The sequence below is a fragment of the Lycium ferocissimum genome, unplaced genomic scaffold (genome assembly GCF_029784015.1).
Source record: "Lycium ferocissimum isolate CSIRO_LF1 unplaced genomic scaffold, AGI_CSIRO_Lferr_CH_V1 ctg2330, whole genome shotgun sequence".
Classification (NCBI taxonomy): Eukaryota; Viridiplantae; Streptophyta; class Magnoliopsida; order Solanales; family Solanaceae; genus Lycium; species Lycium ferocissimum.
In genome coordinates, this window is record NW_026720884.1 from 49287 (window position 1) to 121375 (window position 72089).

Below are 72089 nucleotides of genomic sequence, written 5' to 3' on the forward strand. Positions count from 1 at the left end.
ACGTTTCAATTGTTGTGCAACTGTTGGCCGTCTCCGATTTCCAATTGATATGATCCTTTGCCGGTTAATCCGCATTACCTTATACGATCCTTCCCGGTTCGGTCCCAATTTTCCATCATCGGGATTCTTAGTAGGCAGTGTAATCTTCCGAAGCACTAAGTTCCCAAATTGAAAATGCCGAAGGTTCATCCTTTGATGTAGTATCTTCCTATCCGTTGTTTTTGAGCTACTATACGGACCAGCACATTCTCGCGTAGTTCGTCTGTTAAGTCAAGCTTTACGACCATAGCCTCTTCATTTGACTTGTTCGTTGCATACCGGAACCTCAGGCTCGGTTCACCAACTTCTACAAGAATTAAAGCCTTGGCCCCATAAACCAGGGAAAACGGTGTTTCCCCCATACTTGACTTTGATGTCGTTCTATAGGCCCATAATACATCCGGAAAACTTCCTTCCTCTTGTGCTTTGATGACTCTAACCGCTTCCTTAGATTTTGGATTATGGTTTTATTTGTTAACTCCACCTGTTCGTTCGCACTCGGGTGATACGAATTTGATAAAATCTTTTTGATCTTCAGTCCTTCGAGGAAGTCACTAACCTTATTGCCAATGAATTATCGACCGTTATCGCAAGTTATCGCGGCTGGAATGCTGAACCGACAAACGATATGGTCCCAAATGAAGTTAATGACTTCCTTCTCTCTAATTTTCTCGAAGGCTTGGGCTTCAACCCATTTGGAAAAATTGCCAGTCATAAATAAAATAAATCGAGCCTTATTTGGGGCCTATGGCAAAGGACCGACGATATCCATTCCCCATTTCATAAACGGCTAAGGGAACAGGACCGGGTGCAGCAACTTCCCCGGCTGGTGTATCATCGGCGTGTGATTTTGGCACCCATTGCATTTACGGACAAAGCTTTTCGCGACCTCTTCTATCCGGTTCTAATAATATCCTGCTCTGATTACCTTTCGGACCAAGGCTTCGGCACCCGAATGGTTACTACAGGTTCTTTCATGGACTTCCCTCATCACATAATCTGTTTCTCTGGCCCCTAAGCACTTAGCCAAAGGTCCGTAGAAAGATCAACGATACAATTTATCATCGACTAAGCAGAATCTCGCAGCCTTAGTTCGAAGCGACCTCGATTCTTTTGGGTGCGTTGGGAGCTTCCCTTCTTTCAAGTAATCTATGTATTTGTTGTGCCAATACTATGTCAGACACATTGCATTTATCTCGGCGTGACCATTCTCTACTGCCGAGTTCATCAATTGGACAACCGTGCCCGAATTGAACCCCTTCGCTTCAACCTAAGTTAGCCAATGCGTCTGCTTCGTTGTTCTGTTCCCTCGGTACGCGTTGCATAGTCCATTCTTTAAACCGGTGTAATATTACTTCAATTTTTTTTGCATTCGTTCATCTTTGACCTCGAAAACACTATTGACTTGATTTACGACCAAAAGGGAGTCACACTTAGCTTCGATGACTTCAGCCCCTAAACTCTAAGACAATTCCAAACCTGCAATCAAAGCCTCATACTCGGCTTCATTGTTAGTCAATTTTAAAGTTCTTATCGATTGTTTAATAACGTCACCTGCGGGGGCCTTAAGAACAATACCTAATCCGGACCCCTTTAGGTTCGACGCCCCGTTCTTATACAGGGTCCAGATCCCCGAGACTTTTCCCGAGGTTAACATAAACCCTTTTTCCACCTCGGGAACCATTGTGGGGGTAAAGTCCGCTACGACGTCGGCTAAGATTTGAGATTTAATAGCTGTTCTAGGCCTATAATTGATATCATAACCGCTAATTTCTACGGCCCATTTAGTGAACCTACCCGACAGTTCCGGTTTATACATAACATTTTTTAAAGGGTAAGTAGTTACTACACATATGGGGTGGGATTAGAAATAAGGTTTTAGCTTCCTTGAAGCACTTACCAAGGCCAAAGCTAACTTTTCGAGGTGCGGATAACGGGTCTCCACATTTCCTAATGTCCTGCTTACATAATAGATAGGAAATTGCGTACTTTCTTCTTCTTTGACCAAAACGCCGCTTACCGCAACCTTAGATACCGCCAGATACAGGAATAGTTATTCGTCTGCCTTTGGTGTGTGCTGCAAAGGTGGACTCGATAAGTACCGTTTCAAATCTTTCAAGGCCTTTTGACATTCCGGTATCCACACGAAGTCATTCTTCTTCCTTAACAAAGAAAAGAGATAGTGACTTTTTTCCGATGACCTTGAAATGAATCGGTTCAGAGTTGTTATTCTGCCGGTCATCCTCTATAATGCCTTCACATTGTTCACTACTTCGATGTCCTCAATGGCTTTGATTTTGTCCGGGTTGATTTTAATTCCCCGATTTGACACCATGAAGCCCAAAAACTTGCCAGATCTAACTCCGAAGGCGCACTTCTCCGGGTGCAGTTTCATGTTGTACTTGCGAAGGATATCGAAGGTATCCTACAAATGTTTTAAATGGTCCTCTGTTTTCAGGGACTTGACTAACGTGTCATCAATGTAAACCTCTATTGTCTTACATATCTGTTCTTCGAACATATGGTTAACTAAGCGTTAATAAGTTGCTCCAGCATTTTTTAATCTGAATGGCATTACATTATGGCAATAAGTCCCATATCAGGTTATAAAAGAAGTTTTCTCTTGATCCTCCGGGTCCATCCGAATCTGGGTGTCCCCGGAGTAGGCATCGAGAAAGCTTAACATCTCATGCCCGGCCGTCGCATCGATTATTATATCAATGTGAGGCATAGGAAATGAATTTTTCGGGCATGCTTTGTTTAGATCTTTATAATCAACACACATTCTAAATTTTTTACCTTTCTTCGGCACAACGACGCCATTAGCTAACCAGTACGGGTATTTACCTCCCGAATAGAACCCACTTTTAAAAGCTTTGTTACCTCATCTTTGATGAAGGCATGCTTTAATTCGGCCATCAGTCCTCTTTTCTGTTTAACCAGAGTGAATTTTTTATCGAGGCTGAGCTTATGCGCCGTCACCTTCGGTGGTACACCTGTCATGTCTAAATGGGACCATTCAAAATAATCGGCATTAGCTCAAAGAAATTTAATTAACTTGCTCCTGAGCTTCAAGGTTAGCCTGGTGCCAAGGTATACCTTTCTATCCGACAAGTGCACGAACAAGATAATCTGTTCTAGCTCCTCTATGGTAGACTTGGATGTGTCCGATTCATCCGGTAACACGAACGATTTGGGCACACCAAAATCATCTTCTTCGAAACTCGGACTCGTCTCTTCCTTCTCTTTATCCGAGTTTGCATTCTTTAATTTTTATTTGGTGTCTTTGCCTTTGGTCGATTCAATAGCTTTTTGGATCGGTTCCTTTAGGATGAGGGGGCTTCTTCAACCGCGAACATCTCCCTTGCTGCGGGTTGTTCACCACAGACCGTCTTTATCCCTTCCGAAGTTGGGAATTTCAACATCTGGTGTAATGTCGATGGTACTGCCCTCATGCTATGAATCCACGGTCTGTCGAGTAATGCATTATACTTCATCTCTCCCTCGATGACATAGAAAACAGTCTGCTGAATAGTTCCATCGATGTTGACGGACAAAGAAATTTCTCCCTTAGTAGTTTCGATTGCCATATTGAAAGAAATTTCTCCCTTAGTAGTTTCGATTGCCATATTGAATCTGCTGAGCACCCGAGCTACCGGAACAATTTGGTCCAGCAACCTCAGTTGTTCTACTACTCTCCATCGGATAATGTTGGCCGAACTACTTGGGTCAATCAAAATACGTTTAACTTGAGATTTAAAAATAAGGATAGAAATTACCAACGCATCATTATGTGGCTGAATGATGCCTTCTGCATCCTTATCGTTGAAGAAAATAGATCCCTCAGGCACATAATCCCTAGTCCGCTTCTCTCGTACGATCGAAACCTTTGTTCTTTTCATCATCGGTCCTCGTGGTGTGTCTGCTCCCCCGATTATCGTATTGATCAAGTGTTGTGGCTCTACGCTGCACTCGGCCTTTTTATTATTTTCTCTACCTTTATGTGGCTTTTGGCATGCTCAATTAGGAATTCACAAAGGTGATCGTTCTTTAACAACCGAACCACCTCTTCTCTCAATTGGCGACAGTCTTCGGTTCTATGGCCATGAGTCCCATGCATGATACTCACACATCACACTCGGATCTCTTTGGGCCGGATCCGATCTCAATGGTCTCGGCTACCTGGCATCCTTGATATGGCCAATTGCCGAAATGAGTGGTGTTGATGTTAAAGTTGTACTCTGATAACTCGGAATGTCCCCATTGTTGATTGAACTACCGACATCACCTTTAAATAGCAAACCCTAACTGTTTGATCCAGTATCAGTTTGATTATCACCTCTATTCGAGAGATGACTAGGTCTGCTTCTTCCATGTCCGACCTAAAGCTGGATTTCTCCGGTTGAGAATACGGTCAATACCTATCTCTCGATGGCCTTGTCTCCAGTTCATAATTCCTCCTCGATCTTTCAGAATCCTTACTTCTACTTATCAGACGGGGGGGAGTTCAAGTTGATCATCCTCTACTCGAATCTTGGATTCGTACCTGTTATGGACATCGGCCTAAGTTACTGCCTTGTATTCCAATAAGTTCTCCTTTAATTTAAACGAGACAGTTGAGCATTGGGGATTGAGTCTCTTAGTAAAAGCTTGAGCCGCCCATTCTTCTAGAACTGGAGAAAGCTCCATTCGTTCTCTTTGGAACCTATTAATGAACTCTCGTAGCAACTCATTATCTCTTTAGGATTCTAAAAATGTCCGCCTTTCTTTCCTGTACCTTCTTGGCCTCGACATGGGCTTTGATAAACGCATCTGCGAGTATTTCAAAAGAAGTGATGGAATGCTCGGGTAGATGGATGTACCAAGTCAATGCCTCGTTGGATAATGTTTCACCAAACTTTTTCAGCAATGCCGACTCGATTTCATCCTCTTCGACATTGTTTCCTTTTATGGCACAAGTGTATGAGGTCACATGCTCTGGTGGGTTTATCGTTCCATCATACTTTGGAATATCCGGCATCTTGAACCTCTTTGAGATCAGGCTCGGAGCTGCACTTGGAGGGAAAGACCTTTGAATGTATCTTTGAATCCGGTCCCTTCAAGATCAGAGGTCCTCCCGGGATCTGAACCACCCGAGAGTTGTATGTTTCCACCATTTTCTTCATGGAATCGACCCGTTTAGCTAAAATTTTAAGCATTTCCAAAACCTCAGTAGATGAACCAGCCTCGGATCTGTCGCTCTCGACTATCTGGGCTTCCTCATGCCTTAGTTCGGCAGTCCAATTTGGCTTCGCCAATGCTGCTTTGTTGTCTTTGTTCTGGAGCTGAGCTATGGCAATCCATTGTTCCTAACATTTTAAATATCAACGTAAGGTAATCTCATCCGGTACATCCGACGTTTTTTGGGCTTGCGCTCGAAGCAAAGTAGCTGAGTTATTGCTATTCAAAGGATCCGTGGCTAGAAGGGCGACATTCTCCTGGTTGACGGTATTCTGGTAGTTAAGGCACTCGGCCGAGTTGACAGCATTTGGGTTGGCCAGGTCAGCAGGTGGTACGGTGTTGTTCTCATTTTCAGCGACCATTTCGTGGTTGTTCATGTGTCCGAAATTGCCACTGCTTACCATCTCGAACGTATTTAAAACACAAACCTTCAAAGAACAAGTGCAAGAGGGAGTAGCAAATTAAACAACCACTATTATTGTTACACCTCGAAAAAATTTCCGCTGATGTAAGGTGAATAGACTAACGAAGGGAATGAAATATATGATGTTTCAATAAGAAAGAAATAGCATTTGATGATTCTAATTGAGATTTCAAAGACATTTGAGGTACGAGAAGAAAGTTGCCAAGAAAAGCAAGGTATGTGCTATGTATCGGAAAAGAATTATGAGTAACAAGTTAATGATGACTTAATGATGTCTTGGAGAAGAGTTATAACGTCCCTTAGATTGTTAATGAGGTGTTAAACAAGTGTTAAGAAGGTTCCATAAGGATTGGAGATCAAACGAGTCGACGAGAACGAGTTCAGAAAGGCTAGGCATTATACGGCCCAACATGCTGGCCGTATGTTAGGCCGTATATTTAGCTCAGATTGGCAGCCTTCACGGGACCAAAAGTATGGCCATACATGCGGTCCATATAAATTATACGGACCGTATGTTGGTCCGTGAAACCAAAGCGAGGTAGATTGTGAATTATTAAAAAGGGGACCAAGTTCATTTCATTTCATTTCATCTTCACTCCCCATCTCTCAAGAACTCTCTAGAATATTTCCCCATACCTCTCCCATAAGAATTCAAAGGAAATTGATAATCAACTTCATCAACCAAGAGAATCAAGTGTAAGAAACTCACTAGGGTTCATCCAAGACAAGAAATCCAAGTGGAATTGGAACTAGGGTTTTGCTCAAGTGAAGTGTTCCCACCCAAAGTCCATTCCTACACCATCTAAGGTAAGTTTTATGGTCATTCCATGTTGTTTAAAGTATTGAGGGGTCGAAAGACTCGGATTGTAGAAGGAGATAGGAAATGGGTCATGAATGCGGGAATAGTATCATTTTTGGGTAGTAGCTTGGAATGAGCCATGATTCTTGATATGTTGTGACTATAATTGTGCTATAATTGACATTAAGAACATGGGATAGACATTGTATATGAATGAATGTAATAGTGTGCTACGACTATGGATATGGATGATTTGAGGTGAATTGGGAAATATGGATAATGTAGGTGAATAAAGACCATTGCTTATGATGTTGTGAGTGTTATTATAGACGTTTGGGAGTTGATATATGATATGGAGAAAGTTGTATAAAAAAAAGGAGATGCTGCCCAATTTTTTCTACCTTTAGTCAAGTATGCTAAGCTATCGATTATCTAATGTTAGTATAAACTCTAATGAAGGTAGAAACGTGAGCATTGAAGGAGGACGTTCAAGCGATAGAATAGCTAAACGAAAAGGTATGTAAGGCCAACCCTTCTTTCAATAACGCATGGTTCCCTGACTATATATCTATCCTTTCGTGAGTCTATATTGACCTCTAAATGATTTTATCTTTAAAAACTGCTAAAGCTCATGATTCTCGTTATGTTACGATTCTACTAAATTCCTCATATGATGGGTGATCCTCTAAGGATAGATGTAATGAAACGATAATAGTAATGATGTCAAAGATGCCTATGAGCTTCTATGTATGTGTGTCCATGTATGACTATTATGTACACCGAGCTTATGTGGCCGGATATGATATGTATTGCGCGCACACCACCGCTTAAGGTACGGAAACCCCGAGACTTGGTAGGGTATTGTGTATGTATAATCACCGAGCCTTGTCATGGCCGGGTATGTGAAACACCGAACCTTCATGGTCGGGTATGCTATGAATATGAATATGCCTATGGTTATGAAAATGTATACAAATACGGATACGGATATGGATGTATAGATATGTACATGTGTATGTACACAAACACGCATTAGAAATGGAAGGTCCCCATGGAAGGCAAGTAAGTGTTTATGACGATGGTTCTACTACCTTCCATCTTATGCTATTTCTTATGTTGTCTCTTATGTTTATATAATGATGTTGATTATGATTTGCATACTCAGTATATTATTCGTACTGACGTCCTTTTGTTTGTGGATGCTGCGTCATGCCCGCAGGTGGCCAGGGAGACAGGCTTGATCCATAGCTTTATTACTCAAGGACTATGTAAAGGAGCTCCATTTCATTCGGAGCTACAACTTTTGGTATCTATTCTTTTGTGTACATACTTATGGGCATGGCGGGATCCTGTCCCGCCTATATGATGTGACATACTCTTCTTAGAAGCTCGTAGACATGTGTATATGGTTAGATGTATTTAGCCTTGTCGGCTTATATTTTGTATATCATTTTGTTAGCCTCGTTGACTTATGTACATTGATATGGGCATAGTTGTTGATGGTGATATAAATGTATTGTTGCCCCATGGGATTAGTATGAATGATGGATAGAAAGTATGATTTAGCTATGTGGCTCACCTAGATGTAAATGTGAATGTATGATAAGAGGTGCCCGGGTGGGTTAGTACCGGCTACCCGTCACGGCCCTTCGGTTGGGTCATGATAAAAGTGGTATCAGAGCAGTTCTGTCCTAGGGTGTGTCTAAGAGCCGTGTCCAGTAGAGTCTTTGTTATGGGTGTGTTGCGCGCCACACTTATAAACAAGAGTCTGCGGGCATTTTAGGAATAAATGACCTTCTTTCTTCATAAGATCGTGTGATAGAGCCATGATATAAGGATTTCTTTTCATCGTGTATCGTGTATTTCGTACGCCTCGTGAAGGAAAGGCCGCAGCTCAAAAGGGCAAAACAAAGAGGCACGAAAGCTGGCCCGAAAGAGCACCGCCAATGGTTGTAGAGGAAAGTGAGTCCCAGAATGCGGTTCAATCTCAGTCCTCCCACTTAGTGCCTATTTCTAGGGAGCATGAGGGATGCTTCAGGCCAAGATGTAAAAGAGGCCATTCATTTGCTTACTCAGTTGGTTGCCGCCCAGACTCTCGCGGGGTGCAAGGGGGAAAGATGATAGGTCACAGAAGTCAAGGACCCGTGATTTTATTAGCTTGAACCCTCCGTAATTCTTCGGATCAAAGTCGGACGAGGACCCTCAGAATTTTATTGATGGAATGTTGAGGACACTTCGTGATACATTCTCGACACCGAATCGGGCGTTAGCATCCCATAGATCGAGGGATGTTGCGGTTCATTGGTACACGGTTTGGATGGCTTCACGGGGAGCCAATGCGCCTCCCCGTTATGGCAAGAATTTGTAGATGCCTTCCTCCAACATTACCGCTTCAGAGGTCTAGCTTTAGCCGATAAGTTCTTGAATTTGAGACAAGGAAGTATGAGTGCTTTAGAGTATAGTCTCCGCTTTAATTCTTTGGCTAGCTATGCTTCAGCCATGGTAGCAGATATGGGTAACTGAGTATACCGATTTGTGAGAGGCTTAGGGCCATATTTTATGGATAAGTGCTTGACTGCGTCCCTTCAGGACAATATGGATATTTCACGCATTCAAGCCCATGCCCAAAATTTGAGAAAGCCAACAACAACAGAAGGTGAGCGTGAGCATGATAGAGGGTATAACAAGAGGGATAGACCTTCGGGTCCGATAAGTGAGTTTAGAGGCTGGCACAGACAGCAGTTTTCTAGGCATTCAGGCCATTCTATGATTAGTGCGCCTCCACGGTTTTCAGGCCAGAGATTTGATAGATCTACTCATTCCGGGCCGAGTCAAAGTTTTTCCAATTCTTAGTTCAGGGGTGATTCGGGTCAGGCGAGGCTACCCATGCCATGATGTTCCCAGTGTGGGAAGTTACATTGGGGGCCGCGTCGACTAGGCTCGCAGGTTTGCTATGCATGTGGTCGGCCAGCCATATTATGCGTGATTTCCCCTGGTTGGTGGGCAGAGGTAGTACCCACCCTTCGGTCGGTAACCGGGTCTTCATCATTTATATGCCCATGGGGTTGTGTTCACACGCACCTATTTACCATGGCAGAGGCGGAGGGAGAGTCCCCTGGGGCTCTAGCGGTCCTCGCACCGTATTTATGCTTGGCCGGACGCCAAGATCTCGAGTCTTCTCCCGATGTATGTTATCGATATTTTCTCGACGTATATGCTTCGATAGACCCGGCTCCACATTGTCATATGTTACTCCATATATTGCGGGTCGGTTAGTCAAACCGAAGTCGATCAAACCTTTTGAGGTGTCCGCACTGGTTTGTAGTCGCCGTAATAGCTAGTCGAGTATGTACACCGCATAGTTGTGATTTATGACCATCGTACTATGGTTTATTTGCATGAGTTAAAAATGGTGGACTTTGATGTCATCAGCGGGTATGGATTGGTTGGGTTCTTTATATGCCAATGTTGATTGTAGAATGAAAATGGTTCATTTTGGGTTCAGAGAACCAAGCCTAGAATGGAAAGAACATCTTGCATACACTAAAAGGTAGGTTTATTTCTATCTAAAGGCAAGGAAATGATCACAAAGGGTTGCATTTATCATCTAGTTCGGGTTCAAGACGTGGAAGCCGAGCCGCCAATCCCTTCGCCGCTCGTGGTAAACGAGTTTCCGGATGTATTCCCCAAGAGCTTCGTGCCTTTCCTCCCAGGAAGAGAGATTGATTTTTCTATGATGTGTTTTCGTACACCAAGCCCATATCTATTCCACCTCATAGAATGGCTCATGGCGAGTTGAAAGAGTTGGAAGGAGCAATTGAAGGACTTGCTTGAGAAAGGCTTTATTAGGCTTAGTTCTTCCCCTGGGAGCACCGTGTTGTTTGTCCGAAAGCATGGCTCCTGTGAATGCACATCGACTATCGACAACCGAATAAGGTGACTATTAAGAATAAATATCCTCTTCCGAGGATTGATGACTTATTTGATCAATTACAAGGTGCCAAATGGTTTTCAAAGATAGATTTGAGATCCGGTATCAATGTCGAGAGTTAAGGAGAAAGATATCCCCAAGATGCCCTTCGTAACAAGATACGGTCATTTTGAGTTTCGGTAATATCATTGGGCTAACTAATGCACCGACAGTATTTATGGATTTGATGAGCAATGTGTTCAGGCCCTTCCTAGATTCATTTGTGATTGTATTCATCGACGATATCTTGGTGTATTCCAAGTCCGAGGCCGAACATGCGGATCATTTGCGTACTGTCCTTAGATTTCTTCAAACTCGAGAGTTATTTGCCAAATTGTCTATAAATAATCTCGGCATAAGTGGGATAAGAAGGTATAAGCCGGATGTCGCGCAATTTTTGTACCATGTTTGGTACGAGGTATAAATTTATCCTGGATAAATTTATACCTTATACTAAACATGGTATAAAAATTAGTGCTGGGATATCCCAGCTTATACCTTCTACCAAACGACCCCTAAGAGTCTAGAAGCAGGCAGCTGTCCGTCGACATGCCTGCTTCTGACCAAGGGTTTTTTCGGTTATTCATTATATTTATGCTTTAAGGGTATTGTATTTTACAGCTTTGTGCGTGTACTTTTGCTCTTTTAGACAAATAGACCAGTCCATTATTATTTAACTACTTTCTGAACGTGTGGGCCCCTTTTGTCTTTCCCAATTTAGGCCTCTGTTCTCTTTGTTTTCCTTTACAGCAATGGGTCCCAGCTGCCCCCTTTTGAAATACGAATTATGTTATCAATCTAGATTGACTTCTTCGGTTCTTTAAAATAAAAAAGCATGTAAGCTTTTACAAAGAAAAATAAAAAAATAAAAAAATTAAGCCTATTAAAAGTTAAAACAGATGGAACACGTTATAGTAACTTTCGGTATCTCAATTGAAGTTCTACATTTCAATATGCAAGATTTAAACTTAAAATTACAAATCTCAGACCGTAAGGTCAAATCTTAATACACATCTTAGACACTAAATTACGAGGTAAAAACCTTAAATGATAAGCATCTAAAACTTTTACTCTTAAAGAAAGACATTATAGGTAAATCTCAATCAGTAGGATATTTTATTGGATTTTTAATAATTAATGTATTTAAAATTTAGGATTATATATAGAGATTATAATTTAAGATTTATAAATTAATTAGAGATGCATACATACTTCTAAGAACATTTTTTTTTCTGTAAGATTAATAGATAACGAATTAATAGTAACTTTTATGTTTTTTATATTAATTTTTAAGTAGTGAAGATTAAATATACAATGTTTAATATGCTTTTCCAATTTAGTGAAACAAAGGACAAAAACGGGCTAAGCACCTCTAGTAACGGAATAATTGAACACCTATTGTGTGACAAATTCCTATAAATACCACTAAACTAACATGGGAGGTCCAAATTTATGGCATAGCACCTAGTCCTTTTATCCAATGTCGGGGAATACAGTATATGTTTGTGGGGAAAAAAAATTCAAATATTGCCCTTAAACCATTAATTTTTGCTGAACTCTGATGTTGGTCTTCTCTCGGTCAAGATTACATTATCAATTTTGTACGTGTATACTTTGCGCAATTTATACAACTCAATTAAATCGATAAAGTACAACATAAGCTTGGTCAATACTCTCTTCATTTCAAAATAAATGAATTTTTAAAATGTGACACACACTCTAATAAAATTAAATACATACCTTAATTAAAGCGAAATGTGTCAATATTAACCTTTTACTTCTTCTAATATTTTAAAAAGGAATAAGGCACCATTACCCCCCTGAACTATACCCGAATTTGCTACGACACACCTTACCTTTCCCCGCCCCTATTACCCCTAAACTTATTTAAAACGAATAATTACCCCCAAATGCGTGTATAAGAGAAGTGTTTCACTCTCTCAAAGAAAGAATGAGAAATGTGTTTTTTTTAAAACTTAATTTTTTTCCTTAAAAATCTGCATTTTCTTAAAAATTTGAAAATAAATCTAGTCTTCCACATTTAGTTTTTAAAAACGGGTTTTCCACATGTTAAGAAAATAATTAATTTTTTCACAATTTTATAAAAATTCAGTTTTTTTTCACATTTTGGCAAGAAAAACACTTTTCCGGATTTTATTTGAAAAATAAAAGTGTCCTAAGAAAATGAAATCATGAAAATCAAGATGTTTTAAGATATTTTAAAAAAATAATCAAGTTTTCCATATTTTTAACAAATCCGTTTTTCCATATTTAAAAAAAAAATCATTTTTCAGTTTTTTTTTTCTTTTTCAAAACGGGTTTTAAAAAAAAACACAAATTTTCAATTTTTTTTTTTAAAAAGGGTTTTAAAAATCCTTTTTTTAAAAGAAAATTCAGTGTTTTAATCCATGTTTTTAGGTTTTTTTTTTTTTAAATGGGTTTAAAAAAATCAAATTTTCAAATTAAAAAAAAAAAAGACGGGTTTTAAAACTCATTTTTTTTAATGAAAATTCAGTTTTTTATTTTTATTTTAAAAAAAAATTGACACGTAAGTTCAAAAAAATTAAAAAAAAAAAGAAGAAAACAAATAAATACACATGTGGCAAGGAGAGTGTATGTCACTCTCCCATATGAGAGTGGGCATCAGCGTTTAGGGGGGTAATTATTCCGTTTTAAATAAGTTTAGGGGGGTAATAGAATCCTGGGAAAGGTAAGGTGTGTCGTAGCAAATTCGGATATAGTTCAGGGGGTAACGGTGCCTTATCCCTTTTAAAAAAGTAAAATAAGAGATAGTCAATGTTGGGATTGTTGGAAGACCTATTAAATAGAAGGGTAATTTTTGGAAAAAATTACTTCCTCTGTCTTAATTTAAATATCTTACTTTTTTAGTATGTACGAAAAATAGTGTATCTTTCTATATTTAGTAAGTTTTGTAATTCCAACATTCTATGTGGCAAGTTTAAAACCACAAGATTTAAAGTACTACTATACACATCTTTAATTTAAGATCACAAGATTTAAAGTACTATACTCATCTTTAATTTAAGACCACAAGACTCAAAAGTTTTTATTTATTTCATGACTTCGTACCTAGTTAAACTAAGGACCTGTTTGGCCATAAGAATTATTCACTTTTTTCTGATTTTTTTCACTTTTTTCAAAAATCAGTATTTGGCAATGAAAATTCCAAATACAGCTTGAAGTTGTATTTGGAATTTGAAAAACAAGCAAAATCTTGTTTTTCACTTTTGTCACAACTAAAACCTTATTGAAAAAGTATATTTCAACACCAAAATATTATTTGTAAAAACTATGGCCAAATACAACTCCAACTCCAACTTCAAAATTAAAAAAAAAAAATGTGAATTTTTTATTTTGGTTTCTGCGGCCAAACGCCTACTAAGACAGTTACATTGCGACCGGAATGCTTGAATTTTTAAAAATTCATTCATTTGGAATGAAAGCAGTAGGTAATAGGGTTTAAAGCAATTATTCAAAGTGCCTTTGAGAAGGTATAAAATTAAGAGATCGGACATTCAGAAATCAAACAGTGTGTCCAAGTCTGACCAAATTAGCCAGTGGTTTCCAGTTAAATAAGTGATAATAACATCAGCACTGACATTGCCTTTTCAGTTCTTACTTGTCTTCAACTGACAATGGCGGCTGCAAGAGTGACTAATATCATCAGCCAACAACACTATAAAAACCGCTTCACTCATAACCAAATCTCCTCTTCTTCGAAAACCCAACAATTTCAACATTTGCTTCCGCAACGGACCTGCCGCACTACACAAGAAGCGAGTTTTTAGTTGTAGTGCTATTTACAATCCTCAGATTCAAATCAAAGAACAAGGACTGCCTGAAACATTGGATTATCGTGTCTTTTTTGTTGATCATTACGGCAAAAAGGTTATTACTATCACTTCCCTCCCTTCTATCAAATGTTTGTTTGATAGTGGATGTCTAATGGGTTACTCTATTGCAATGTGATGCATTTTGTATTCTTCAACTCGAAGACGCTATCGTTTGGCAGGAGGTATTAGAGAAAATAATATTCCCTCCGTCCCAATTTCAGTGTCTTAGTTTGACTGGTTCCGGAATTGAAGAAATATAAGCAGACTTTTCAATCTAGTGATTCTAATGTGTAATGTACTAAAATATCCTTTGAATTTTGTGGTTTTAAACTTGCTATGTATGGTGTTTGAAGTGTCAATTTACAAAATATAGAATGCATTCTTTTTGCAACGAATCAAAAAGAAAAGTAAGACATATAAATTGGGACGAAGGGAGTACTGATATAGCTTTAGTATTATTTAATTCTTTATTTGGCAGTGTTTCCAACTTGTGTATAATTAATACTTGTTTTAGTTATGCACCCTATTCAGTACTTCTCTTATACATAGTAAATCATGGCATTACCAATATCAGTACTATTCATACCTAGTAAATCATGAACCAATATCAGTACTATTCATACCCTGTTCAGTGCTATTGAAAAATTCATGTTATATAATACAGCAAACCAAACCGTTGATAAAAAATAATAACAGCATAACTATTCCCAACATTACTAATAAACCCTATTCAGTACTATATTCTTATACACCCTACCAAAAGAAGTTAACCTACCAGCACTAATGTTTTCTTATGGGTGAAAGCCATTTTCTTTATAAATTTATTATTTTCACCTGTATCACTTATGTCAACAACAATTTGACATAATTGCGACATATTGTTGTCATATCCTATCCTCACTCTATGCCACCTACTATTTATACCCAACCAAATATTGGACATTTTCCAGGATATACATTTAAGTTTACATGATTAATCCAAAAGCTGTATCTTGTTGCAATGAGTGGACTTACATGGTTGGCAATGGTTGCTGGCGGGCCCCACTTCCTTATGTTCCAATTCTATATATACATAGTGTGTGTGTGTATACACACTCTTTGCCACTGGCTTAAATTCCTAGATCAATCAATGCCCAACACCAAGCTTCATATTGTTCTTAACTCAATGTTCATGTATAATGTCGCCCGAGGCGTTTGCAAGTTGTCTATGAGAAGAAGATCCTTAGAGAGGATTGTTACTAATAATTTCCAATCAAAATAGAGAAGATAGTGATTGGTATAAAGACAACAAGAATGAAGGGCATGTTTTTCGCTACTATATATCTCTTATGAAGGGCATGTTTTTCGCTACTATATATCTCTTACATTTTAGTTCATACTTCATTGTCAACCTTTAGTAGTTTTTTCTTAACATGTATAAACATAGATTTTGACAAAGAAATTCCTCTGCAGTCACATCATGTAGATATAATCTGCAGGTATCCCCTTGGCATGATATACCACTTCATTTAGGTGATGGTGTTTTCAATTTCATTGCTGAAATTCCCAAAGAATCAAGTGCAAAGATGGAAGTTGCTACGGATGAGCTGTACACACCAATTAAACAAGACACAAAGAAGGGGAAACTTAGATACTATCCGTAAGACTATTCTATGTCACTGTTTCCCCACTTACTTTTAGTAGGATCGTTGTGTCCTGTGGAATTATTTATTTGGCCCATCAGTTGTCTTTATGTTGGAAAAGAAGGTTGAAAGGATAACAAATGTGTGGCCTACATGAGTTAACTGCTGAGGAGTGGACAAATAGGTTTTAGTCTGGTGCAGCTTTTTAGCTCATATTCTGTTGTGAAAGTTGTGTGAAATTACTAATTTCATGATGTCGTGTTGTTTTTTGTTTGTTGTGATGCATGTCTTGTACCATTCTCAGATATAATATTCTCTGGAACTATGGATTGCTTCCTCAAACCTGGGAAGACCCTTCATTGGCAAATGCTGAAGTTGAGGGAGCATTTGGGGATAATGACCCTGGTATGTTTCCAGCGCTCCTAAATTGTTAAATGAGCTTTCTTCTAATCATCCATCAAAAAGGAAAAAATGAATTTAGAGGATGGTGTAGCTGGTTAACTTTCTTGATGACTGATTTGTCTGTAGTTGATGTTGTCGAGATTGGGGAAAGCCGTGCTAAAATTGGCCAGGTCTTGAAGGTCAAACCTTTAGCTGCTTTGGCAATGATTGATGAAGGAGAACTTGACTGGAAACTAGTTGCTATTTCCCTAGATGATCCCCGAGCTTCACTTGTCAATAATATCGATGATGTGGAGAAACATTTTCCGGTATGCTTTGAGTGCAAAAAGGCCCTTATGTTTTTCGATCTCCTTTTCTCTCTCACTGCTGATGATTCGACAACACTATATTATCATCGTCTGGAACTCTGTTTTTGGTGCTGTTTATATGTGCCATGTCAAAGATATTTCTCTCTAAGGATTTTCGACTTTATATGCTTATGCCAAGATGTGTTATGGTGTTCTCTGGTTTGGTTAATTTATCAGTAATTTAATTCTTTAATAGGATCCATTGAGAAGAAGTTCTGAAAAGTTTTCCAGTGATCATTGCCTAGGAACAGCAATAGCAAAAATAGAAAGAATGAACTTTTATGCATAAAAAGAGTGACCTTGCATTTTTTCAGAAGTGGCTGCTTACATTATTGGAGCAAGAGTTTAAAGCAAGTACATGGTCATAGTTCTTTAGGCAAAACTCCTATTATAACTGCTGGTAGATTAATCCTCTAGCAAATCTCTAACCCTTGGTTGCAAACCTCAACCATACGGCTCATGCTCCCAACTGAATCATTGCTGGAAGGTGGACTAGTTCGTCTAAGTTGCAATCACCAATCCCTTATGTGGTTACATCATTTGAATTTGTACAAACAACTGGAGAAGTATGAAGATTGACTACAACTTTTGCTCTATATTATTTCTTGGCCATTATACGCTATAGCCTCCTAATTACTAGTACAATGAATAAGAGAAAAATACAGGCATGCCAAGTACCCATTCCGTATATCTACGCGGAAAGCTAAAACTTTTGGTTCGTGAACCTATTCCATAAGAAGATCCTCAAGGCTTGATGTTAGTTCCCAAACTCTATAACAAACATGCAAGCACGGAAACGCTTCCCCATTGCTTTTGATGATCCATTCACATTGCATGTACGTAAAAGCCTAGTTATATATATATATATCAGTCTATCCTAGTTCTGCTTATTCACTTTCGTTGTTTTCATTTTCATAATTGCTTTGAATTGTTTACCCGTATCTAACCTTTCCTATGCTTTTTCTTGAGCCGAGGGTCTTCCGGAAACAGCCTCCCTACCTAAGGTAGGGGTAAGGTCTGCATACAATCTACCCTCCCCCAGTGTTGTCAAAGGTGCGCTTAAAGCACACTTAAGCCCTGAAGCGAGGCTCAAAACATGTTGAGCGCTTCGCCTCACTTTATTTGCGCTTCAGTGTCATCATCAAGGCTCAAAGACATAGTTTTCCTTGACAATGAGCCTCTCTTGAAGAGGTGACACTAGATAATTGATATTTCACTTTAGCGCTATGTTTTTACAATTTCTTTGTCCAGATATTTGTTGTTAATGCTTATTATTATTAGTCTTGGACTAAACATATATATATTTGTGTTTTTTCACCATTGTGCATTTTTTCATCAAAGTAGATGCTTTATTTGCACTTTGCGCTTAAAGCCCCAGCTGACCTTAGAGCTTTTTTGCGCTTTTTGCTTTTAATAACATTGCCCTCCCAAGACCCCACATTGTGGGACTCACTGGGTATGTTGTTGTTGTTGTAGTCTATCCTAGTTCTATACATGTACCACATCCTGAACTTCTCTGATATTGTTTCACAACCATTTTGATGACCTCTACTGGAATGCATTCCTTCAAATGTCTAGTGCATCTATATCTGCAACTAGGTTAGATTCTTACTGGCAAATCAGTTTACGCGGTATGAATCTTTGGAGGTTCTCTGCTAAGGTTTGATGCTGTATAGATAGTTAGGCAGATTGGACAGTAACTGGCTTTGCGCCACATTCATGTATTGTACATCGTTTTTTTACTCTATTTTAGTCTGGTAACAATGAAATACTTCTGGTTCGTCAAAGAAGGTACTAAAAGGTTGCAATGGATCCTAGGGACACTAGTACTGAGAGGAACCCCACCTTAGCTGCTGAGTGAGGTTCCTTGATTCTATCTTCTTTGCTCTCTCAATGGAGCGAGTAAATGCTCTTGAATGTGACTGTAATAAGAGGCAAAACCTGTTCAATACTGTGTTCAAGTAATACTTCAATGGCTTTTAAAAAGAAAAGGACTGTGTAATAAGAGGCAAAACCTGTTCAATACTGTGTTCAAGTAATACTTCAATGGCTTTCAGAAAGCAAATGCTGCTATAGCATTTATCAGCTATTACTGCCGTGTTTCAAAATGGTTATGTCAAGTCATGACTAAGATAGCTATTAATGAGCTAATTCAATACATTCTTACTGATTATATACATATTTTTATAACCGTGGTGTCTGGGCCAACTTGCCCGCACCTTGATTAATTCCACGGGGTACTTGCTACCTCTCACGGTCTCACCAGCATAGGTACTGGGTAATACTGTCAACCAAGGCTTGGATAGATGGCAAAAAATCATCTAGTGTTTTTGCGTCTGCTGGGATTTGAACTTAAAACCTCATGGTTCTTAACTCATTTCATTGACTAGGCCACACCTTTTGGTGCTTTTCTTACTCTGATTATATACTATGTGAGTTCTTCACTAAATTTTCTTAATTTGTCAAAGTAATTCTGTTAATATTTCAGGGCACTCTGACAGCTATCAGGGACTGGTTTAGAGACTATAAGATCCCTGACGGGAAGCCTGCTAACAAGTTTGGACTTGGGAACAAGCCAGTTAACAAGGTATCTTTATTCTTTGCAGGACATTATTTTGTTGATTGCTTCATACTGGGAAACTATTGGACATATTTGTTTAAGTATTTGTTGAAGATGCTCGTTTCCGTTTATCTATTACTACCTCCACCCCCCTTTAATTGTTGCTTTAACTCTTTTCACGCCCATTAAGGAAACAAATACAAAGTATAAGTTACCCTTATTTATATACTCCCTCCGTCCAAAATTAACAGTCACTTTAGCTCAAAAAGTTGTCCCAAAATAATAGTCACTTGAGGAATTCAAGAGTAAAGTTGGCAATTGTTTTCAACTACACCTTTAATATTGAAGAAATACTCCCTCCATCCCAAATTGACAACCACTTTATCTCACAAAAAGTGTCCCGAAATAATTATCACTTTAGGTATTCAAGACTAAAGTTGGCAATTGTTTCCAACTATATTATAGAGGTAGTTCTTTTTAGTACTGCTCAATTCTCCAAAAAAAAAAAAAGAAGAAGAAGAAAAAAAGAACATTTAATAGTCAAATATTGGAATAGTGACAACCATTAGAGAGCTAACGCCATTCGTGCTATATGTAATCATTATTTCTTTCATATTCAACTCTTTATCTCATGTTGTCTATTCTAGTAAAGATCTTCAAAATATACCCAAGCTTTTAAGAGAGAAAAAATCAATCTACTTTTACTCACCTCGTCCTATTTTAACGAAAACAATAAATACAAGGTTTAATTTACTGATTTACCCCTATTTAATAAATGTTGATTGATATATTCCTCTTAATAAGTCGAGGAGCTTTACTAAAAAGACTATTTTGTTTGAGATAAAGAGTTGAATATTGAAGAAATAATGATTGCATATATTATGAACGGTATTAACTCTCCAATGGTTGTCAACATTCTAATATTTGACTATTAAATGCTTTTTGAGAATTGAGCCGTATAAAAGAGACTACTACTTCAAAATTAAGGGAATATGTAAAAACATTGCCATCTTAGTCTTGAATTCCTAAGTTGGGACAATTTTTTCAATCTAGATTGACTGTTAATTTGGGAAGGAGGGAGTATTAAATAGGGGTAACTTTTAAACTGTACCTTGTATTTATTGTTTTCTTTATGAGTGTGAAAGAGCCAAATGATAGTTGAAAGAGCTAAATGATAGTTGAAATTTTGAAGACTTTTGAAACTTGTGGTTCAAAATAAGTCTTGAATATTTGTGTGGCTGTAACTCATTTCAAAAAAGTGAATTTAGGTTCATATAAATTGAAACAGAGGGAGTAGTTCTTTTTAATACTGCTCAATTCTCGAAAAATATTTAATAGTTAAAGATTGGAATGATGACAACCATTGGAAAGTTAATACTGTTCACATTATATGCAATCATTATTTCTTCAATATTCAACTCTTTATTTCATGTAAATAGTCTGTTCTATTAAAGATCTTCGACAAAATATATTCAAGTATTTAAGAGGAAAACATCAATCTACTTTTATTAAAAAGTGGTAACTTAGTAAACTATACCTTGTATTTATTGTTTTCTTAATGGGTGTGAAAAGAGCCAAAGCAACAATTAAATGGGACAAGAGAGTAAAAGTAGATTGATTTTTTTCTCTTAAATACTTGAGTATATATTGTGTTAGATTTTTACTAGAAGCGACTTTATATGAGATTTAGAGTTCAATATTGAAGAAATAATGATTGCATATAGTGGGAATGGTGTTAGCTCTCCAATGGTTGTCACCATTTCAATACTTGACTATTAACTGGCTTTTGAGATTTGCGAAGTATGAAAAAGAACCACTTCTTTAATATTAAGGGTCTAGTTGGAAACAATTTTCAACTTTAGTCTTGAATTTCTAAAGTGACAATTGTTTTGAGCTAAAGTGACTGTTATTTGGATGGAGGGAGTAGTATCTTGAGCCTTTATGCATTGGAAACCAATCTTGAATTTTTTTTCAATGGTTATTGTTGGTGCTTAGAAGCATTTTGTTGACATCCACATCTGGAATCGCCTTTGAGTTATTACATATGAAGATAAACTCTTTCCATGGCAGTCCTGCAGTGATTTAATATATAACTATAATATCTTGGATGTGCTTTTATGTTGAGGTAATTATTTAGCACATAATGACATGAATGTGTCAAGGATACTGATATTTAGTATTTTAGTAGTTTCCAACTTATGAGAAAAAAAGAAGAAACTGGTAATTAGTACTTTTTAAACATTTCTTCTCCCAACCCTCCCAGGACCCCCAAAGAACTGAAAGGATAAGATTAGAAATATTTTTACTGTTAGACAAGCTGTGCTGCTTGGCTTTGCATGACCCTGCTAATTATGTAATTCATTTGCAATCACAGGATTATGCACTTAAGGTTATTACGGAAAACAACGAGTCTTGGGAAAAGCTTGTAAAGAGATCCATTCCTGCTGGTGATCTTTCACTTCAATAGCTGGCAATTGATAAAGCTTGAACAGCTAATTTTGTTGCTTGTTTACTGAAAATAGGACATGAAATCCGTAGCAATTCTTTCACCACCCTCCTGTGTGAGGTGGAAATGAGTTCATATTCTTAAAATTCATTCAGCACATGAAGATGCTGCTTTTTCATCCGTATTTTCTGCATGGAAATGACTTTAAAGCTATCCAAGAGGAAAAAGGTTTAATATATCTAAATTGATCTTCATTCTCCAATTGCATAAACCAAGTATGATGCATCTTAGTCACAAAGTTAACAGAGGATTTGGAAGCTTCCAAGGTCTTGCATGAGATTCATACACCATGAACTGTGGCGTTGCCTCTGATATTTTCTGAAGCTGGAAGATGCATTCGTAACTTGAAACATAGTAATGAGTTGGAGGATGGTGATGATAAGCTACTTCTTGAGAAAGTGATCTGCTTTTTGTGGCCAAATTTTAGCAGTTCTGCTGCTGGTGCTGTGGAAGTGAGGTACACATGACTATGAGATTGTTAAAAAGATGAGATGTGTAATTGGGGAAATTAATTCTTACTTCTACTTATGCATAGATTAATGGGAACAGATATGGTTAAAAATCCGAAACCATAGGCACTCTGTGTCCTGAACTCCTGAGCCCTCAAACTCGGCCACTGAAACAGTGCCGAGTGACATACACTCTCCTTGCCACATGTGTATTTATTTGCTTTTTTTTTTAACTTAGTCAATTTTTTAAAAATTCTAAATTTTCATTTGTTAAAACCCGTTTTTTTTTAATTTGAAAATTTGATTTTATTTCATTAATGGGCCTGAATTTTCTTTTAAAAAAAGGATTTAAAAAAAAATTGCTTTGGATTTTTTTTTTTATGGAAAAATGGGTTAAAAACTATTATTTTTTTAAAACATATATACAGGTGTAGGAATTTTTATAAAATTTTGCAGGTCAGACTAGATTTATTTTCAAATTTTTAAGGATTTTAAGAAAAAAAAAAAAGCCTACCACTCTCTCAAGAGAGTGAAACTTCATTTTAAAATGGAGAAGGTTGGAATGTTGTTTAGTGGTACTATTATAGCCATACCACATATATCTCGTTTTAAAATGGAGAAGGTTGGAATGTTGAAGCCATTATCTACCGAGTTTTGAACCATGTTGAACCATGAGCCATTGACCTCAGGAATCTCTCGATTAATGGCACACCAAGTGTAGCGTGAAACATAAATATGGAATGTGTGCCTTCGGGGATTTCTCGACTACATAAAACAAGTATTTTATTTATGGTATGCAAAGTTGGCTTGGAACATGTATAAATATGGATGTGTGGCTTAACAAGATTCATCTATAAGGTTAGCCAAGGTGTCTATACAGGGAGGATTCTCTCCTTTCACCATTTGGTAGAAGCTGGATCAGTAAATAGTGACCTGTACAGTGAGAAAGCTACCTAGTTGATTCAGGTATGGTAAAATATGTCATTGTTGAGCAGCTATTATGTCTCTAGCAGGTAAACGTAGTTCTTATGAATAATAGCTGGTATTTCTTTTATGAGCTAAAAACTTCTTGTTCTGTTTATATTCTCTGGGTAATATAATAGGCTATGTTTTTTTCTAAAGTTAACTTAGGAAGTCTAGGTGATAAATGTGCAATTTATTAGGGCGTAGTGTTTAAAAAGACGTGGGCGTGAGGCGAGATGTTTTACATATGCCTCGGCGAGGAGTAAGCTCAGGGGTATTTAATTTTTAATATTTTACAAATTAAAAAGATAAACATATAAATAAAAAATACATTAAAATTATTTTTAAAAATCAAAAAAATAATAATAAAATTAGTAGGAAAATGTATATATCTATTATTAACATGCTAACATGTGCACGAACCATTGAAAAAAAATTTTTTTGAAAAAGTGAACGATGTAAAGATGTATTACACCAATAACATGACTATGATGAACCATATTTAGAGTTGTAAATATGATATTCCATTCTAATAATTCAAAGATAAAAATGACCATAATATAAAGTTATTGTTTTAAAGCCTAAAACTAGATAACAAATTAATACTCATTACAATACAAATAGCCATAATAGAGTCTTCAAAATATTATCTAAACTAAAGCAATACCAAAAGAAATTCTAGAACTAAAGACTACCTTGAAAAAGATATATTGAAAAATGCTAAAAAGATCTTGTAGAAAATAAAGCATAAAGAAGGAAAGTGCAAGCATGGAAGCATAATGAGAACTGGACAAAATTCTTTGCTTTGTAGTTTGAACTTTGCACAAAGGTCTAAAATGTTTTTGTTATTCTGTAATCAACAAAGAGAAAAGATTGTGAAATTAGAACAAATAATTAGAAAAAACTATTAACTTTGTGAGATTTTTAGGTTGAGAATTTAATATGAGTTAACTTTTGTATATTTAACTTCTTTAAAAAAATATTATTAAGCAATTTTTGCTCAAATTTGAAAAAATTCTTAGGGCATACACCCCAAATGAACGCCCAGAATGTTGAGATTTACGCCCAGGGGAACGCCCAGAAGGTTGGGGCTTACGCCCCGCCGGTACGCCCCGAGGCATTTTTTGATATGCCTCGCCCCGGGGTCGCTCCGAAAATGCCTTTTGAAACACTGTTAGGGGGCATGCGATCAAGATGATTAAACGTTTAGGCTTAGCATCAAAAGATAAAGCGACTAAAATTGAATTTGGGTTTTCAACCTATATAGGAGAATGTCAGAGGTAAAAACCGTTCAGCGGGAAGTGGGAATGAAGAGGACAATGTGAAACTGGCAAAGGCACCCCACATCATGTGTGGGAATTTATAGAAAGGTTAGTACTTCATTGATAATATTTCAGGGGGATGATGACAAGATCTTGAAAATAATTAGCTACATGAAAACCTAAAAAAGAAACTACGCGGATGAGTGCATCTCCAGGTAGCAACTTTCCAGATTGGGTCTTTCTGAAACTGCTTCTGATTGTATTGGACAGCAGTTGTATCAAAGTCATAAATATTTATATCAAACTCGTCTAGTTTTTCCTTATATTGAGACTACATTAACAAAAGGTTGAGAATCATTTCCCAGAAAGCGCAAAACTAAAGGTAACTTTTATTTCCAAAACACAACACTGTCATCAGTAGTTAACACAAACTATATGTGGGAGATATAAAGCTGTGATAACCATCACATCCTAAGTGCGATGGATTAAGAATTTGCTGGTGTAAACTTGAGGGAAACACTATTGACACAATGGCGCTCATCAGTTGGGGTGGGGAACCCCTCACCCTTGAAAACATGACCAAGATGGCCACCACAAGCTGCACAAGTAATCTCTATCCTCCTACCATCAGGGTCAGCCTGAAAAGCACAATTATATCACACATCAGACAGTGCCATAATGTCAAATCTAGAAAAATTGCTTCGGAGGACCTAGGCAAAATATAGAAATGTTGAAGAAGAAATCTCATTACCAAATATACATTAAGAAAACTCAACGAAATTCCTCCATGTGAGTCAACTGCCTTTTAAAAAAATTTCAAGAACAAGTAGTATAAATGCAAAAAGCTAAAACTTGAAAAGAGTAATGGAACAAAAAATTCGTGGAGCCTTTACTTGGTCAATATGCGGTTAGTGCTTTCTTTCTCAAATTTTAAATATCTAACTATTACAAAGCTTCAGGAATGACAAGCAGATTGTCTTCATTTCTTGCTCCAGCATCATTTGGAAATGGCAGGACGAAAGAGAAACAATGGAAGGTAACAAAAGGAAGTTAAAAGAAGGTGCTAACAAAGGTGGCAGACCTCCCAAAATCTAAGGCTAGGCTCTACTTTGGTCTCAACGGCAGGGAGGACATTCATATTAATGTAACCTCGTATAGAAACTCTATATGCAGAAGTTAGGGGGGAGTGATGAACCCTCCCAAAAATAATAGCTCTCCTACACATTTTTTTTTTATCAAGTAAAAGTATTTTCATTTATAAACATGGCGAAAATGGCCGTATACAAGGGGTATATACCAAAAGGTAGAGAATTTACAAATCTACAAACTCCACTCAATCATCTATACAACAAGGAACTTTCTGTGTGCACCAAAAGCAAATAAGGGACTGGAGACTACTCCTCAACCGAGAGTAACACCACTCAACCCCTTCAAAAGCTCTCCTATTTCTCCATCTCCACACAACCCACATTAATGCAAGTGGAACCACGTTCCAAGCCCTTTGTCTTCTCCTCCTCCTCCTGCTCTTCCCACTGAACATCAAATCTTCCACAGTTTTTGGCATTATCAATGGAGTACCAAACCACCTGAACATATCCCACCATAACCTCATGATTACCGCAATGTAAAAGAAGGTGATCTACATCTTCGCCCGCCTCCTTACACATGTAACACCAACTAATACAAACAATAGTTCTCCTACATAATGAGTATTATGATCTAAAGATTTTCAAAATGACAAAACCATATTGATTTGGCGAGGAGAAAGAGAGGGAAGCTCACAGTGCGATTAATAGCTCCAGGAAGACCCTCAAAGAAAGCTGGCCAACCACAGCCTGAGTTGAATTTTGTGGTGGACTTGTAGAGGGGAGTGCCACATCCTGCACATTGGTAGACTCCTTCACCAAAAAACTTGTCATATTCTCCAGTACCTGGATACCTGTGAAGTAATCCTTTATGGTAAATTCTTCATCTTAATCAATTAATAAGCATCATGATCATTCAACTATGTTATTTTTCCTTGTTGAATATTTGAGTCTTTAAAGTAGAAATAAAAATATAGAACCACAAGCTTGGTGATGAATTTTATAAACTGACATGCTGAGCATACACGAGGAGAACAAACTCAAGCAACTCTCCTTGACGAAGCTCTTATCTTGAATCATATCCAACTAGAAAGATGCGATTCTGCCAATTTGCCTATAATATGCACACCCAAATGTAATAAACTTGGATAACAAGCCTTCTACAACTAGGAGCTATGTACTTGTGCATAGTCTGTTGCTACATGCTGCAGGTAACACATTGGCAATCTCCAGAATGTGTCACGGTGTTTACTTCAAAGGTAACATACGAATGAGTTAAGTGTTAAGAATCACGAAGTTGCATTAATCCTCACGCCAAAGCGGTGAACAAATTCTCCACAATGCTTGTTTGGAGGGAGCTAAAAGCAGTCTGGTAAGCACCATTAAACTGCAACATACCCCCCCCCCCCCCCCCCCCCCCCCCCAACAAAACACACACACACGTGTTAAGGAAAGAGAGAGGGAAAGAAAACATTGAAGAATCCTCTGCAATTGATTACGTGACTCCTATTATACGCAAGATCCATCTACTGCTCCTCGAATAAAAATGATTCTCACGACGAGTTATCATTTTCAAAGAAATTCTTTTTTTTTATTTTTTATTTAATCAAGATCAACAAGCAATTCCTTTTAGTAAACGTAATTAATTAAAATTCTGACCCTTTCAAGATCTCTAGTCATTTCAACAGGACAAAGGGTTAATTCAGATAGTAACACCATAAAGTTGCATTCTATCCTTAACTAAACTTGGTCAAGTACACACGTTTTAATTGACTTAACACAAATATTAGAACTGAGTTTCAAATTGTTCAGAGGAAGTTATAGAAAATACTGACTGAGTCACAAAACTGCAGAAGCTCATCAAGGTCTCTTGCAATTTAAATAAGTAAAACAATTCTTGAAGGTATAAAACAATTCTTGAAGGTATAAAAACCTAGAATGGGTCCCTGACATTGACGTTTACAAGCAAAATAACAAGCATTTCTTATAATAAGTACAGCAAGCTCCGAAACACTTGAATCCTCAAAAAAAAAAAAAAAAAAAAAAAAAAAAAAAAAAAAAAGGAAAAACAAAACTCAGCCTGTAAATTAGGGCATGAATTTGGTAACAAACACCTAAAATGACCATTCATAACCCTCCACATTCAGAGAGTTAACCTAGACCTAAAAATGTCGAACACCACAAATCTAGTCATCAGGCAATGAGCTTGGACTAACAGCAATAACTGCTAATTTTGTCATCAAACAATAAATTTACTAGTAAATCTTCTGAAGCTTATAACAACAATAAAATGACGGAAAAATTATAATAATAAGAAAATCAGTAACCCATAGAAGCTACTTGTGTATTCCTAGGCACAGGATTAACAAACAAGGACGGAGCTGTAAGCCGACATATGGATTTACATAGTAGTTTAAACCTTGTATTTGTATTAATGAATTCACTAAATATTGCACAAAAAATTAAATCTAAAACCCAGTTACTAGCACCTGACAGCACTATCCTATAATTCAGAACCCATAACAGGAGAGCCCATAAGACTAGTTTGCGAGGTGGGAGAGCCCATTTAGCCTATAAACCCATTAAATTTCTCTCTTTAACCGATGAGTGACAATTGGAGTATACGCCCTCTGTCTCAATTTGTGATACAGTGTGGATTTCGAGAGTCAAAATTCTTTAATTTGACGGTAAATTCAAACATACAATCCTTCAAGTTTTTTGAAAAATAATTTACATATCTAAACTGTCACAATAATTAACCGCATACGAATAAATCGCGGTCAAAAAAATTCTTGTTTGAAATCCTGTATCACATAAACTGGGACGGATGGAGTAACAGATATGCAGCCACTGATTAAAGAAAAGATTACAAAGGAGAGAAGAGAAAGAGGGAGAGAAAAGAGCATACTCAGTGCCTTTCTGTCTTAGAATACGGAATTGTTCAGGGGAGAGAACTGCACGCCAATCCTCTTCTGATTTCTGAACAGACCCTGGTGTAGCCATAGCAACAACCCCACTTTTGAACCCTCTCTTATTTGAAGGAACAAACCCAAATTCAGATGATGATGAAGTGAGAGGCTTTGATGATGAGAATCTGAATTGGGTGACAACCCTTTTGGTTTGGAATCTCAAGAATGGGATGGTGGAGTTGAAAATTAGAGGTGTTGAAGAAGCAAAAGGTGAGATTTTAAGAATCTGAGAACCCATTAAGATAAGATATACTGTTACTGTTCTATTTATGTGTGACGCAAAGACCAATTCAAAGCATTTGTCTTGTGATCGACTGATGCTTCTGGAAAAAAGAAAAAAAATGTATAGCGAATTTCATTTTTATTTTTTTGTGCTTTTGTTAAGTCCAAATTTTGAACTTTAAGTGTCTTGTGTGAGAAATGTATTTACAATTTTTGCAAAGTGTATGCTTGAGCACGTCAAAGGATGAGCACCTATGTTCCACAACGTTGAGCATCAACGTGGACTATTGTGGACGCCTATTATAGTTGAGTCATTTGCACTTTTGGCCCTATTTTGTGCTGGTCTTTAATTTTGGTCCTTAAAATGGGTTGGTTTTTAATTTTTACCTTTTAAAATCGAACTTATATATAGAAGGGCATAAGTTACGCATCATAATATCTACTAGTAATGCCGACTCACTTAAATAATTTCTACCCATTAGACATAAGTTTAATTTTAAAAGGCAAAAATAAAAGATTAAAAAAAACAACCCATTTGAAGGGCAAAATAAAAGACCAGCTCATTTGATGGGAAACCGTGCAATTACTTCATTATAGTTTGAGGAAATTACGTGGTACTAAGGGCGTTCACAGTTTGGTTAGAAACCGATCCAAACTGCAAATTGAACCAAACTGATTAAATTCGATAGTTATTTGGGTTTGGTTTGGTTTGGATTTAAATTTTTAAAAACTTTTTCTGTCCCAATTTATGTGATACACTTTTCTCTTTAGTCTGTCCCAAAAAGAATGATACATTTTCTTATTTGAAAACAATTTAACTTTTAACTTTATCTTTTACGCTTTACAAGATGATCTATAACCACACAAATATCTTTGACTTATTTTAGACCACAAGATTCAAAAGTCTTCCTTTATTTCTTAAACTTCGTGCCCAGTCAAATTATATCACATAAATTGAGACGGAGAGAGTAATATTTGATTTGGTTTGGTTATAGCAAAAATAAACCCAAGAAAAATCGAATCAAACCGACAAAATAATATACACAAAATTTATAATTATATACATATAGTATATTAATTTCTATACATAATTTTAAATGTTTTGTTTACTTTTTCATCAAAATTTTCTTAATCTCTAGTTAGGCTGTTGAACTTTACACCTTTAAGTCCATTTCTCAAAAAAACTTCATGAATTCAAACTCATTTAATAAATTAAAAAAAAAAAAAAAAGCCTGAATTAAAGCAGATAGATCTTAAGGACCCGTTTGGCCTTGAGAATTTTTCACTTTTTTTTTTTTTATAAAAAAAACTAGTGTTTGGTCATGAAAATTCCAAATACAACTTCAAGTTGTATTTGGAATTTGGAGAACAACCAAAACCTTGTTTTTACTATTTTCCTTTCTGTTTTAAAAAATAATAAAATATGATTTGAAAAACTATAATCAAACACAACTCCAACTTCAAAAATTCCAAATAAAGTGAATTTTTTTGGTTTCTATGGCCAAGCGCCTACTAAGACATTTTTTTCATAATCCAAGAAAATGATATTTCTCACAAGAAAGGGTAATAATGGATTATAAGTTAGAAAGGGATGTAAAAGTCTTTCCTAATCATCAGGAAAAAAAAATGAAAGAAAGAAATACCATTAAGTTTCTCAAAAATCGAAAACACCGAACCAAACCGAACCAAGTCGACAACAACCAAACCAATGGATGTGTATTATATTTGGTTTGGTTTTAATAGTTTAAAAACTCACTAAATTGGTTTGATTTCAATTTTAACCAAAAACCGATGCAAACCGACCCATAAACACCCCTACGCGATACAATTGCCAATCTTTTTTTTTTTTTTTTTTTTTTTTTGCGTGGATTTCCCTTCATTTGGGGTGGTCTTTAATTTTTGCCCTTCGCCTAATACCCAGAGGTTTTGGGTTCGAACCCCAGCTCAGTAAAAAAAAAAAAAAAAAAAAATTCTTGCAAAGCAGAGTAAGGTAATATTCTGCCTTAAGACAAAGTTTTTTTCAATTTTTGACTGAGCGGGGTTGAACCAGAAATTATGGGATTTTAGCGAAGGCAAAAATTAAAGACCACCCCAGCGAAGGCCAGTCCTGCAAATTGTCCATTGCCAATTGCCTGAGAAGAGTGACGGGTGCGGCCCAATCCAGCATGTTGTTATGTACATCTCTAGTAGAGTGCCATGACTATCCTAACTCTTACCGTACCAGCTCGAACCAAGTACTCAATGTATATTCCTTTTGTGCCATTTTAATGTGATGCATTTTTTTAAAATTTATTAAAAATAAATAATAACTTTTTATATTAAAAATAATTTACTGTAAAAATCTTATTTTACTATTTAATATCATAACTTTATAGTCATAAAAATATATATAACATATTCTAGACCTTTTATAACTTTTTTTTCTTTCTTATATTTTGTGTCCGGATAAAACATTGTCGCATAAATTGGGGAGGGAGTAGCATAAGGAGTCTAAACCCCTAAAGACGGCTTGGATTGACATGGTTTGATCAAGGATTCAAACTTCCCTTGAGATGACCTTAGTTTGGTTTATGTATAGAGCAAAATCTGTATACACCAAGTGGACGTATTAAAACATGACACGTGACGATGGTGACATGTCAGATTCGAGTCAGCAAGCGAGGGCCTCCGGGAAAGCATACGACACTCCGAAGAAGTAATTTGACAACTGTGTTGGGTCATTGGCTGAACCTGACGCTAATACCACTTGTTAGGATCGAAATAATCATGGCATCGTGTGGAAGTTAATAATTGCAAATCTTGAATGACAGTAAATCAGATGACAAAGAAAAGCATACTAAAACACACATAATATTGTAATATGGTATAATCAATTGATCTACATATGCAAACCTAATATAAAAGCATAAAATATTTTGGGAGAAAAATCTCCCCCTAAAATAAACTCTTTACATGACTATATTGTGGATGCTACTATACTATGAATGATAAGAAAAGATCTTCTATTTATAGAAGTCCAAAACTTCTCTTCCAAGAAAAGGATAGATATAAAAGATTCTTTTTCTACCAAGAAAACCTTTTTGAAATAAAACACAATTATGGGGTAGAATCCAAATAAGGTAGGAAATTCAGGGCAAACCCTAACAAATCTCTCCTTGGCCTGAATTTTCTTGCAAAATAATCTTCATCTTCCTTCTTCACATAATCTTCATCACTGCTGCTTGCCATGGTTAAAAATACGGTTAAAAATATTGTGGGTTAAAAATTAGTTTAAAAATATTTTACTTTATTTATAAAGATGGAGGATGTTGAAAATATGGTTGAAATTCATCGCCACATGTAGTACTTAGGACAAAATCTTCATTATGGTGAAATCGATTGTAGCTTGATTTGAGCTGGCCACCTTGAACCTATCTTCAACCCGTTGAACCATTGGCTCTGATACCACTTGTTGGGTCATTGGCTGAACCTGGTACTGATACCACTTATTAAGATCGAAATAATCATGGCGTCATGCAGAAGCTAATAATTGCAAACCTTAAACGATGATAAATCAGACGACAAAGAAAAACATATTAAAACAGGCATAATATTGTAATATGGTTTGATCAATTGATCTACATATGAAAACCTAATATAAAAGCATAATATATTTTTAGAGAAAAACCTCCCCCTAAACAAAACTCTTTAAACGACTACATTGTGGATGCTACTATGTTATGAATCAGATGAAAATATCTTCTATTTATAGAAGTCCAAAACTTCACCTCCAAGAAAATAATAGATATACAAGAGTCTTTTTCTACCAAGAAAACGTTTTCCACGAAGAATTTTTTTTTTTTTTTTTGACATAAAACACAATTATGGTGTAGAATCCAAATAAGGTAGGAAATTCAGGGCAAACCCTAACGAATCTCCCCTTGACCTGAATTTTCTTGCAAGATAATCTTCATCTTCCTTCTTCACATAATCTTCATCACTACTGCTTGCCATGGTTAAAAATAAGGTTAAAATATTGTGGGTTAAAAATTAGTTTAAAAATATTTTTTTTTGTTTTTAAAAATGCAGCAGCAGGGATGTTGAAAATATGGTTGAAATTCATCGCAACTTGTAGTATTTCGGACAAAATCTTCATTATTGCGAAATCGATTGCAACTTGATTTGAGTTGGCCGCCTTGAATATGTCTTCAACCTGTTGAACCATTGGCTCTAATATCACTTGTTGGGTCATTGGCTGAACCTGGCGCTGATACCACTTGTTGGTATCGAAATAATCATGGAGTAATGCAGAAGCTAATAATTGCAAACCTTGAACGACGATAAATCAGACGACAAAGAAAAACATATTAAAACCAGACATAATATTGTAATATGATTTGACCAATTGATCGACATATGAAAACCTAATATAAAAACATGAAAAATTTGAGAGAAAAATCTCTCCCTAAACAAAACTCTGTAAATGACTACATTGTGGATTCTACTATGTTATGAATGAGAAGAAAAGATCTTCTATTTATAGAAGTCCAAAACTTCTCCTCCAAGAAAATGATAGATATAGAAGAGTCATTTTCTACCAAGAAAACGTTTTCCACCGAGAAAACCTTTTTGAAATAAAACACAATTATGGTGTAGAATCCAAATAAGGTAGGAAATTCAGGGCAAATCCTAACAAATCTCCCCTTGGCATGAATTTTCTTGCAAAATAATCTTCATCTTCCTTCTTCACATAATCTTCATCCCTGCTGCTTGCCATGGTTAAAAATATTGTGGGTTAAAAATTAGTTTTAAAATATTTTGCTTTATTTTTAAAGATGTAGCAGCAGGGATGTTGAAAATATTATTGAAATTCATCGCCACATGTAGTACGTCGGATAAAATCTTCATTATCATGAAATCGATTGTAGCTTCATTTGAGCTGACCATCTTGAACCTATCTTCAACCCATTGAACCATTGGCTCTGATATCACTTATTGGGTCATTAGCTGAACCTGGCGCCGATACCACTTGTTGGGATCGAAATAATCATGGCATCACGTGGAATCTAATAATTGCAAACTTTGAACGACAATAAATCAGATGACAAAGAAAAACATACTAAAACAGACATAATATTGTAATATGGTTTGATCAAATAATCTACATATGCAAACCTAACATAAAAGCATAAAATATTTTGGGAGAAAAATCTCCCTCTAAACAAAACACTTTTAATGACTACATTGTGGATGCTACTATGTTATGAATGACAAGAAAAAATCTTCTATTTATAGAAGTCCAAAACTTCTCTTCCAATAAAAGGATAGATATAAAAGAGTCTTTTTCTACCACGAAAACGTTTCCCACAAAAAAAAGCTTTTTGAAATAAAACACAATTATGGTGTAGAATCCAATTAAGGTAGGAAATTCAGGGCAAATCCTAACAAACCGCTACCGGAGACAGAAACTATAAAGGGCTCGAAGAAGCATGCCAACTCAACGGTCAAACGTTATTCAATGCACAACCGTTACAAGAAATCCCAAGTCTTCCTATAGTATTAAGTGTGCATTAATACCTTTTATTACCATTCATTGTCACCTCTTAATTACCATTTATTGCAGCATTAATATTGGTAATTAAGGTGGCATGATTTGTGGATCATGCACCACATAGCTCTAGTATAAATAGAGGTTATTGTAAGGCGTCTGAAATCTAATAGAAAGCAAAAACTCTTAAAGCAATTTCTTTATTTTGATCTTGATTGTTCTGCAGAAGGCTTTGACATATAGCTTGCCCGGATACTCTAGCTCTTCATTTCGTCAAGGCTCAGACTATCACTTTAAATTATTTTAGCTTTCTTTATAATTATCTTGCTTGGATTTACGTATTATCTCATTAGTTTGATCGTATTGATTCACATGTCCTTAACTACGTATACAAATTCAACTATACCAATTTACTGGGTAAATAGTTTGGTGCCCACAGTAGGGCTAGGGCAATTGTGGTATCATTGTGACCCTCTCAATTGCACTGATTCACTTTAGATCTTGTTGTTAAATTCAATTATTGCTCACTACCGGAAACAACGATGGAGCCACTACCCCGAGAACCGGTCTAAATCAATGGGTTACCGAAAAAACAACACCTTCTGACGGAAACCCAAAGAAGCAATGCATATCGTGAGGGAGCAGCAATGGTCAATGATGGAGGAGATGGAATTCATGAGGAAAGCTATCTCAGCACTTTCTGGCAACCCAAACGCCGGAGTCAAAAGGCCTAAAGGGACACCTCCGACAATAACTGTCATAAATAATACACCAAGTGGAGACCAAATGGAGGGTAGAACCGTTGAGAATGCAGACACATTCGGGAGCGAGTTCGTCTTAAATGATCCTTCTGGGCACAAGTCACTGCTAAAAAAACGGGAAAAATCGACGGCCAAAACCGACGGACCGAGTCGGTTTTTTTAATGAAACCGACGGGAAACCGACCTTTTACGGTCCGTCGGTTTTGATAGCCTCGCTTTTTGGAAACCGACGGACCACGTCGGTTTTTCCCGACGGACAGCGTCGGTTTCGTTGTCCGTCGGGTTTTTTTCAATAATTTTAAAAAATAAATAAAAATTAAAAAAACCGACGGACAGGGTCGGTTTTTTTAATTTTGATTTTTTATCTTACATAATAATAATATATATTTTATGAAAAAAACGACGCACTGCGTCGGTTTTCTATTTAAAATATTTTTTATTTTAAATAAAAATCGACACTAAAGATCGCGTCGGCTTTTTTCATAAAATTTAATAATTAATTTCAAAAACCGACGGACCGAGTCGGTTGTCCATCGATTTTACGGAAAATTTGCAAAATTAATTTCGTAAAACCGACGATCGTCGGTTTTACGGAAAATTTCTGCATGCAAATCATGCATTTTTCGCAACCACCGTATGAAACCGGTACAACAATGCTTTCGTAACTAGCATTAAAATGCTTCAAATCAATTCTAAAAGAGTTACAACACATAAAATCACCCTAAGTAATAATAAAACACATCAAACACTATCTAAACACATCAAATACGATCTTAATAGACCTTCAAAGTTCAGAAATATTTAAATGTCCAACCAAAAGTACCATTAACTAGTTTTAACATAAGTCCATTATTAAATCCAAACTACTACAACTGATCATCCGGTGTCCGGGCTACGAAATCACCGTCATCGTCATCTTCTGGGTCGGAGGGGGGGGGGGGGGGAGGAGAAGGGGGCACACCAAATTGTCCACATGCAATGTGGCTTTTAACTTGTGCCATTAGCGATTCAAGGCTCGCTTTCATGATGTTACTTTCCTCAACTCTTTTTGCCTCGCCTCGCCTAATTTCCTATTAAGTTCAGTGATTTGCTGCGCCATAGCTGCGACCGAACACCATCAACTCCCTCGGTTTGTCGAGAAGACGCTTCACCTAGCAATCCTGACCGAAGGCGACTTAAGTTGTTCCTTGGGCCTAGACCGTACGCTCTACCCTTTTGTACTCCCCCAACTGCTCTACACCAAAAATCTATCTCTAATTCCGGTGGAGGACGACTCGGATGCTCAGGCTGAGTTTGGCTGTACTGGTCCACCTCATCCATAAAATGCGTCTGTATATTAAAAAATGAAACTTAGTATATAACGAATATATCATAATTAAACTTATATATAATTACTTAAATAATAAAATTATCACTTACATAGGAATTATGAGCCCTGTCCTCAACCCATACGATCGGATCCGACTCATGCTTCTTCTTTTTTGTATGGGTCTTTAGGAATAGGCCGATCCCGAGTTGGCACCGTCCCGTAGCTTTTTCTCGCAAAAAAAAAGAAGTTAAACATAAAATTAATAGCTCAATAATGATATATTGATCGTAGGTAACTTTAAAAGTATAAAATTACTTACCATTGTCCTAGCCACGTGCCCTTGACTTCTTGCACCTGCAGTGTGCAAAGAGCCACCTTTCTGGGATGCACGGGCAGCCTTTGCCTGCTCAGACTTGGCGATAAACTCAGGAGTTCGCCAATATGTCTTAAGTTTCTCCCCCGTTCAAAGCATTTAGCCATTGGGGTATCTTCATATACCTTCTAGCCCTCGAAAACCAATCGACAACCTTGCACTCCCCCTTCATCTCAAAGTTTGCAAAGCAACCCTATCATTGTCCATTGGATCCCATGTACAATACATCGCAAATCAAATAGCTAATGTTAGATGATTTATATAAAAGTAAATTCAAGTTATGAAATGTATAATAAGATGCATACGTTAAACTCTCTAAACATAGCCTGTCGAGTATCATATGGGATTTCACTCCATGAAGTATAAAAATGATCGCCATAAAGCCTCCGAACAACATCCAACAAGACTTTTGTAGTGTCTTGATCTGGATAGAACATGATTAAAAAATTTAATGAATATTAGATTAAGATGAAAAAAACTTTAGGAAAACTTAATAAAAGACAATCTTACCCAACTCCCTCAGGCACGATGAAAATCCGACCCATCGCATCTCTATCTCCCTGATGTAAACCATGATATATTGGTGCCTGAGCCGGAGCGGGGTGCGAGTGCGGAGTGCGAGTGCAGGAGCGACGACAGAGGACGAAGATGCGTCTGAGACTGGTTGGATTCTTTTGTGACTCAGGCTCAGAGCTGCTATCTCTAAGGTGCAAATTAGATACACTTGGAGGTATACCATTTGGAGAATGAGAAGGAGAAGGAGACAAAGTGGCCGATGTGCTAGGAGATCTGCCGCGTGGTGGGCAATACATAGGTATAGGTATAGAAGTAGGATAGGTAAATGATGCGGCCGAGGTGGTCCGGCCGAAAGACCCACGACTAGGCGGGCTGCATAGAAGAGCCGAGGCATAAAAAAGAAGGCGGAGTAGACTGCGCATACGTGGAGCGGACGGAATGGACCGACTACTAGTACCGTAGGATCTATGGGTCTCTTGTCTTTTCTCTTACTAGTACCTCCGGCCTACCTCTACCTCTACCTTGATCACTACCACTTGATGACATCTGCATACATAAAATTAATAACTCAATAATGATATATTGATCGTAGGTAAAAATTTAACAAGTATAGAATTATGTTATTATCAAGTATAGAATAAACTAACATGCAACTAGTTATCCTCCCACTCATCCTCGCTTGTTTCATTTTCATCAGATGATTCTTCCTCATCGCTTGTTTCAGGTCCATCGGTCAATTCTTCCTCAACATTTTCTATGATAGTTACATCATCTTCATCAACTTCTTCTAATATGTGTTGAGGATGTTTCAAAGTATTTTCTAACTCTGTGTCAACCGTTTGATGAACAACTGGTACATCATTTTGATACGCCACATCTAATGCATTATCGACCTCAATCCTCCCCACAGGCTTAGTCTTTATAACCACCCACAAATTAGCCTTATCCCTACGCAAAGGATATGGAGCATAATACACTTGCTTAGCATTTTGTGCAATTATAAAGGGATCATAGCGATTGTATTGTCTTGTGTGTTTGACTTCAATTACATTATGTTGACGATTCACCCTTGTACCTCTTTGGCTTGGATCAAACCACTGCACCGAAATAATGTTATCTTCTTCTTAGGGGTAACACGGATACTTAAGTTGTATGATCTCCAAAGACACCGTAATAATCAACAGTTACACCGCTACCATCAGCATCGCCTTTAATGCACACTCCACTATTATTCGTCTTCTTATATTGAGAAACTTCTTCGGTTTGAAACTTGTAGCCATTAACAATGTACTTTTTCATTGTCCTAACTTCATTTCCTGGTCCAAGAGCTATATCTTTCACAAATTGGGAATGTTCTCCTGTTTGATAAACCTATATAATAAGGAGGAAAATTAAAATTCAATAACCTCTATGTAGCCTACATTTAATTGAAATTATGCAATGAATTTCCACACTTACAAAATCGTACGACCAATGGGAAAACTTAGAATATATGGCTTCATCGCCCTCAAGTTCTACGAAGTAACTGCTCGACATATGCAAGATTTTCATTAGTGTCACCCTCATCAGTTACCCATTTAATTCAGTAACATAATTCGACACTCACCGAATATATACTTGAATTTCAGGGCAATTGAGCAAAACATGTGTCACAGCTGATTGCCTCTCCATACTACTCAGGGTTCGTTTTGGAGGCGTTTTAGAACCTCGTCCTGGTTGATTAAAGATGGACATTGGTGGGTAGTTATGATCAACCCCACCCTCATCATTACGGTTGGGCCTATTTCTCATACACGACACTTGCTCTCCGAAATAATATGAACAGAAATGCGCTGTTTCCTTTGCAAGATATGCTTCACAAATAGATCCTTCAATCTTAGATCTCTGCTTAGCCAATTTTTTGCATTTGCCAATGGTCCTGCACACATGTTTAATATCAATAGGAACAGTAATTAGTTAACAAAATACTGTTAAAGAAAGAGCTAGTAAGTTTGGTTACTTACCTCTCGAAAGGATACATCCACCTAGTTTGAACGGGGCCTCCAAGGTGCGCCTCTTGTACAAGATGAATGGGAAGATGTTCCATCACATCAAAAAATCCACATGGAAAGATCTTCTCGAGCTTAGTTGTAATGACTGGTATATTCTGTTCCATTCTTTGAAGGTTTTCTACCGTCAAAGTGTTAGAACATAAATCCTTGAAGAACAAACTTATCTCTGTGATTGGTTTCCATATTATTTCCGGTAGGCGGCTAAATGCAATAGGAATCAAAGTTTCCATGAAAACATGGCAATCATGACTTTTCATACCAATCAATTTTCCTTCATTCATATCAGCACGCTTGTCAAAATTAGACGCATACCCCTCTGGCATCCGCAAATTCTTAACCCATTGACAAATCTCTCGTTTCTCCTCCAAAGTGAATGAAAAACTAGCCTTGGTCTTGAACACTTTATTATTCGCTAACTCTTGCAAGTTCAATTCAGGGCGCCTACAATATTCCTTTAGGTCCAATCTAGCTTTTGGGTTATCTTTTGTCTTGCCTTTAACATCCATAATAGTGTTGAACAAATTATCAAAGTAATTTTTTTCAATATGCATCACATCAAGATTATGCCGTAGAAGATTATCCTTCCAATACGGTAACTCCCGAGAATATGCTCATTTAGTCCAATTATGTTCAACACCATAACCAGGTAGTCTATAAAGGCAACACGTGACCTTAGGCAAGTGACAAACCCTCCCTCAAATTTCTTCTCCTGATAATGTTCGAGGTGGGGGATCATTTTCAGTTTTATTCTTTCTAAATGCTTGTTTCATTTTCCTGAATTGGTGATCCATAGGCAAGAATTGACGATGACAATCAAACCATGAATTTTTGTGGCCATGTTTTAAAGTAAAAGCTTTACTAGTTTCCATGCAATGAGGACAAGCAAGCTTTCCGGCGGTCATCCAACCTAGACAACATCCCATACGCAGAAAATCGTTAATAGTCCACATCAAAGAAGCACGCATATTGAAATTGCTCTTAGTTGATATATCATATGTCACTACACCTTCACACCACAATTGTTTTAACTCATCAATCAAAGGTTGTAGATAGACATCAATCAAAACTTTTGGATTACGAGGACCAGGGATAACACAATTTAGGAATATATAGGGACTTGTCATACACATCTCAAAGTGTAGATTATATGGAGTAAGAAATACAAAGCCAACAAGAATAGGGTGCAAAACGCAATATGGTGTGAAACCATCCGCACACAAACCCAAACGAATGTTTCTTGGTTCATTAGCAAAATCGGATAAGTTCTATCAAAATGTTTCCACGCTTCTCCATCCGATGGATGACACATAACACCTGTGTGGCCTTTATATTTTCGTTGTGCCATCTCATGTGAGGAGCGTAACTTGGCGATGCAAACAACCTCTTTAACCTAGGTATAATAGGTAAATAATGCATCGCCTTAATTGGAACCGTCTTTCCACTAGGTGTCCGCTTATAACGCGCATGTCCACATATTTTACATTCATTTAAATCAGCATCTTGCTTATAGAACAACATACAACCGTTTGGACAACAATGAATTCTATCATACGACAATCCTAATTTGGAAACCAATCTCTTTGCTTCATAGTAACTCTTAGGTATGTCGAATTCCGAACTAACTAGTTCCCCTACAAGTTTAATCATTGAGTCCATAGGCACGGCTTCAAACAACAGTCAATACGATTTGATGTTAATCATTCTAAGCGCAACAGACAACTTAGAATGCGACTCCTAACCAAAGTGGACGACTAGCCTCTTCTAATTCTTGATAGAAGCGCATTGCTTCTTCGTTAGGAGGTTCCTCAAAATTTTGCTCAAAGTTCAAACCTGATCGTACGCCAAAAGCATCATTAACCATATCATTAACTCTATCATATTGGACATGACTATATTCCGCGACACACTACTTTCACCGACAACCATATTGTAAAATATACCATTGACCCCATCGCCTCTCCATGATCGGTCCAAACATAATATTTCTCGCTTAAACCCACGACTATATAAATGAACCCTAACCGCTTCCGGTTTCAAATACTTCATACACCGGCAATGAGAACAAGGACACCTAATTACCCCTTCATTTTGAAAAAGGTGAAGTGTCATTGCATGTGTGATAAACCGATCAACACCTTTAACAAATTCATCATGTACACCCACACGATTACTATTATTCATATTATGTACACCCACACGATAACTTTAATATAATTTTGAAAAGCACAATCCCAACCAATTCTAACTTTGAATTCTCAATAACAATTCTAACTTTAATAACTTATGGATTCTAACTTTAATTCTAAAAATTGAAAAGTAAATCTAGTCAAATAAAGTCTACATTTTAGTTTTGAGGTTATAGAAATATTATAACTTAATAATTCTAACATAACTTAATAATTCTAACTTTGAAAAACACAATTCCAACCAATTCTAAAAATTGAAAAGTAAATCTAGAGAAATAAAATCTACATTTTAGTATTGAGGTTCTAGAAATACTATAATTTAACAATTCTAACTTTGAAAAGCACAATCTCAACTAATTCTAATTTGGAATGATCAATAACAATTCTAATAACTTATGAAATTCTAACAAAAAGCAAAATCCAACAACAACAAAAAAAAACTAGTCAAATAATTAAAGTATACATTTTTGCACATATTCAACATCAATAATATTACAAAGAATGATAACTAAGCTAACACAAATACATTGACAAAGAACATGCAAAATATAACACAATCTCAAGCCAAAAAAAAAAAATGACAACTAAACTAGTCAAATAAAGTTTACATTATTTTCACAAATTCAACATTAATAACATTGCAAATGATGTTTAACAAAGCTAAATAGATTAGCATTAGGCCTAAAATCTACAAATAAAACTAAAATTGAAAGAATTTTAAAAGCCCTAATTTAAGAGAAACTAACCTCAACTAATTAACTTCAAAACGGGTCTGGGGTTGGTGGGGATGGGCTGGCAGATGGCGGCGTTGGGCGGTGGCGAAATGGGTGGACGGGCTGGCCGGAGGGGAGGGGGCGACGAGTAGGGTTTGGGGGGGAATGGGGTCTTAATTTGGAAGAGAAGAAGAAATGGGTGCAAAACCCGTCTGGTTCTATTTTAAAGAAAAATCGACGGACAAAACCGACCCTGTCCGTCGGTTTCCTAAAAAAAAATTATTTATTATTTTTTAAAAAAACAAATTGAATTGCATATTATTTAAAATGTTTTTAAAAATAAAACCGACGTACGACATCGGTTTTATATTAATTTTTTTTTTTTTTTAATAAAACCGACTTTGGACGTCGTTTTTTTTTGCGGTTAAATATTTTTAAAATTCTGCCAAAAAAATCGACTTTGTCCGTCAGTTTTCTGATTAAAATAATTTAAAAAAATTAGAAATGTAAAAAACCGACGCAGGAAGTCGGTTGTCCGTCGGTTTTTTAAACCGTCCGTCGATTTTTGGTAGTTTTGTAGTAGTGAGTCTTGCAGTTTATGAAGGACATCACTGATAAGATGAACAAAAACGCTAAGAAAGTGGAAAATAATACGAAGGAGCTTGATGACCGTATGGCTCAAATCCTGGGGGCTCCGTTGTTTCTTGAGGATCCGAATGCAAAAAATTATATTTAGTTAGCTTAAATATCAGAAGATGCCTCGAAGTTGATCCCGAAGAGCTTTGAGATGACGGACATTCCCAAGTATGACTGGATGACAGATCCGTAGGAACACATAATGGCCTACACCATGGCTGTCAAGGGAAATGCCCCAAAATCGAATAAGATCGAATCGGTCTTTATCAAGAAGTTTGGCGAGACATTGGCTAAAGGGGATTTAACTTTGTATTCTCTTTTACCCGAGCACTCTTATTGATTCATTTTCTATGCTCATAAGTATGTTTATTAAAGCACATGCTGGAGCCCAGATGGTGTGAACGCCAAGGGCAGACATCTTCTGTATTTCGCAAAGAGTATTAGAGTTACTTCGGGACTTCGTCACCCAGTTTCAAGAAGAGCGGATGTCATTGCAGCCGTTCCGTACGAATGTGCTGCCGAAGCTTTCACTGGGGGGCTCAACCCTCTGAGTTCGGATGCTTCACGTAAACTCAAAATTTTTTTGCTAGAGTTCCGGGCAACAACGTGAGGAGATGTTCATAATCGATGTACATCGAAGATTCGCGTAGAAGATGATCATGTAAATATACTGGCATCTTCTACAGCTCAGAGTCAAGGTCAATTGAACTTTGACCGGAGGCATTTCAGACACCGGTTTGAACCATATCCTTCAGGACCACGGACTAACTGGAGGCAGGAACGTTTCTAGAGCGAGTCTCCAGAAAACAAATGTACATGAAGAACAGTAATGTCTATAGACACTTATGTAACGACCTGTAGGAATGGCAATACGGCGGGTTAGGCAGGTTAGGGCAGGTCAAACCTTGACCTGCTAAGATTTTGACCCACCTTGCCCTGCCTCGTTTAGCATTTTCAAAAAGTTTGCCCTGCCTTACCTCGCCCCGCCCCTCCCCGCTTCGCCCCGCTTATGTTATCTTTCATTTCACCTCTTTATTTTTCACTTTGAAGCATGGATTTTTTTAATCGTTAGGATTTAAAAATATAATTAGTAATCAATTCCTGCAAAGATTATTGTGAAAGAAAAAGGTCATTGTGATAGCAATGTTGCACTAGTATTTTGTGAGCGCAAAGATTGATCCTAGCAAAGATCGACTTTCACAAGTTTTTAAGTAAAACAAAGTTCCAACTAGTTCTAAAAAGTGCAGTTGAATCATAGTTTTCAATTAAAACCTGTTTACAAGAACCAATCTTCAACAATCTTTTTTACTTATTTTCCGTTGCCAACCAATCTTCTAAAACCAGTTGCCATAAAGTACAGAGAAGATGATAATGAATCTTCACAATAAGAAACTGACTGATGGTCTCATACCAATAAAATTGAAACAAAAAAGTGGAATAAACCCAATATCAAAAACCTGAAACAAATATCATTGTACTAGAAAATGTATATTTCCATCTTATGATATACCAACCCAACTGCAAAGAATTAGCTGGACACACAATGATCCAAACTACACAAAAGCTGTCTTCAACAACCAAACAATACAAAAGTCAAATTTTGCCCCGCCCCACCCTGCCCTATTAAAAAATTTCAAAAAACAAATTTTGCCTTGCCACCGCCCTCGCCCGCCCCTCCTCGCCCTATTTAAGCGGCGACGCCCGCACTCGCCTGTTAAGGGCTTGCCCTGCCTTGCCCCGCCCCACCCCGCTCCAATTGCCATCCCTAACGACCCGCTTAGTCGTTATAGACTTTTCAGCACTTTTAACCTTTTCCTGAGCTTGGCTAGCTCTCTTTTGGCCCGAGCAGACTATTGACACGCTTCCTGAGGTGTTCAGATTTGATTCGGGTGACTTTTTGTGAAATTTGGGCTTAAAGGGAAAAAGAGTTGACTCAAAGTTGACTTTGGGTAAACGGACCTTATTTGGAAATCCGACATTTTTCAGAGGTTCGGATGGTATTTTAGAACTTGTGTGTACATCCGATTCAGTTCCCAATACACTCGGATGCATTTCGGGACTTGAGTTGGGAAGTTGTAATTGAGGTATCGGGGGTTGACTCGATCAAGGAGACCTCCATTGGGAATTCCAAGACCACGGGTGCGTTCGTAGCATATTTTTATGTTGTCTGTGTATATGGGTTGTGAGCAGATAGCCTCGGGAGTTAGTCAAAATTCGGGTTGAGTTGTGAAACTTGGGAAATTTTCTGGTGTCTGGTGCCCACTTTGCCGGCACCAGCACCGCGGCAACGATACCGCTATAGCGGTCACCCAGCCGCTGAAGCGGTCTGTGCCATTTGGGCATGACCGCTGGGGCGCCGCCGTTGGAGCGGCCATCTTGTTGAGGAAGCGGGTGACGGACAGTTAGTTCATTAAATGAAGTGTTAAATGCCTTAAGCTCCTCATTTATTACTATTCCGAAAATTGAGCTCTTGGGAACAATTCTAGAGTATTTTTGGAGGAGATTCTTGGTGGTAAGTCCTTCTAATTTCTTTGCTATTCCATTATTTCTAATAATCTTAGAATCCCTTCTCTTGTTAGTTCTTTAAGTAATGGGAGACTAAAGTGAGTTTAATGGATATTTTATCTAGGCTTCTAAATCATAAATTATGGATTAGGTTAGCTTCTCTAAGCATTGAATTGATGATTAGAACCCTTATTTGCTTAACTTCTTCCTAATTAGAGGTTAATTTGTGGATTTAGGGTTTATACCCAAATTTAGGGGTTTTTGCCTATAATCCGGATGAGAGTATTTTGTTGATTATTCTAGCTTGCTAATGATGGGAATTGATCATCTAGAGGGTTAATTTCATGTTAGGACCTTTAGATCCCTAATTTCACCATTTTAATTCATAAAACCTATTTCATAGGTTGGGGATTTGGGTCTTGATAGAAGTAGGGTAGGTTTTGATGCTCTTCTTGATTCTAATTCTATTATTCGAATATGCTTAAACTTTCTTGATATTGAGGCTCAGCGGAAAAGGAAGGCTAAGGAGTGATTGTTGGTGTTATTGTTGTTCAGTCATCCAGGTAGGTTATGGTTTACCCTATGGTGAGACTTTGTTTAGCGAAGCATATATTTAGATAATATTGTCGGAGAAAGCATGTAAACCTTCGGGTATAAAGTTGGGTTAGATATTGTCTTAGGTTAGGCCCTGTTGTGTGATTGGGGCTAGCCACCCCGTTGTGTTGTGACTTGATTTGTTCTATTGTTATTGGCTTGATGCCACGTAGTGATAGCAATATTGGAGACTATTGATATATCTTGATCAAGATATCGTAGTATCTCGCTTGTTGACATTTGATACGAAGATAGTGTTTTATATGACTTGTGTAGTCTTGTATGATATTGTTGGCGTACCCATGCTTGGTATTTGTGACTTTGATCTGATTATTGATGCTAACTCATACATTGCACGCATTTTTATCCTTCATGATATACTGTTGATACATTGATGATACTTTAGGAAACACAGATGAGAGTGATGTGAGGTCTATCCGATGGTTGTCCCGAAGTTGTAGTTGAGTGGTAGCGGTTGCTGAGGTTTGTGCAAGAGCCGTGAGGTACATGGACTTCGTGGGACCCCATGGTATGTGCTGATGAAAATTCTCCGTGGGGAAAGATCCTGAGTCTCGTTCGTCCGTTGGGCAAAGATTCGGAACGAGTAGTAAATTGAACTTCGCGAGTCCCCATGGGTTGTGCTACCGAGACATCGATACTTTCGTCCGAAGTACATGTGTACACAGCATTGCATTGCATTTCCATTTATACATTATTGCATTGCCTTACAGTATGGCTTATATTGTGATGATCTGGTGATTTACTGTGTTATTTGGATTAAGATTGGATATATTGAGGCTTGGCACATTTGGGTTTAGATGCTACCATCTATATGATGACGTGATATTTGGTTCTGACTTGTGCTTGACTTATACTTGTTGATTTATCTGCTTATCTTGCTTTATTATCTAGATTATGTTAGCTATACTTAGTCGGCTTATGATACCTACCAGTACTGTGGTTTTGTACTGACCTACACTTGCTACATTCTTTTATGAATACAGAATTCCAGGTTGGATCTACTTCCGTCTCTCGTGGCTGATAGTCACTATCAGGACTGCTTAGAGCCTACAGGGTGAGCACGAGATATCCGCTGCCTTAACGACTCTTCTTATTTACGTCTTACTTTCCATTCTAAGAAATATTTAGACTTGATGTATTAGTATATTCTAGACTTGTATATTTCTAGCTAGATGCTCTTGTATGGATTAGACCTGACTCTGGGTGTATTTCCTTATTTTTGCACTTTTTCTATATCATTATCATCAAACTAACTCGATTTATTCTCGTTCGCTTATTTAATTATTTATTTACATTTTTTCATTGGGTTGAGGGTTCGCTTACCGAGGTGGAAAAATAAGTGGCCACACGACTCAGCTAAATTGGGTCGTGACAACTTAAAAGCAAATAAGGATTGGGAATCCGAGCAATTGTGCCCAGATGAACAGGAGACGTCCTTTTCATAATCACGGTAAACATAAGGGCCCTCTCTTATAAAGCCATCCAGTTAAATGCATAAATGGACGGATGCTTCATTTCCTGATCATAAAGTTAATCGGACATGTTATACTTTTGGACTTTACCAGAACCAGGAGATTTAAATTCCTGGTCAGAGACCTACTTGGGTAGCATACCTCGCTGCAGCTATGGCTCCCCGTATTGATGCAGTGCCAGCCCCGGGTGATGATCTTAGGCCCGTGGAGGGCGCTGTTATGATCGTGTCTGATCAGGATCTTGTTGGGAGGTTTAGGAAGTTGGAGCCGCCGAGGTTTTTAGGTACTTCTGCAGAGGATGCTTATGAGTTCATCTTGGATATGCATGAGTTGCTACATAGGATGGGGATCGTAGAGACCTATGGAGTTGACTATGTATCCTACCAGTTTTGCGGTGATGCGACGACTTGGTGGAGGTATTTTGTTGCTTGCAGACCTGAGGGTTATTCTGCCCTGACTTGGACTCAGTTCTACCGGGCCTTTCTTGAGAAGTATGTGCCCCGGTCTTTGACAGAGGTGCGTAGGGAGGAGTTTCTACATCTTCAGTAGAGAGGTATGTTTGTGGAGGCCTATGTGACCCGCTATCTATATCTGGCCCGTTATTCCACTCCCTTGGTCCCTACTGAACCTAAAAGGATTAGGCATTTTGTTAGTGGGTTAGTCGGTTCTCTTCAGATTCCTTACCTTCAGATGGAGGCTATAGGGGCTTCCTTCCAGTCCATCGTCGAGCATGCTTCTTTGGTTGAGGCCGCTAAGGCCCGTGCATTTGGAGGTGGTAGCGAGAAGAGGCAGCGTCAGATTGCGAGTTATGGTGGTTCTAGTTCGAGGGGCGCCGGTCAGTCTTCTATGTCGTATCGGCCATATTCAGGCCGCCCCATGCGTTCTGCTTTGCTGGCTTCCTCCAATGAGCCACCCAGGCAGAAAGCTTTTGAGAGTTTGTTTTCTCGACCGGTAGACAGGGTTGCTTCATCCGAGTCCTCAGCTTCAGTTTATCAGTCTTCGCCCTCTCCGACCTGTTTTGCATGTGGAGAGATTGGGAATATTGCTAGGAGGTGTCCCCGACCTAGGCGGGATTATCAGCCACCGAGGATTCCGACATCATCTGGTGGTCGAGATGGTGCTTTTTAGAAAGGTGGTGCTTAGTCAGGCTGCGGTGGTTCTCAGGGTTCTCGAGGTTGATCCCAAGCAGTTAGAGGTGGGTCCCACAGTGCGAGAGGGGGATCTCATACTGGACGTGGTAGGGCCTATTGTTACTCGTTTTTGGGTAGGCCCGAGGCAGAGGCCTCAGATGTTGTTATTTTAGGTACTATTTTTGTCCGTCATAGAGCAGCATCTGTGTTATTTGATCCTGGATCCATTTATTCGTATGTGTCTCCATATCATGTTGTTGATTGGAATTTGCCTTGTGATAGCATAGCTATACCTGTTCATGTGTCTATTCCGGTTAGAAGTTCTGTGGTTGTTGATCGAGTTTATCGGTCCTATTTGGTTACTTTTATAGGGTATGACACTTGGATAGATCTTATGATTCTTGATATGGTGGACTTTGATATTATCTTGGGTATGACCAGGATTTCTCCTTACCATGCGATCTTGGATTGTCACGCCAAGACAGTCACCTTAGTCATGCCGGGCATCCCTAGATTTGAGTGGAGGGGTACCTCTAGCCCCGCTTCGAAAAAGATCATTTCCTTCCTTCAGGCGAAGAAGTTAGTCAACAAGAGGTGTTTAGCTTATCTGACTTATATGCATGACACTACTGTTTCATCTCCACCCCTTGAGTCCATTCCTATGGTGAGCGAGTTCGCGGAGGTATTCCCATCTGATCTGCTGGGTATGCCACCTGATTGCGACATTGACTTCTGTATTGACTTGGATTTGGGCACTCTCCTTATTTCTATTCTTCCATATCAGATGACACCTACTGAGTTGAGAGAGCTTAAGGAGCAGTTACAGTATTTATTGAGCTAAGGCTTCATTAGACCGAGTGTCTCCCCTTAGGGCTTGTATGTTATTTGTGAAGAAGAAGGATGGATCAATGAGGATGTGCATTGATTATCGCCAGCTGAACAAGGTTACTATTCGGAACAAGTGTCCTATGCCTCGTATTGATGATTTATTTAACCAGCTTCAGGGTGCTTCAATATTTTCGAAGATTGACATGCGTTCAACCTACCACTAGTTGAGGATCAGGGCTGAGAATATTTCGAAGACAGCCTTTCAGACAAGATATGATCACTATGAGTTTTCGGGTGATGTCATTTGGGCTTACCAATGCCCTGACTGCATTTATGACTTTGATGAATGGCATCTTTAGACCATTCCTAGACTCCTTCGTGATTGTGTTTATTGATGATATCTTGGTGTATTCCAAAGTAGAGAGGAGCAACGGAGCCATCTTCGTCTCTTTGTTCCCGGTTGTTGAGGAAGCATATCTTGTTTGCTAAGTTTTTGAAGTGTGAGTTTTGGTTGGAGTCAGTGGCATTCTTGGGCTATGTTTTGTCTAAGGATGGGATTATGACTGACCTACAGAAGATTGAGGCCGTGAGGGGTTGGGCGAGGCCTACTACTGTTATCGAGGTTCGTATTTTTGTGGGTTTGCCCAGCTACTACCGCCGCTTTGTGAAGGGTTTTGCTGCTATTGCTTCGTTTTTTACCAGATCCACTCAGAAAGATGTTCCCTTCCAGTGGTCCGATGATTGTGAGGAGAGCTTACAAAAGCTCAAGATCCTTTTGACTTCAGCCCCGATCTTTGCATTACCCGTGGAGGGTAAGGTTGTGATGCATTGTGATGCCTCTCGTATGTGCTTGGGTGTTGTTTTGATATAGGAGGGTAGAGTGATAGCTTATGCTTCCTGCCATTTGAAGATTCATGAGAAGAATTACCCTACCCATGATTTGGAGTTGTTGGCCGGGGTTTTTGCTTTGAAGATTTAGAGGCATTTTTTGTACGGTGTCCATTGTGAGGTTTTCACTGATCACTGTAGCGTTCAGCATGTGTTTACCCAGAGAGATCTTAATTCCAGGTAGCGCCGATAGAAGGAGTTCCTGAAGGACTATGACATCTCTATTCTTTATCATCCCGGGAAACACAATGTTATTGCTGATGCCTTGAGACGCAAGGCAGTGAGTACGGGGAGTTTAGCTCGTTTGATTGTTTTCGAGCGTCTGTTGGCCATGGAGGTTCAGACTTTGGGCAACAGTATCGATTGCCTTGATATTTCAGCCCCAGGCAGGGTTTTGGCTTGTGTAGAGGCGAGGTTATCTTTATTGGATCAGATCAGGACTCATCAGTTTGAGGATGCTCAGTTGAGCAAGATTCGAGATAGAGTTTTGAGGGGTGAGGCCAAGGAGGCCGTGATTGATTCTGAGGGCATTTTGAGGATTAAGGGATGCGTTTGCGTTCCTCATATTGGTGATTTGATTCAGTTGATCTTGACTGAGGCTCATAGCTCTCGATATTCCATTCATCTCGGGGTGACTAAGATATATCGTATGTCACGATCCGCCTAGAGGGCCGTGACGGGTACCCGGAGCTGACTATCGAGCACCACACGTCATACTACTCTCGTCTTAACCTGTACACATATATGCTCCATAAAACATGTACGCATATCCACATATATAAGCCCTCGCGGCAGCAAAAGAATAATATGCAAAATATACATCAAGAGTCACATAATCTCCGTTACCCGCATACAAGTATCTACGAGCCTCTAACTGAAGCTCTGAGGTCATGACGATGGGACAGGACCCCATCATATCCAAATATGTACACAAAAGAATATATCCAAGACGGCACCTCCGGTCTATGGAAGTGCTCCGGTGCAAAGCGGACACAGCTCCTAAGGTTGGGTCATCTCCCGTCTACGTGGGCATGAGCACAACATCGAAAAGAAGAGGATGTCGGTACGAACAATGTCGAGTATGTAAGGCATGTATCATAAAGTAACGGGAGAACAAGTAGATAAAATAAAGGTGAGGGGATAATCGATAGCTCGCTTGCCTCTTAAGGCGGAGCCATGCATGCATACGCGTAAATATCATATCATGTATTCTTTGCGGAACGTGCAGCCCGATCCATATATCGCCGTGGAACGTACGACCCGATCCATTACCCATATAGCCCGCGTTCGGGATGATATCATAATATGCCAGCTGATCAGGTGGCTACGCGTCTATAGCGCCTCTCCTTTCCCCATATACCCTATATACATATACATATCATATATATATATATATATATATATATATATATATACATATCATATACGTAGCATGCATGAGAGCCCAAATAAAAGTGCGCTCTCTCGGAGTGACATAAGGTCGTAAACCTCCGAGTGCATTATGACGTCATCATCATCATTAGATCGTGTCTGGTGATCCATGACGTAACCTATGGCCATATGTAATATAGCTCAGACATAAGCTGAAGCCATATGCTTTATAGCCTGGGGCCATATGTAATATAGCTCACTTAGACACGAGCAGTGGCCATATGCTTTATAGCCCACTCAGTCACGTTAGGAAACCATTTAGAATGCTAAGCTTGAAAATCTTCCGAATTGGAGTCATCGTAAGATTCTTCAGGAACTATAAACTTTTGGCATTTCTGGGAGTAGAATATGTTGAGTGACATATATGGAATAAAATATAGGGATCATGCCTTGAAAGAAACGAAAAAGGGTAACCTTACATACCTTTGTGTCTCCTTAATGACGTCGATTAAAAGCTCTCCTTCCGACTTTCGATTCTACATATAAGAGGGTTCGTACGAAGGTTAAATTTTTGAAGGCATACTTAAGTTTAAACTAAAGCGGATAAGGCTAACGAAAATTGGGCAGCATTTCGTTTATTTCGACAACTTTTCCTCATACCACAAAACAGCTCCCAAGCAACACGACAACATCCATAATACGCAAATTTCCCTCAAGTTAAACATTATTCAACTTCTAAACTCATTTCCGGAATTCCCCATGACCATAGCCATAATACAACTTCATACTTGTTCATAATTCCAGTTTTTCAACTACTCAACACCCTTACTAACATGAAATAATTGTAATACTCACCTTGATTATGTAAGGATGATCTTTGGATAAAAATACTCCACTTGAGAAGGACTCCACTTGACTACCAAGGAGATTTTCAACCTCTATCCATCTTTCGGAAGCATTTACGCCCTTGATTCTACTAACTTTTGGTGTTTGATTCTTTAATTTCCCTCCTTAGATATGTGTTAGTGTGGTATGGAGAAAATTCTAGAGGTTTGGAGAGTGTTTGAGAAGTGAGAAGTGAGAAAAAGAAGGGAAAACCGTGCATATATAAAAATAGAATTCGGACTCGACCCGGAATATACGGTTCAATATACGGTCCGTACAATTTATACGGTCCGTATATTGGACCGTATGTTCCTTCCAGAATCTCCAGAAAAATCACCTTCTACCGGAAGGGTTCTACGACCAGATATACGGGCCGTATAAAATATACGGTCCGTATATGTGACTGTATAATTCCCAATCTTTTTGATTTCGTTCTCGTCGCTTCGTTTGATCTCGAATCCTTATGGAACTTTCTTGGTACTCGTGTAGTACTTCCTTAACGATCTAACGAACCTTATAACTCGTCCTGAAGACCTTACTAACTACTCGTTAGTTCAATGACCATGAAATCTTTCCCAAACATAACGTGTACTCCACTTCTTTTTGACGAATCTAGTTTCCACAAGTCCTATGACTCCAAAAAATCTTATCGTCTATACATTAAAGGCGCCAATCACCCTTTTGTAGTCGTGAAGGTCTCGTGTCCACCTTGACCGACGTCAGTCCATTCACGACGCAACGTCACGAAATTATCGAGGTGTAACATTCTCCCCCCCTTAAGAACATTCGTCGAATGTTAAATCCTCGGAAATCCTACAAAAATTTCGCCAGAGTTTCCTCTGTAATTTGGCACTATCGTCCTATCACAACAACCCAAAATAACATCGCCACACAGGGCTACAACATCAACAATAAGAAATATGGCCACACACGTCCCAGAAGTAATAAAGTAAGGCATTTCATACCTGTGAACACTGGTGTTTCATCTTGAGTCTTCGTTGGGGGTGGAAATAGATGCGGGTATTTAGACTTCATGGCTTTTTCTGCCTCCCAAGTCATCTCTTCTCTGTTACCCTTCCTCTATAAGACCTTGACCGAAGGGATCTCTTTATTTCTAAGCTTCCGCACTTGTCTATCTCGTATAGCAATCAAAACTTCTTCATAGGTCATCTTTTCAGTGACTTGAATGTCGCTTGCAGGTACTATTTTGGTCAGATCCCCAACGCATTTACGGAGCATCGACACATGAAAGACTGGATGAACTGAATTCAGCTATGAGGGTAAGTCCAATTCGTAAGCTACTTGACCCACTCTGCGTATAATCTTGTAGGGCCCAATGTATCGAGGAATAAGCTTACCTTTCTTACCAAATCTCATTATACCCTTCATCGGTGATACTTTCAAAAATACCCAGTCATTAACCTAAAATTCCAGATTCCAACAACGATTGTTTGCATAAGACTTCTGGCTGCTCTGAGCCGTCACCAACCGATCTTGGATAAGTTTAATCTTCTTAACCGCTTGTTGGATCAATTCTGGGCCTATTAGTTGTGTCTCTCCCACTTCAAACCATCCAATAGGTGACCTACACTTCCTCCCATATAAAGCCTCATAAGGAGCCATCTGAATCTTTGGTATGATAACTATTGTTATAAGCAAATTCAATAAGTGGCAGATGATCCTCCCAATTTCCGCCAAAGTCCAATGCACAAGCTCGCAACATGTCTTCTAAGGTTTGAATAGTGCGCTCAGCTTGCCCATCAATCTGCGGATGGAATGCAGTGGTAAATTTCACTTGAGTGCCCAATCCTTATTGAAAGGATCTCCAGAATTTAGCTGTAAATTGTGCTCCCCTATCAGTAATAATGGATATAGGAATGCCATGAAGCTGGAATGCCATGAAGCTGCACTATCTCTTTGAGATACAATCTAGCATAGTCTTCTGCTGAATATGTAGATCTGACCGGTAGAAAATGTGCCGATTTTGTGAGCCTGTCAATAATCACCTAAATGGAGTCGTACTTATGTCGAGAATGAGGTAATCCAACAACAAAATTCATGTTGATCGCCTCCCATTTCCAGGTTGGAATCTCCATTTCTTGCAGAAGCCCTGCTGGTTTCTGGTGCTCAATTTTCACCTGTTGACAGTTTGGACATTAAGCCACAAACTCGGCTATATCTCTCTTCATCCCATCCTACAAATACATCAGTTTGAGGTCATGGTACATTTTCGTCGCTCCGGGATGGACGGAATAACGGGAATAATGGGCTTCTTCCAGAATCCGACGACGAAGTCCCGCAATATCCGGAACACATAACCTATTCTGGTACCTGAGAACCCCATCTGCTGAGACTTTAAATGGTGACTTTTCCTTTGGGAATTGCACACCTTTATAATACTTCAATTTGGGATCCTCGTATTGACGCTCTTTTATTTCTATGTCCAAGGATGAAACAGCTGGGTTAAGCACATTAACTCCTGTATCGCCCGATTCTATTAAACGAACTCCCAAGCTAGCCAGTTGATGGAGTTCACGAGCTAATTTCTTTTTTTTCTGGTGGAACATCACTTCGACTACCCATAGATTTACGACTAAGGGCATCAGCTACCACATTTGCTTTACCAGGATGGTATAGAATATTTACGTCATAATCCTTCAACAGCTCTAACCATCGCCTTTGATGCAGGTTTAATTCTTTTTGCTTAAAAATATATTGGAGACTTTTGTGATACGTGTAGATGTCCACATGGACGCCGTACAAATAGTGCCTCCATTTTTAGAGCGTGAATGACGCGACCAACTCAAGGTCATGAGTCGGATAATTCTTCTCGTGCTTTCGCAGTTGCACGGAAGCATAGGCAATGACTTGCCGTGCTACATTAATACATAGCCTAACCGACCCCACGAGGCATCACAATACACCACATAACCTTCGATCCTTACGGAAGTGTTGGGGTAGGGGCCGAGGAGTCGGCTTGTCCTTCGACTCTTGAAAGCTCCGCTCACTACTTGTGTCCCTTTGAAATTTAGCGACTTTACGTATGGGTTTCATCAACGGTGCCGAAATAGAGGAAAATCCTTCCACAAACCTCTGTGTACCCTGCAGGTCCCGAGAAAACTACGGACTTACGCAGGTGTTGTAGGCCTTGGCTGAAAGTCTTTCACGGCCTCAATCTTTTGGGTGTCAACCCGAATACCATCAGCTGAGATAATGTGGCCCAGAAAAGTTACAGAGTTCAACCAGAATTCACATTTTGAAAATTTAGCATATAATTTGCGAGCTCGGAGAATTCCAAGAACGGTACGCAAATGTTCTGCATGTTCTCCCTCTGATTTAGAGTATACCAAGATATCATCGATGAATACAATTATAAATAAATCCAGGAATGGCCTAAACACATCATTCATCAGATTCATAAACACTGCTGGAGTGTTAGTCAACCCAAACGACATCACCAGAAATTCATAATGACCATATCTGGTCCTAAAAGCCGTCTTCGAAATGTCTTCTTCTTTAACTCTTACTTGATGGTATCCTGACCTCAGATCTATCTTGGAAAACCACTTGGCTCCTTGCAATTGATCAAATAAATCATCGATCCTCGAAAGTGGGTATTTATTCTTTATTGTCACATTCATTTGCGCATAATCGATACACGTCCATCCGAGGATCCATCTTTCTTTCTTACGAATAAGACAGGTGCTCCCCATGGCGATGAACTGGGCCTAATAAACCCCTTCTCGAGTAAATCCTTCAACTGTGCTTTTAATTCTTTCAATTCTGCAGGAGCCATCCTGTAGGGAGGAATAGATTTTGGCTCAGTGTCCGGTAATACATCAATGGTGAACTCGATCTCCCGTTCTAGTGGAAGGCCTGGGAGCTCGTCCGGAAATACATCTGGAAACTCATTCACTACCGGGACGGATTGAAGAGTCGGTGGCTCTGCTTCCGTATCATGGACTCGAACTAGATGATAAATATAGCCCTTGGCAATCATCTTCCTTGCCTTGAGGTAGGAAATAAATGCGCCTCTTGGAGATGCGGTGTTATCCTTCCACTCTGGAGCGGGTTCTCGGAAATTGGAACCAGGACCACCTTGGCCTGCCGGTCTACATTTGCATAAGAAAGCTAACCGGTCCGTACCCATAATAACATCGAAATCCAACATTTCCAACTCAATCACATCAGCTACGGTATGTCGGCCACACACTACAACTATCGACCCTATAGTTTGCCTGGTTACCGGGTCGCCAGGCCCGGGTGGACACTTCAAAAAGGTTTGATTGGCTCGGGTATTGTCCGTCGGCCGGCAATATAAGAAGTAATATATGACAAGGTAGAGCCGGATCAATCAATGCATAAACATCATAAGAAGATCGTCGATATACTGTCACGACGTCGGGAGGGTCTCCGGATCTTGCCGCCGGTCAATGCATAAATACGGTCCACGGGGACCGCTCGAACCAGAGGCTCCTCCTCTCTGCCTGCGCGACTCGCCGGAACACGAGAAACCCGCCCTACGGGGCGCGGACGACGAAGAACACTGGTTAAACACGTAGGTGGACCTCGTCTCGCCGCTCCTCGGCGGGCAATCGCGCGTAATGTGGCCCACGACCATAGGCATAGCAAGCATCTGAGCCTCGGCGACATTGACCCGGATGTAACTTGGCGCACTGACTGCACCGTGGTACCGGCGGTCTCCTCTGGCTAGAATCACCACGATGCGGGAACCGAAGCTCCCGAGAACACGACTCGGCCTAGAATAGATGGGACGATCAAACTTTTCGGCTCGTGGCTTGGGGAGGTGCGCTAGAAGAAGGGGCACCGAATATGCGGAATGCTGGCGCCTACGGCCCTCCTCCTGCGTACTCGCTACGCACCCGGCCGATCTAGTCCTTTTTCCATGTCCCCGTCATAGCTCGATCTCCCTGTGGCGGTTCTTGTTGTTCTAACGGGGTTCGAGCATGCACGCTTGAATGCGCGAGATATCCATTCCTTCTAGTAACGAGGTTTGTCAAACGGTCCTTAAATAAGTGTGGCCCTAAGCCTCTCACAAATCGGTGTACCCGGTCCCCCATATACGCTACCATGGCCGGAGCGTATCGGCCAATGAATTGAATGGAAGACTATATTCCGGGCACTCATATTTCCTTACTTGAGATTCAGGAATCGGTCTGCCCGAGCCCACCGAACCTCAGGTGGCAGATAATGTCGAATAAAAGCATCCACAAACTCTTGCCATTTTGGGGGAGGTGTATTTTCCCCTCTTGAAGAAATCCAGTTATTATACCATAAAACAGCTACATCTCGGAATCTATACGAAGCCAACTCCACGGACTCAGTATCAGAAGCATGGATAATCCTCAATGTCCTCAATATCTCATCAATAAAGCCCTACGGGTCTTCATCTGATTTCGATCCGAAGAATTTTGGAGGGTTTAAACTTATAAAATCACGGAGCTCGGGCACTGGTGTCCCTATCACTTGAACCACACTGCACCCGCCGCACCAACGCGCGGCTAGCGAGTCGGCAACTAGCGGGTCAACAGGCGGACGGCATCCCGTAAGTCTTGTTTGGAGCAATAGGGGAGGAGGCGGAGCCCTCTCTCCTCTGCGGGCCGGAGGGATAGGAGTGGGAGTGGTATGCGAGGAGTAACACTCTGCCTCGCCCGTGTCCCAACTCGCTGGAGGCTCTCGGCTGGTGCCTTCCCCTGTGGCATCTAATATTGTGCGGATTTTCTTCCTTCTTGTCGGCATCGCTGAAATCATAACGCACAATTAGAATAGAGGAAACCTTACATTATGGCTCTGTCGCACGATCTATGGAAGGAAAGACGGTCATTATTCCTAAATGCCCGCGACCTCCGTTTATAAGTGTGGCGCGCTTCACCCCATAAACAAGACTCTACGGACACGGCTCGTAGACACACGCCTAGGACGATTGCTCGATACCACTTTTGTCACGACCCGCCTAGAGGGCGTGACGGGTGCCGGAGAACTATCGAGCACCACACGTCATACTACTCTCGTCTTAACCTGTACACATATATGCTCCATAAAACATGTACGCATATCCACATATATAAGCCCTCGCGGCAGCAAAGAATATATGCAAAATATACATCAAGAGTCACATAATCTCCGTTACCCGCACAAGTATCTACGAGCCTCTAACCGAAACTCGAGGTCATGGAGATGGGACGGGGACCCCATCGTATCCAAATATATACACAAAAGAATATCCGAACGGCACCTCCGGTCTATGGAAGTGCTCGTGTGCACGGACACGGCTCTAGGAGGCTTGGGTCGTCTCTGTCTACTGTGGGCATGAGCACAACATCCAAAGAAAAGGATGTCGGTACGAACAATGTGCGAGTATGTAAGGCATATATCATAAAGTAACGGGAGAACAAGTAGATAAAATAAAGGTGAGGGGAAAGATATATAATGGCCCCTTGCCTCTTAAGGTGGAGCCATGCGTATACGCGTAACATATCATATCTGTATTCTTTGCGGAATGTGCAGCCCGATCCATATATCGCCGTGGAACGTACGGCCCGATCCATTACCCATATAGCCCGCGTCCGGGATGATATCATAATATGCCAGCTGATCAGGTGGCTATGCGTCTATAGCGCCTCTCCTTTCCCCATATCCCCTATATACATATACATATCATATATATATATATATATATATATATACATATCATATACGTAGCATGCATGAGAGCCCAAATAAAAGTGCGCTTTCTCGGAGTGACATAAGGTCGTAAACCTCCGAGTACATTATGACGTCATCATCATCATTAGATCGTGTACGGTGATCCGTGACGTAACCTACGGCCATATGTAATATAGCTCGGACATAAAGTTTGAAGCCATATGCTTTATAGCACAGGGCCATATGTAATATAACTTAGACACGAACGTGCCATATGCTTTATAGCCCACTCGGTCGCGTCAGGAAACCATTTAGAATGTTAAGCTCGAAAATCCTTCGAATTGGAGTCATTGTAAGATTCTTCGGAACTATAAACTTTTGGCATTTACGGGAGTAGAATATGTTGAGTGACATATATGGAATAAAATATAGGGATCATGCCTTGAAAGAAACGAAAAGGGTAACCTTACATACCTTTGTGTCTCCTTAATGACGTCGATTAAAAGCTCTCCTTCCGACTTTCGATTCTACGTATAAGAGGGTTCGTACGAAGGTTAAATTTTGAAGGCATACTTAAGTTTAAACTAAAGCGGATAAGGCTAACGAAATTGAGGCGGCATTTCGTTTTATTTCGACAACTTTTCCTCATACCACAAAACGGCTCCCAAGCAACACGACAACATCCATGTCTGCAGAATTTCCCTCGAGTTAAACATTATTCAACTTAAACTCATTTGGAATTCCCCGACCATAGCCATAATACAACTTCATACTTGTTCATAATTCCAGTTTTTCAACTACTCAACACCCTTACTAACATGAAATAATTGTAATACTCACCTTGATTATGTAAGGATGATCTTTGGATAAAAATACTCCACTTGACTACCAAGGAGATTTTCACCTCTATCCATCTTTCGGAAGCATTTACGCCACTTGATTACTAACTTTTGGTGTTTGATTCTTTAATTTCCCTCCTTAGATATGTGTTAGTGTGGTATGGAGAAAATTCTAGAGGTTTGGAGAGTGTTTGAGAAGTGAGAAGTGAGAAAAAGAAGGAAAACGTGCATATATAAAAATAGAATTCGGACCCGACCCGGAATATACCGTTCAATATACGGTCCGTACAATTTATACGGTCCGTATATTGGACCGTATGTTCCTTTCAGAATCTCCAAAAAAATCACCCTCCACTGGAAGGGTTCTACGACCAGATATACGGGCCGTATAAAATATACAGTCCGTATATGTGACCGTATAATTCCCAATCTTTTCGATTTCGTTCTCGTCGCTTCGTTTGATCTCGAATCCTTATGGAACTATCTTGGTACTCGTGTAACACTTCCTTAACGATCTAACGGACCTTATAACTCATCCTCAAGACCTTACTAACTACTCGTTAGTTCAATGACCATGAAATCTTTCCCAAACATAACGTGTACTCCACTTCCTTTTGACGAATCTAGTTTCCACCTAGTCCTATGACTCTAAAAATCTTATCGTCTATACATTAAGGCTTCCAATCACCCTCTTGTAGTCGTGAAGGTCTCGTGTCCACCTTGACCGACGTCAGTCCATTCACGATGCAACGTCACAAAATTGTCGAGGTGTAACATCGTAATTTGAGGCAGCACTATTTGTGGCATCGGATGAAGAGGGACATAGTTGATTTTGTGGCTAAGTGTGGGAATTGTCAGCAAGTGAAGTATGAGCACTAGCGGCTCGGCGGTGTACTTCAGAGGATGCCCATTCCCGAGTGAGAGTGGGAGAGGATTGCCACGGATTTTGTTGTGGGTCTTTCGAAGACCCTGAGTAAGTTTGATTATATTTTGGTGAGAGTTGATCGGTTGACTAAGTTCACTCATTTTGTCCCAGTTCAGATTTCGTATACCGCGGAGAAGTTAGCCAAGTTGTACATTCAGGATATTATGAGGTTGCATGGGGTTCCTATTTCTATCGTATCTGATCGGGGTACTATCTTCACTTTCCGTTTCTGGAGAGCTTTTCATGAGGAGTTGAGTAATTGATTGGATCTCAGTACAACTTTTCATCCCCAGATCGATGGGCAGTCCGAGCGGACCATTCAGGTGCTCGAGGACATGTTGAGAGATTGTGTTATTGATTTTGGCGATCATTGGGATCAGTACTTATTCTTGGTAGAGTTTGTGTACAACAATAGTTACCATTCGAGTATTGGCATAGTGCCTTTTGAGGCTTTATATGGTAGGAGATGTAGATCTCCAGTTGGCTGGTTTGATGGGTTTGAGGTTCAACCTTTAGGTACCGATCTGTTGAGAGAGTCCTTTGATAGAGTGAGAGTTATTTAGGCCAAGCTTTTGGTAGCTCAGAGTTGGCAGAAGATGTATGCAGGCCAGAAGGTCCGAGATCCAGAGTTTCTTTATTGGTGGCCAGGTTCTATTAAAAATTTCACCCATAAAGGGTGTTATGAGGTTTGGGAAGAGGGGCAAGTTGAGCCCCAGGTGTATTGGCCCATTTGAGATTGTTGACCGTGTGGGCGATGTAGCTTATGAGTTGGCTTTGCCGCCAGGCTTGGCGGGAGTTCATCCAGTTTTTCATGTTTCTATGCCGAAAAAGTACCATGCAGACGGTATTTACATTGTTCGTTGGGATTCAATATTGCTTGATGCGAATTTGACTTATGAGGAAGAGCCTATTGCGATCTTGGATAGGCAGGTTCGAAAGTTGAGGTCGAAAGAGATTGCTTCTGTGAAGGTGCAATGGAAGCACCGTCCTGTTGAGGATGCTACTTGGGAGACTGAGTTTGATATACGTAACCGATACCCCCAATTTTTTGCTGATTCAGGTACTTCCCTGCTCTTTTCCTTTCTTCGCTCGAGGACCAGCGATGGTTTAATTGGTATCTGATATAACTATCCGCTTGGTCGTTATAGTCTCTTCGGCACTTTCGACCCTTTCCCGAGCTTGGTTAGCTCTCTTTTGACATGAGGGGACCGTTGACATGCTTCCTGAGGTGTTTAGATTTGATGTGATCGACTTTTTGTGAAATTTAGGCTTATGGCGAAAAAGAGTGAACTCAAAGTTGATTTTGGGTAAACGGACCTTATTCCGAAATTCGTCGATTCTGAAAGATCCGGATGGTCTTTTAGAACTTGTGTGTATATCCGGTTCGGTTCCTAATGCACTCGGATGCATTTTGGGACTTGGGTTGGGAAGTTGGAATTGAGGTATCGGGGGTTGACTCGGTCAACGAGACCTCTATTAGGAATTCTGAAGCTACGGGTGCATTCGCAGTGTGTTTTTATGTGTGTCGTGTATATGGGTTGTGAGAAGATGGCCTCGGGAGTTAGTCAAAAATTCGGGTTGAGTTGTGAAACTTGGAAAATTTTCTAGTGTCTGGTGCCCGCTTTGGCGGTACGCCAAAGACTTGCGGCCAGATACCACTATAGCGATCACCCTGCGCCGTGAAGCGGTCGTGCCATTCGACTGAGGGCATGGCCGGGGCGGACGGCCATTGAGCGGCCATCTTTGTCGCGTGAAGCGGGTGACGGCGATTAGTTCATTAACCGAAGTGTTAAATGCCTTAAGCCCTCATTTATTACTATTAGAAAAATTGAGCTCTTGGGAACAATTCTAGAGGATTCTTGGTGGTAAGTCCTTCTAATCTCTTTGCTATTCCATTATTCCTAATCATCTTAGAATCCCTTCTCTTGTTAGTTCATTAAGTAATGGAAGATTAAAGTGGGTTTAATGGATATTTTATCTAGGCTTCTAAATCATAAATTATGGATTGGGTTAGCTTCTCTAAGCATTGAATTGATGATTAGAACCCTTATTTCTTAACTTCTTCCTAATTAGAGGCTAATTTGTGGATTTAGTTTATACCCAAATTTGGAGGGTTTTGCCTAGAATCCGAATTAGAGTAAATTGTTGATTATTCTAGCTTGCTAATGATGCAAATTGATCATCTATAGGTTTAATTTCATGTTGGGACCTTTAGATCCCTAATTTCACCATTCTAATTCATAAACCCTATTCCATTGGCTGGGGATTTGGGTCTTGATAGAAGTAGGGTAGGTTTTGGTGTTCTTTTTGATTCTAGTTCTATTATTCGAATATGCTTAAACTTTCTTGAAATTGAGGCTTAGCGGAAAGGGAAGGCTAAGGAGTGATTGTTGGTGTTATTGCTGTTCGGCCATCCAGGTAGGTTATGGATTATTCTATGGTGAGACTTCGTTTAGCAAAGCATATATTTAGATAACATTGTCGGAGAAAGCATGTAAACCTTCGGGTATGAAGTTGGGTTAGATATTGTATTAGGTTGGGCCCTGTTGTGTGATTGGGGCTAGCCACCCCGTTGTTTTGTGACTTGATTTGTTCTATTGTTGTTGGCTTGATGCCACGTAGTGATAGCAATATTGGCAACTATATATATCTTGATCATGATATCGTAGTATCTCACTTGTTGACATTTGATACGAAGATAGTGTTCTATATGACTTGTATAGTCTTTCATGATATTATTGGCGTACTCATGCTTGGTTTTTGTGACTTTGATCTGATTATTGATGTTGACTCATACATTGCACGCATTCTCATCCTTTATGATATACTGTGGATACATTAATGATACTTGAGGAAACACGGTGATGAGCTGGGCTCAGTTGGATGAGAGTGACATGAGGTCCGATATCCGATGGTTGTCCCGAAATCGTAATTGAGTGGTAGCGGTTGCCGAGGTTTATGCCGGAGCCGTGAGGTACATGGACTCCGCGGGTCTGCCATGGGAAGTGTTGATGAAAATCCTCCGTAGGCAAAGATCTGGAGTCTCGTTCGTCCGTTGGACAAAGATCCAGAACGAGTAGTACATTGGACTTCGTGAGTCCCCATGGGTTGTGCTACCGAGATGTCGATACTTCCATTCGGAATACATGTGTACACAGAATTGCATGGTATTTTGCATTCATACATTATTGCACTGCATTGCATTATGGCTTATATTGTGATGATCTGGTGATTTACTGTGTTATTTGGATTCGGATTGGATATATTAAGACTTGGCACATTTGGGTTTAGATGCTACCATCTAGGTGATGATGTGTATTTACTTCTGACTTGTGCTTGACTTATACTTGTTGATTTATCTGCTTATCTTGCTTTATTGTCTGGATTATGTTAGCTATACTTAGTCGGCCTATGATACCTACCAATACTGTGGTTTTGTACTGACCTGCATTCTTTTATGAATGCAGAATTTCAGGTTGGATCTACTTCCGTCTCTCCTGGCTGATAGTTGCTATCAAGACTGCTTAGAGCCTACAGGGTGAGCACTAGATGTCCGTTGCTTGAAGACTCTTCTTATTTATGTCTTACTTTCCATTCTGAGACATATTCAGACTTGATGTATTATTTTATTCCAAACTTGTATATTTCTAGCTAGATGCACTTGTATGTATTAGACCAGACTCTGGGGTGTAATTCCTTATTTTTGCACTTTTTCTATATCATTATCTATAACGGTTCGCATTTTCGCGGGCGGGGTTAGCGCTCGGAAAAGCTACTTCGAACTTGTTGGTGCTCTTTCGGACTTTGTTTTAAAAGACTTGCCACCTAATTTTTAAAAAATTAGCAAAACCAGTTTTGAAGGATTTTTTCATACACTGTAAAAAATCCTTCTTAATCCGAAGTTCTAGGTATGGGTTCTGGTGATCCCCTAGGGAAGGTGTTAGGCACCCTAGTATTAAGGATCCGTACTATACGGTTGACCTTCGAATTCCAATGTGTGAGTATTTGCATGAACTGTTTATTTGGTGTTTATTTCTCATAAAAATCTTGTCATTTTTTGCATATCATTTAAAAAAAAAGTTGATTACATTCCCTTTACATGTAGGGTATTTAGATTCGGTTTTAATATATCCGGGTACAACTAGCTCCCTTTTACATATAAGGATAGTAGTTTTCCTATAAAGATAGAAAGTTTCGTTATTTTATAATCTGGGGTTAATAGGTTTTGTTTATGCTTGACTCATACATGGACCAAGTTAATCCGTTTAATACAATTATAGAACATCCTTATCTAAAACTTTATAACTATGGGTGTATAAAATTTGGTCGTTTAGTTTATCAGAGGAGGTTTTTCATAATTTTAGACATATTGAATGTTACTCTTGAAAAAATGAATTGAGTTTTATGGCGAAACGTTTATATATTTTTGAGAAGGTACTCGTCATTCTTCTATGCAAAATCCCAGATTTTATTTAAAAATGGTTTTGAGATTCATTTGTTTTATCAACCGTTTCTGGCCGAGGTACCTCATTTATTTATTTCTGAAAGGTGGGCCTTGGCCCAAATTCTCTTAATTGTTAACTTACACAAAAGAGTCAAACAGGCTCTAGCCCCAAAATGTTTCAACCTTTTTGTTTTAACAGAAAAGTTATACGGGTTTGGAACCCTTGGACCGTGTATTAAAAAAACCTAGGTAGACTCTGGCCCAAAAAATACTATATTTTGTTAACTCAAAGGCCAAAAAAAGTGTTTATTTGAAAAAAGGAACTTGTCCGATTTTACTAGTCCTCTTGAGTTTTGAACGCTATATCATACTATTCTGACCTTAAAAACCTCTTAGTCTTATTATTTATAAAAACAAACGCAATTCGTTTTTCATTTAAGTTTTAAAATCAGTACGTGTTTTTTTCCAGATTTTCAAAAATTGTTTTAAGGATCTAGGGTCATCTAAACGGCATATGCACCGTTTGCCTATGATGCCTAATTCGAAAACATAAACGATTCCAATAATATTGTGGATTTTTTTACACGTATGAATACAATACAGAAAAAATGTTTCAAGAAAGCAGAAATGGCATAAATAATATAAGAAGGACATCGGGGGTATACCAAACCCCTAATAACCATTTTCACCCATGATGGGGCCTTCGTGTCATTTTTACCCATGACTGGGCCTTCAATATATTAGCTTCCCTTCTTTCTTTTCTTCCTATACTCAACGAATTTGAAGGAATTTCCCTATTGGGCCTTTGACCCAATAGGGTGGCTGGACCTTGGCCTAAATGGCTATGCAGTGAAGAGGGAAAGAAACCAAGACCCCGGTTAGTTTATATTTTACTGATCTTATCATATGCATAACTATACACATATATATACGATTTCCTATTCATTTACAAATCCTATCATACACAAATATACACACATACAAGCTTAGTGTCCTATTTATTCACAAGCTCACATAATGTGCATATGTATTTTCGTGTCCTTAAACTCAATCTCAAACCTGGGTGGTAGGAAGGAAAAGTCATCACCCCCTTTATTCCTGATGCCGCACAAGTTCCAAGAGGTTTCCTGAACTTCCGGCATGACTGGTCACCAGGGGAAGGTTCAAACCAAGCCCTCCTCCCACCTAAACTGCCTCCCATCTGTATGTGGATAGATCCACATATCCACATACATGGCTTGGAATAAATAGGGCAGGTTTAATATACACAGTTGTAGAACAATCATAAATCAATAAGAACAGATGAGAACAAGAAGAGAAGAGGTGGATAGTCTCAGCAGATACACTGCTCTTATGAACCAAGGCCAAGATAGCTAAATATGACTTAGACAGAGGAAGAAGTGAAATACTTGGACATAATATGTCCAAAGCTAGGCTGAATCAAACAATTACACATAAACAGTCATATAGAGGTAGCAAAGTCCCAAGCAGTATTGGATCAAGTTGGTATGGCAATACAAGTAAAGGCATATAAGCATAGGGTAAACCAGTTTCAATACATGGTACAATACAACAGAGAAAGGCAACAGATTTGGTATTCACAGAAAACAGGTAGAGTTATTCATACAAAACCTTCAAACAAGCCTATGTGTCCTATGCACAACCCAAGAAAATGTTCTTGCCATTCTTTAGGGATCATATTTTAAAGTCTAGGTGATTCTCACACAGGATGCAGGAAATAAACAGGAGAACAAAGCTGCAATCCTAATAGGCATGATATGGACAAACTCAAATAGGTGAAATCAAAGTCCTCTTATTGAGACAGTCATTTACCAGTATGTAGCACACAAGGGAAGCAACTGATCCCTTAATCACTTATGACATCAATAGAAACAAGAGCATAGGTAGATCTAACTATGCCAAGGAAGTATAATAAGGGTCATGGCTTTACTAGCTTTAACAAACACAAGTGAGATGCTGCATTGCCCTCGGGAGAGTCGAGTTAAAGGTCAAGACAAAAACAACTGAAATTCAGGCCAAGGTCAGCTGTAAGCAATGCCAAGAGACTTTAAGTCCTAATGATTCTATGTAGAGTATACAGTTTTAAGTACATCAACTGCATTTTCACACACACCTTAAGCAAATAAAAAGGCCAAGAGTCCTAAGGAAACACAGAAGATTCAACATTTTAAAGTTCAGAGTTTGAAATCCCTTTTAGACCTTTTCCCCTAATCCTTATTCCATTGCAGAAAGAAAAAGGTTTATTTTATAAGAAGATGCACATGATTTAAACATATTCACAAGTAGTGGTCCACTTTTAGCTTTTCTCATTTTTTAAATTGGACAAGTATTCCTGACTCACCTGGAATTGTCTCTAAGTTCACCTACTGTCATTGCACTCTTTGCTAGTGTTTAATGTTGCACTAAGGGGAAGCACATGTATTCAACAGGACTAGTTCATTTATTATCTTCTAACTAGATTTTAGACTAACAAACTCAAGGATACATCTCAGGGTTAAAGACATGATATATTATCTAGAGTATCACAAAGAAAGAGTCAAGTATATCCCTAAGACATTATACTGCCAACCTAAGTTAATGTAAACCACTCCTTTCCTTCCTTTTAATGTCTTAATACTTCTTTGAAAAAAGAGAAAACAAACCATCATTCCAAACACAGATGAAATCAAACCAATGCACACAGAACTTCCATATAGATCTTAATTCTGAACCCAACCTAACCAAATATTAGAGAATATTTCATACCTAGTTATATTATCCACATAAAACATTTTTGCCTTATTTCCAACAACCAGTACTCCTACTTGAAGCCTTTTTCTCTTTCCAATTTTAAGCAATGACTGTAACCTTCAAACTATTATATATTATCTAGTCTAGTCAACCAATCCCTAAAGCATATTTGAGCAGATCAGCAAGTTCATTTGAATCTAAAAATCAAACATTAAGACCAGGTTTAATGATCTAAGTGAACAGTTATTAGTGCAAAAGAAGTTCATTTTTAGGATCCATCTAACTCAGGAAAGTGGAAAAGAAAACACCAAGTGTGCAAATGTAGCAAGTTACACCCCATAGACTTGTGGGACATGCCATGACAATCTCTTATTTTGGGAAGAAAGATACTGTGGGTCAAGTGATACCTGACCCTTTCTCAACCTTCTCCTAAGATGTCTTTAAAAGACTTCCCTATTTGTCAAGTGGTTTTAACTCACACATCTACACTTATGGTCCTTTTCTCTTACCCTTGAACACATGCCAAAGGGAGGCTGGACAGTTCAGATATTAAAGCCAACTTTCTTAAGGTTTCAGCTACAGTTTCCCCTTTTTTTTCTTTTTTTTTCCTTTTACCTTCTTTTTTTACTCTAACAGGACTTACAAGGTCCTACCTACTCATCTTCATCTTTTAAGCCTAAGCAATCAATGATCATGAGTTATTATCGAAACCATATTCTTCATCCATGCATAAAGAAAAGAAAACCAGTCTCATGTTTCAAAGGCAAGCCTCAATCCCTAAACTATTTAAGACTTGCCAAGACATGACCAAACCTACTTCATTTCACCCTTCTCCTACTAATTTAAAATTGTTAAATTAAGCACTTAAGATCACCTATTAAACCAAGGTCAGTTCATGAATAAATATCAATGCAGATGCAAGAGTTTATGGCACACCAGTTTACTTTCACAACACAAGTTACTTCACCAATTAGGTAAGACAAATAATAGGGATGGGAAAAGCAAACAAGAGATCAAAGGTGGCAGAACAAGTTTTTTCAGATTCTTGACAATTGTTTCCTTCCATTTTTTACATCTTTCACTCCCAAAATAATCACTAATCAAGTTAAGGACTAAAAACTATCTTGTTAGCTAACTAGACTAATCACATTTATCTTAATTAACTTCAAGTGATGACTTGGTCCTATGGTCCCTAAAGGTTTATCCTTTCCTTTTTCATTTTTTGTCAAGCTTCTTAGTACTTAGAGATAGACCATTCTCAAAATGTAGGACTTGTGACATGGGTTGCTCCAAGATAAGTTATAAGCAGCATATTTTTAAGTCATACAAGTTCAGACAAGAGATTAAAGCATTGATCAAACCAAAGAAACAGATTTCATATTCAGGTCTTTAGTCACATTAGTCTTAGGATTTGCTAGATAAAACAACATAAGTAATTTGGCACACATTCTGGACTAGGCTAGGTGAAACCATTGATCACAGGTGTTTCAATTTACTAGTTTATCAACCCACAAGCCAAACTGAACCTGATTCCATTTTCAATCTGTATACTAGTTGATAAAAGAAACAAACTATTAACTAGTCCTAACTTTATTCTATTCTATATGAGTAAAGTCATTTAAGATGGAAGAAAAATGAATGTTAAAGGTGCATTAACCACACCATTGCACATTTGACATAGAAACATTTAAAGTCACATAAACAAACAAGCCACTAGGAAGATTAATCAGCCTATACTAGGTAGGTTTCAACATGGCTTTCAAACTAGTTATACCATCTTTGCTCAAATGAATCACAAACTAAACACACAACTAAATGGGACAGCTTTTAACAATAGGGACTACCATTAACAAGTATTAGAACCCAAGCAGTCTAACTAATGCAAATACACTTAGGCTAGGCCAAATTCTAAATAAGGAAATAAAAATGAATTAAGAGTTACCTTTTATGTGCGCAGCCAAGAAAAGAATGGACTTGGGAGCCTTATGCTTCCAACGTCGACACTCAGCCACACGAAATAGAAATAAAGCAAGAAAATAATTTTAGAACTGAGAAAAACTCCAACTATTTAAGTCAAAGTATTAAAATTTTACTGAGAAGCTTTTAAGAATTGAATTTTTTAGATTCTTCAACTTTCAAACTTTTTTTTTTTTTTTTTTTTCAATCTATTTCTCTATCTCCCCCTCTCTGTCTGTGTCTATTTTTTCTGAGAGTGCTAAAAATTCATCCAAGACTAACATCACCGATGTGGGACAAACCCCATTTCCAGAACTAAACACTCAACGAATGAAATTAACGATTATTAGTAAGGATATTTTAATTATAGACGAAATTAGGACATGATTATCTTGTTAAAGTAATTTAAAAAATGGTCAACTGTGAGAAAAAACTCCAACTATTTAAGTCAAAGTATTAAAATTTTACTGAGAAGCTTTTAAGAATTGAATTTTTTAGCTTCTTCAACTTTCAAACTTTTTTTTCTCTTTTTCCAATTTATTTCACTATCTCCCCCTCTCTGTCTGTGTCTATTTTTTCTGAGAGTGGGGTTTTATAATAGAATCCCAAAAACTCATCCAAGACTAACATCACCGATGTGGGACAAACCTTATTTCCAGAACTAAACACTCAACGAATGAAACTAACGATCCAGATCTAAAGGCATAATAATGTATGTGGTCAGATCTGACCCATCTTTAGTCGATCTGAACAATGGTTAAGGACCAATAGGAAATCGCGAAAACACTAAACAATATAACTTCAAAACAATAGAAAATAGTAAGTTTGACTAGGAATCTGAAAAAAGAAGTAAAAATAGAGATCTATTACCGTGTTTGGAATCTATTTTGAATGAAATCGTATTGAACATTAATGGTTTCACCCTTTTGATCATACAAAGACTGTCAAAAGTCTGAGCAAACTGAATCTTTTCCATTTCTGGCATGAGAGAGGTAGGACGAAGGGGCGGTGCCTCTAGGGTTTTAGGGAAAAAGGGGAAAGAGGGGGAAAGGTTGTGTTTGTTTGACAACAAATGAAATGGGGGAGTATTACTCCCTTCATTTAGCCGAGACTTGGGCCGGGTCTAGTCCATCGAGTGGACTGGGCCTGGTCCATTTTTAAATGAAAATATGTAGGCCCCTTTCATTGTATGCGTACACCTATTGTTACACTTTGACAATTTCCGCGTCGATTATGTCGTAAGCAAACTAATGTAAGTCCAGAGAGGCTATGATAACCCTATCAGGCTAAAGAAAGACTTTTGACAATCATTAAGCATGTACGCTAAAGGTTTCGAGGTTGAGATAATCGAAGAAAGTACTTTTCGTGAAAGTTTGTTGACTGGGCAGAGATACGGCCCAACATACGGACCGTAAAAGTGACATACAAAGCGTCTGTCATGTCTAAGAGGCGTAAAACAACATCAGAGAGGGTTGCAGAATTTTGGCCAACATACGGTCAGACATACGGACTGTAAATATGACATACGAACCGTATGTCCACTGTAAGTTGTTGTCGGTGGAAAAAGTTCCAAGTTACATATATTAGCCCACTTCGATTTTTTCCCATTTTTCTTCACCAACAGGCCCCAAACACTCCCAAAAACCCTCTTGGCACCTCTAGAGCCTTATCCACACTAGTTTAACATAAATCCAAGGGAAATCAAGAGTAAAAAGTCAAGAATTAGAGGAATCAAGAATATGAATGCTTACTAGGGTTGTACAAGTCAAGAAAATCTCTTTGGATTGAAGCTAGGGTTTTGTTTAAGTGAAGTATTTTCATCCATAAGCCACTCTCATACCATCAAAGGTAGGTTTTATGATCAATTCATGTTATTTAGAGTATTGAGAGGTTGAAAGACTTGAATTATGGAAGGAAATAGAATACGGGTTACAAATATGAGAATAGTAACATTGTTGAGTAGTATCTTAATATGAATCTTGATTCTTGCTAAGTTGTGATTATAATTATGTTATAAATGATATTAAGAATATGGGAGGAACATTATAT

The 72089-nt window shown here is 38.7% G+C and overlaps 2 protein-coding genes across 2 annotated transcripts; one reads left to right on the plus strand and one right to left on the minus strand.

Moving 5' to 3' along the window:
• Positions 1 to 14130: 14130 nt before the first annotated feature.
• LOC132043356 (soluble inorganic pyrophosphatase 6, chloroplastic-like) lies at positions 14131 to 21945 on the plus strand (the record flags this gene model as incomplete). The annotated part of the gene is made up of 6 exons (XM_059433862.1): positions 14131 to 14361; positions 15785 to 15945; positions 16233 to 16333; positions 16457 to 16638; positions 19166 to 19264; positions 21612 to 21945. Coding segments are annotated over 6 exons (867 nt in total), but the record flags the coding sequence as incomplete, so codon positions are not given.
• A 2745-nt stretch (positions 21946 to 24690) lies between these two features.
• Positions 24691 to 28801, minus strand: LOC132043353 (peptide methionine sulfoxide reductase B5-like). The gene is made up of 3 exons (XM_059433859.1): positions 28411 to 28801; positions 26200 to 26356; positions 24691 to 25055 (listed from the first exon to the last, which is right to left on the minus strand). Exons 1-3 carry the CDS (start codon positions 28707 to 28709, stop codon positions 24903 to 24905), a joined length of 609 nt encoding a protein of 202 aa, XP_059289842.1. The 5' UTR covers positions 28710 to 28801; the 3' UTR covers positions 24691 to 24902.
• Positions 28802 to 72089: the final 43288 nt, after the last annotated feature.

Bases quoted from the DNA above. Each gene is read 5' to 3' on its own strand.
- LOC132043353 (XM_059433859.1), bottom strand. From the start codon at position 28,709: ATGGGTTCTCAGATTCTTAAAATCTCACCTTTTGCTTCTTCAACACCT. The intron at 26,357-28,410 runs GTATGCTCTTTT...ATTACTTCACAG, and splicing joins CTAAGACAGAAAGGCACTGA to GTATCCAGGTACTGGAGAAT. The intron at 25,056-26,199 runs GTGAGCTTCCCT...TGTGCTTTTCAG, and splicing joins CTGGAGCTATTAATCGCACT to GCTGACCCTGATGGTAGGAG.